Source organism: Vitis vinifera, chromosome 9 (assembly GCF_030704535.1).
Source record: "Vitis vinifera cultivar Pinot Noir 40024 chromosome 9, ASM3070453v1".
Lineage (NCBI taxonomy): Eukaryota > Viridiplantae > Streptophyta > Magnoliopsida > Vitales > Vitaceae > Vitis > Vitis vinifera.
The window spans coordinates 19,921,007-19,981,954 of record NC_081813.1 but is presented as its reverse complement, the minus strand read 5'-3'; the positions used below and the strand labels follow the sequence as shown (position 1 = coordinate 19,981,954).

At 32.3% G+C, this 60,948-nt stretch overlaps 1 protein-coding gene and 2 long non-coding RNA genes across 3 annotated transcripts in view; 1 reads left to right on the top strand and 2 right to left on the bottom strand.

Moving 5' to 3' along the window:
- Positions 1-18,578: 18,578 nt before the first annotated feature.
- LOC132254375 (uncharacterized) lies at positions 18,579-20,319 on the bottom strand. Its single transcript, XR_009466655.1, has 4 exons — positions 20,202-20,319; positions 19,172-19,233; positions 18,983-19,081; positions 18,579-18,726 (listed from the first exon to the last, which is right to left on the bottom strand). It is a non-coding gene; the product is annotated as an uncharacterized LOC132254375 (long non-coding RNA).
- A 526-nt stretch (positions 20,320-20,845) lies between these two features.
- LOC104880383 (uncharacterized) lies at positions 20,846-29,093 on the bottom strand. The gene is made up of 4 exons (XR_786649.3): positions 28,968-29,093; positions 28,707-28,758; positions 21,930-21,998; positions 20,846-20,897 (listed from the first exon to the last, which is right to left on the bottom strand). It is a non-coding gene; the product is annotated as an uncharacterized LOC104880383 (long non-coding RNA).
- A 31,031-nt stretch (positions 29,094-60,124) lies between these two features.
- Positions 60,125-60,948, top strand: part of LOC100250055 (putative disease resistance RPP13-like protein 1) — a 3,658-nt gene continuing 2,834 nt past the window's right edge. Inside the window, exons 1-2 of the mRNA XM_019222124.1 lie at positions 60,125-60,471; positions 60,561-60,948. The exon at positions 60,561-60,948 is cut by the window's right edge and continues 574 nt beyond it. Coding sequence (XP_019077669.1) covers positions 60,125-60,471; positions 60,561-60,948 — 735 coding nt within the window. The remainder of the gene's footprint in view (positions 60,472-60,560) is intronic.

The window sequence follows — 60,948 nt, the reverse complement described above, 5'->3', positions numbered from 1 at the left end:
ACGAAGACATGATTACTCAATTAAAGGAAACTATTTGTGGGCAGGTTGATGATAGAGGCAGAGCTTTGATTACGATATAAGAGAACGCTGTTGTGAGGCACTACTAGAATAATGATAGTGGTTTTACTTTCTCTTTGTGGTAAATCCAAGTGACCTCTCACCACTCTTTGAATCAGAATTGGGAAGAATCTTGGAAGACATTAAGTTAGAGTGCACTAGATCATGGCTTGGGTTATGATGGCTTTAGCATGAAAGCAGAAACTTTAAGGAGAGATGGTAGTGAGACTCACTTCTTCATTGATGACTTGAGCGGATCAAGTTTGTTGACAGTGACAAATAACGTTGGTGTGCAAAATTCTACTTCGCCAATCCATGCATCGGAATCTAGGGGATCTAGAGAATTCTCTATTGATTCTGTCTCAATTTGGGCATTGAAAAGGGTTGTAAATTCACTACTTCATTGTGAATTTCTAGAATGGTTGAAAGAATGGATGAATATCGCACCATGTCCCGACTACAAGAAAATGGAACCAATGTCTGGACAGTAACTTACAACAACTGTGACATCCAAAGGAGCAGCCATTTAGACCATCCCTATCAACCACTTATGTATGGTCACCTTTTGTCTCTTAAAAATGCACCACTCCCAAGCATGTATTTGACACAATTCTAGAAATGATAGCTAGAGGAACCAACTCATGGACTTTCTTCATGCTCAGAAAACCAATGTTACACTAGAATCAGAGCATAATGTCACAGACTTAGTCATTTCCTAAGCTCGTGCGACACTTAGACAAGTCAAGACGCTTGATCTTGCTAAGTCAGCCTTACTCCCAACGCTTAGCTTGCTAGGCTAAGATGCTCACGACTCGGAAGCTTGAGAAGGCGTAGTAGGCGACTCTTAAAGAATGGAAGCTTTATTGCTTTCAAAGGAAGCTATACAATGCTTAGAAGTTCATTTGCTTGGTTAGGAAGTGATTTTGGGTGGTGCCTTGGCCAAATGAGGCCTTCACCTATTTATAGGCACCAATGGAACTCTTTGGAACCTTGGAGGGTTCCTTACGAATCAAGAAGATTCTAGAATACCCTACACAATTCTATGCACAACCCTACGTACAAGAATCTCTAGAATTCTCTAGAAAGCCTTGGACTCTTCTCATGCCTTCCACCATAGTGTAGAGATGTGTGGATATCTCTAGGCATCTTTAGAACCTTCCACACTCTTCCCTCTAATGGCTTAGTGTAGATGGCTCCAGGAGTCTCCAGAAGCTTCCTGGGCTCTATATAAACCCATGAGGAGGCTTATTTGAAGCATCCTGTGACACTCTCCCCCACCTATGCCGTCGACATCCTTGTCGTTGCCTCTTTCTGAAACCTCTCAATGTGTTTCCAGAACCTTCTCAAGGCATCTGCATGTTCCCAGCTTACCTGCCTCTTAGGTAGTTCTTTCCATCGGACTAGATACTCTATCATAGGAGGGACCCCTTGTCTCTTGGTGACCCGTTTAGCTAGGATATTTTTCACCTCCTTTTCTCGTGAGGCCTCAGATGGATGCAAATCCCTGCACTTTCGATGCTTGGAGTGCTGCTTCCTCTTACCCATCAAGTTCACATTTCCCTTAGTGACCTTGTCGATGTATGTGTGGGCTACCTCAGCTCACTCCTCTTTTGCCTCTTTTACTTGCACCCCTGATAGTAAGGAAGTCTTAGGCATACTAGGCTTTGGGTTGAATTGGAGGGCACCTAGTAGCTGCATCGAGCCCATATGTGCTTCGTCCTCCTGTTCTCTCTCCTTGATCATGGCATTAAGCGCCTTCCTCTTTGGACAATCCCGTGCCCAATGTGGATCGTCACATAGGAAGCATTTGATTTTAGGCGTAAACTCCTTCCTTTCCGTCTTACCCCTTCCTTCTCGAATGTTAGACGTCTTGCCTAATCCCATTTTAGGAGCATTGTGGTCCCTTGAGACCTCGTTTCTCCCACCCGTGGCATGGCTATCCTCCAAAGACTCAACCTTGGATGAGTCTCTCTTCTTGTAATCCGTTAAAGACTCTGCTACTTCCATAGCAATGGCTAAGTCTTGAACGCCTCGGCGCTTTAATTTCTGCTTGGCCCACCCTTGCAGGTTATCCATGAAGTTGAATAGCAACTCTTCCTCAGTCATGTTAGGAATTTCAAGCACGAGTGAAGAGAATTCCTTGACATAGTCGCGTATCGAGCCTATGTGCTTGAGATGCCTCATGTTTTTCCTAGCTAGGTAAGCCACATCATCGGGATAGAACTGCCTCTTAATCTCCCTCTTGAAGTCCTCCCATGTCTCTATGGTGCAAATGCCTTTCTCCATATCGGTAAACCTCTGACGCCACCATAAAGTAGCTATGTCAGTAAGGTAGAGGGTTGCAGTTCTTACCTTAGTCGCCTCATCAGTCAATGCGATAACCTCGAAGTATCGCTCCATATGCCATAAGAAGTTATCCAACTCCTTGGCATCCCGCTTGCCACTAAACCCATGTGGCTTCGGTACCTCCACCCTAGATACCTCCTGTGTGGCCATGACCCGTGCTAACACAATAGCCTTGTAGATGGCCAACTCTTGCCTAACCTCTTGGTCTCGGGACTCCATTCGAGTGGCCAAGGCCTCTATCCTTGACTCCATGCTAGCAAACATGCTCAAGACCTTTCCTTGGAAGGACACACACTCCTCATGCGGCATTAGCTGAACCTGTGAGACTAGCACCCTCTCACGAAGGTCTTGGATATGCTCCCTTAGATCCTCTAAGCCCTTCTCCATGCCTTGGTCGATCAAGTCCAACCCCTCCCGAGTGTCCGCCATGGCTAGCTCCACCTTGGCTAACCTTGCCTCCATGTTGGCGACGACATCACGAGATTTATCCTTCTTGCCCTTGCCCCGTGCAGTAGGCTTAGTCTCCCTCCCACAGGTTTGCTCGCTAGTCTTCTCCATGTTAGAGTCCGACATGCTTCCTTTACTATGCCTGCTTCGTAGCCATGCTCTGATACCACTTGTCACAGACTTAGTCGTTTCCTAAGCTTGTGTGGCACTTAAACAAGTCAAGACGCTTGATCTTACTAAGTCAGCCTTACACCCAATGCTTAGCTTGCTAGGCTAAGATGCTCACGACTTGGAAGGTTGAGAAAGCGTAGTAGGCGACTCTTAAAGAATGAAAGCTTTATTGCTTTCAAAGGAAGCTATACAATGCTTAGAAGCTCACTTGCTTGGTTAGGAAGTGATTTTGGGTGGTGCCTTGGCCAAATGAGGCCTTCACCTATTTATAGGCACCAATGGAACTCTTTGGAATCTTGGAGGGTTCCTTACGAATCAAGAAAATTCTAGAATACCCTACACAATTCTATGTACAACCCTATGTACAAGAGATCTCTAGAATTCTCTAGAAAGCCTTGGACTCCTCTTATGCCTTCCACCATAGTGTAGAGATATGTGGACATCTCTAGGTATCTCTATAACCTTCCACACTCTTCCCTCCAATGGCTTAGTGTAGATGGCTCCAGGAGTCTCCAGAAGCTTCCTAGGCTCTATATAAACCCATGAGGAGGCTCATTTGAAGCATCCTACAACAATAAGGTTTCAAACTCTAGCACACTCTTTTGGGTTCCACTCTACCACATTGAGATTTAAATGAAAAGCTTTTATGGATGGAAAAGTTTAAGCAGAAGGAAACTGAGATCATTGCTCCTGACGTTTTCATAGAAGATCCATCTCCAAAAGAAAACATAGTAGTACAACATGAGAATGTAGTTCCAGGAATTTGTCTAGAAACAATCATATCCTTGTGGAAAACATCAATTTCTGGAAAACTATGCTTATCTACAAGAACAACAATTAGGGATGAGAAATGAGAAGCTTAGTGCTCAAGAAAATGACATCGAGAAGTCAGATATGGAGATGCTAGAAATCAAAGACTACAAGCTTAGCCCGTAGATGACGAGAGAAAAATCGATAGAGAATGCAATCTAAAGTAAGGGAAAAACTATTCTTGGGTTTGCTCAGAATATAAAAATGATTGCTAAAGCTCATCTATAAAACCTAGGTACATAGTTCTTAGAATGTGGCTCTTAGTGGGGTATCACGAATAGGTCCATATTCCAAGGCTTGAGTGGTCAAACTCTGTAAGACCAGTCTAAGTGATCTCTATCGATAATCTAGCTTTGACAACCTTTTGTGAAAAAATGGAGAAAGGTGTGATCATCTTCAAAATGTCCAGGTTGCACCGCTATTAGAGAGGGAATTCAGTTGGAATCTCAAACCAAGCTACCCTAAAAATTGGATCACATTTGGTAGTTGTATAGTTAAGTAATGAATTGGGTTCTACTGTCTAGAGTTCCCAAACTCCAACACGACTAGTCAAGGACAACCAAAGCACTAGTTTTCGAGGGTTGTTATCGCGTGTGATTGACAAGGGGGGTGTAATAGAAGACAAAAATTGATTACTACTCAAAAAGTGCTATTTGATAGCTTGTAATTAACTCTTTTAAACACTTTTGAGTAGTAGTTATTGCCTTTTAACCCAATTAACATGTTAAGGACCCTTGCAATCAATTCTAATCAAATTGTGTTAAGTTTTGGTGTTTTGATAGCTTTTTGATCACCAAAGCAATCCAAGAATGAGGGAGAGCTGTATATAGTTCATGGCAAATATTTTGGAAGCTCAAATTCATGAAGAACCAAGCTTTGGAGCTTCATATCCTTTTGCCAAAGTCGTTCAAAGTATGCAAGGAAAGAACAACAGAGAGAGGAAAAACAGAGTGAAGAAAACAGAGGACAACAGCTGCAGTCTTCTTTCACACTTTTGGAGCACTTTCCGAAGTCCATTTTCTACATGCTATATACCATTTCAAATCTCAGGAAGTCAAAAATCCAATGCTTTAAGCGGTGTTCGATTCGGAGTTGAAACGAAGAAGTTACAGCCACTGCAAGTCAATCACTCTAAGATGAAGGAAGCATTTTGCAAAGTGTTGCGAAATCACCCTTTTGTTGCGAAATGATTTCGCAACCTTTTTGTACAGTGTTGTGGATTTCCTCCTGAAGTTGCCCGATATATGCCGCACGTTGGAAGTTGAGAACCTCAAGATGAAAGACCACTTCGCAGCATTGCGAAATCAGCCGTTTGCTACGAAGTCATTTCGCAGCCCTTTTTGTGCGTATACGAAATCTCACAGACCTCGTTTTCACCTGCGAAATGGTCCTTAGTGCTTCCCGATATTTGCGACCGACATTTGAGATATTTTTCTTCAGATTTTTGTGTCTAAATTTCCATTTTCTCCTTGTATTCAACCACTCATGTAATTCCTTAGCTAGGAAGTATCCAAGGAAGGGTAAATTACCTTCCTATATAAACTCTCTTGTAAACACTAAAAAAGGGACTCTTGGGGGACTCTCGGAGGAGCTTGTTCCAAGAGATCCATCATATAGAAGTATGTAATATAGATATATCATATATAGAATCAACGAACAGAGCACTTGCTCTGTTTTTCATATATATTTTTGTTTTCTCGTTAGTTTTCTTTCTAGCCAATCATTCTCTGAGGTTTTTTCCTCAGAGGATGAGAGGCTAGGCTTTTCATCTCTTGGAGTGAGGAAATCCGGGTAAGTTTCCACATGCATAATTTGGAAGTTTTGTTGTTTTAGTTTTTAATGAAGAGAAAGTGTGACCCGTTAATGGTTTTTATTTTTTTAGTTAACTTAAAACGCCTTTAAATCACCTGGGCCAACACTTGGTAAGGCAAGTGATCTCCGTCCATGGAGATGCACTAGTTTACCCCTTGCGAGCCTCTGGAAGGTGACTTGAAGGTAGGATTTTCTAGAATAGCCAACACTTGGTAAGCTTTTGGACTCCAAGGAGACATCCATTAGTTATCTCTTGCGAGCTTGAGAAGGGAAGTCCAAGGTTAAAGATCATCTTGAATGGCAAGTGCTAGGTGAAAGACATGAGCCATTGCAAAGTGCATCAGTGAGAGGGATTTAGTGTTTGAACCCATTAATGGGAAGCATCTGTATAACACCGGTTGGAGAAGGAACTATATGTTAATTCTCTAATGCGAGGAAAAGAAACAAGTGACCGGAACTCCCTTTTTGTATGAGGAACCTGAGCCTAATGATCTGAACTCCAAGAAACATCTTTTCTTTGTAAGTAAAATCAGTTACTATTTTTGGTTAGTTTAAAACCAAACCTTTTTCATTCAAACATCTTTATGTTTTCTTTTAAAGCTAACCTTGAAATGAAAAGGCACCAATTCAACTTTGAATTAATATCATTTGTGAAGTGAAAACCCATCCCAGTGAACGATCCTAGAGCCACTATGCTATAGTAGCTTTGTCTTTGCTACCCTAGTATATGGTGTAATAGGTTATAAATTTTGTTGATTACTCCCTCAATCAAGGAGCACCAGCTGGACACGAATCAGCTGAGACACCAATTGGGCATGAATCAAAAATAACAAAGGAAACGTACATACTTGATTAAATAAGGCATGCTAGAAAATTGCAGTAGAATGGAATTAAGCAAATTAGCTTAATATTTAGCAATACAATCCCTATTTTCAATACAACCTCTAAAGGGTGAAGTTTTTATAGAGAATTTGAAGATGGAAAATGGCATTTTTGTTCATCATTTTTGTTCATAATACACTTGGTGGCAAAAGTTCCATGAATTGTCTTCAACTCATGTTACTTCTTACTAGGCACACAATGGATAGTTTGAATGCACCGTGTCTTCGCCTAGACTTCAGAAGTTTCTCTATGCTTTTATGTCTATTAGCTTTTCTCATTTCCGAAAATGAGAAAACTACTGGTACTTAATGTCTAAAGTTGCAGATTCATTAGGAAAGTTCCAGAATGAGCTTATACAAAAGCAAAATCGATGCATGTTGAGTCTTTGGCTTATACCCTTGAAAATGGATTGAAAGAGAAGAGCAAAATGTAGTTAGAGATCCAACACTAGCAAGGCAGTCTCAGTCACATCTCTAGGCTCCACGCATACCGTGCCCACTTTTGATGCACCAAAACTAAGGGCTCAACCAGAAGATAAAAGAAATGATCCTTTAATTTGGAAATGGGGTTCCTGCGTATTCGGTTTTTAGGCTGTCTGATGGGCATAACAAGTCTGAGCAATGAGAGGATAGAACTTTAGTTTTGTGCCACAAGATTGAAAATTGCCACAATTTTTGCTCGAAGGATTGCATTTCTGCATGACAAGGTGAAGCCATATGTTGCCATCAAAAGAAGCTTTTACTGTTGTCGTTTTCTGCCCTTTGGTATTGTCATCATCCAAAGTATGAGGTCCTTGCCCTTGCGGAACTGTATGACTCTAATTATTATGCTGATGCTATCCACATAGCCTTTTCGATACTTGAGAAAGGACTCAAAAGGCAGATCTCCGGAGAAACTTTGAAATTGGGATTAAAGACAACTCATCCTACATAAATGGACCTTGAAATTCTAGGAAGGAGCATCACTATGGAACTTCAATAGTGGAACGATTTTTTTGAAACTAGAGAATAACATCAACATCTACAACCATCTACACTGCAAGTCATAGTTGCGTCCTCGGGTTACACTCCTAAGTGGCCTCTTCGGTGAACACTCCCCTGTTTCTCTTGCACCCCTCTTGTTTTCCTCGTAATCTTACATGTTTTAAATCATGTTTTCAAAATCATTTTCATCCAAATAACCCTAACTTTAAAGAACCATCCTCAAACCTTCCTTAAGCAATAAAATTAAGTTTTTAATATATTTGCTACCATATTCTTTCGGTAAGCACCTTTATCAATTTATTTAATAATTTTCTTGATTTTTTTTCAATAAGCATGAACAAACTTCATGATTCCAAATAATGTAATTCATAGAATCAATTCATGTAAAATTAATTAGGGCTTTGGTGGGGCTCGACATCTATGATATTTTCTTCCATATTGATTATTTGATATTTGATCGATTGTACTTCCTTTTTGTGGTATAGATAATTTTACATCTATTATTGAGTTAACCTTGTTTTCCATAGAGGCATTTCAACTTGCTATCAAGGTATGCTCCCTCTCATCTACTTTTGAGAATTCTATGAACATGTATACTATTGGAGATTGTATCCGTGTTTGATGTAATCCTTGGGTGCTTAGATGTATGTTAGATTTTCTTGGATATAATGCATGTTGTGTACTATATTTCTATACTAACTTTGATGTTTTATGACAGTGATTGAGAAGCAGTCCAGGTACACACTTTGACTCTTTTTTATGATCATGATTTGTTTTTCTGGCTTGGCATGTTAATTCTAAAATCACCTTAGCCTACCTAGGTATCTTCAATCAATTGATTAATTGTCATTTCTCCCTCGATTTAGCCATTAGAGACTTCTTCAGGCCTTAGAGGGGTGCTACCTCTTAGAGGTACATTTCTAATAGGTAACCTAATCCTCAGACCAAGACTCGGGTTTTTCAATACTTGCTTTTCCAAAACTATGGAGTCACTTCTTTAGGGTTTTCTTTCTTGTTTTATTTTCCCTTTTAAAATAAAATAAAATAAGTGGTGACTCCTATTTTTCCAAAACTAATTTTTCACCAATAAAAATGAGTCTTACCATTGAGTGGGGACGCACGTGAAAAATGCGGGTCACACTCAAATATTTAAGTAGTGATGAAGTGTTAGAGTTAAAATGTGACTTTTTCTTTCTCTAACTCATCACCAAAGGAATGAAATTTTAAAATGCAAAAGTTAAATAGATTCAATTGATATTTTCTAATTATCTTTCAATTTTTAGTTTTATCTTGTCATATGAAAATAACAAAATTCAAAATATAAACTAAAATAAAATAATTCAAATGTACCATTATTATTATATTTTATTTTTAGTTAATATCTTTCATAAAAAAATAGTATATTAAGTGATACATGACCTAAATGGACTATTTATATTTCTTAAAAAAATACAAAGTCATATTAATCTTTGATAAGATTTAGTGAAGTCGTATTAATATTTTCTCTAATTTGAAATATGGTCACTGTTATCCTTTTATGTCATAGTCAATATTTTTTTTTTTTGACAATTTGCAAAGATTTTATTTTAAAATATTTATATCTTCAAATGGTGTTCATGAATGACATGTTTATTTTTAGTTTTTGTTTTTAATTTAAAGTTAATCCACCTAGTATCACAAAAATGATTTAAAGGAAGTCCAAGAATTTGGAAAATGATTGTGTATATATACACATACAATTTATTTTTTATATCCACTAATATAATTTTGAAGCAGTTATATATTTACAAAGATAACAAGTGGAGAATGATAGAGAATAGAACACTATGTCCAATCACCTAGAAAGTGTTTTGTAAATTAACTTAATGATTTAATATGACTTAATAACTTAATTTAGGTCATTTAGGAGATTAAACATGTTTGATAAAATAACTTAATATTATAACTTCAAGTAAAAAATAACTTTAAGTATCAAGCCAAAATAGTTTACTTATTCTTAATCTCAAATTTCTTTTACCTCACGTGCCCATGGTTGGTGAGAATATTACACAACCATGACTCTACATTCACAACTCATCTTTTATAGTAAATATTTTTTAGTTATCTTATACATCTATAATACATGTTTAACAAATAAATTTATTACTTAAGATTAGTCAAAGTAAATATTAATTAAAATTAATGAGGGTAAATATGTCAATTTTATAAAATAGAATAAATTGTAAGCTAACTTTACCGAACAACCTCCCTTGACAAGAGATTTGTGTATGAAAAATGCTAGTACATCGCCAATTTTCGTCTCTTTTCATCTTTGAGACAACTAACAAATGTCGCACTATAGATACCATCATAGTAATAACATGTTTCACTAAGTTCATCTTCATTGTGGGTCTCTTCTTCCTTTGGGTAACTCTTTAATTCAGATTCTAGTTCTCCAACGCAAAAGTGTAAACCTTTACTTAAGGGTAACATCATAATGATCATGCCCACCGCACTTAAATCATAAAGGAGTCTGATATAGCTTTTCATATCCAACGCTCATTGAATTTTTACCCTTATTAGCATCTCTATTAGGCATATTTGAAGCCTATTGATTGTTGCACCCACCATTCACATGAATAGAAGTTTTGAAGTTTGTCGTGGTTAAAGGTTTGCTTATTGTTTGATTAGACAAAGTGATCCCAATTTGTGAACTTGGACATATGGTAGCTCAAAACTTGAGTCCTTCTATTTTAAGGGCTAGTTGGTAAACATCATCCACGATATAAGTGTGTGCAAAATCTTAAACTAAATCTCCATTTAAAGTCCAACTTTAGAACAGGCTGCAAGTTGAGCCTCACTTTCTTGCACTTGATTTAGAGTGCTTAACTCATGAAATTCTTTTGTATATTCTTAAACTAACTTTGTACTTGTTTGAAGGAAAATAATTTTGTGTACATGAGTTGTTCATTGTCAACTGTAGAAAGTGCTTTTTCATTTTTTGTTTCATTCTACCCATGCGTCTATAAGTGGCTGTTCAATTCTATAAAGCTGATTCTCGATATTATGCTACCATAAGCATGTTGCTCATTTTAACTTTGCCATCAAAAAATGAACTTTTATACTTTTGGGCATAACATACCAATCAAAGTAATCTTCCATTGAAATATTCCAATCATGAAAAACTATTTAATTTTTCATAAAGTTCAACAAGTTCCAGGTGTATATTTTTTGTCACATCATCTTGTTCAAAGAGTTTGTCCTTTATTTATTTATTATTATTATTTTATTTCCACCATAAAATTACCTTGTTCTTCATGTCATCTATAGGGCGATTGCTCAAATTGATGACTTGTAGTTTCATCTTCAAGTGGTTGTTTTTCTTGAACTTTTGGGGATATATTTAAAAATTCTACAATTTTTTATATGATTTATGATTTATATGTTATTCGACTAGCAAATATGGCCAACATTTTTCTTTTACATTTTTCCTTTTTTAATGTATTTTTAAAAATATATATTTTGCTATTCTTTTTCAATTATAAAATATTGTACTTAGAATATAAATTTTTATAATTTCATTTCTAAAGGTTTTTTTTTTAATTTAAAATTTTCAAATAAAGTGATAAAATATTGATAATTTAGAAGTTAGTAACTTGATTTAGGTTATTTATTATTTCCTTATTGTGTACATATTTTACAAAATATTATTTCCTTATCATGTACTTAATATTATAAATTTATAAGTGAATATATTTTTAAGACCTAATATTTTTAAAATTTTCAATATTTTTGCATTTCTAAATTTTTTTTTGGAAGGGAAACTCATGAAAATTTTCATATGTTCTCATTATTTAAAATTATTGAACATGAATTTGATTTCTATTTCTCTATTTCATAATTTTTAAAAATTAATATTTAATAACTACTATTTGATAAATGTGTAGTTCTATTACTTTTTTAATGATATTTTATCATAAAATATTAATAAATATAATTACTTTCTTTATTTAATATACCTTAACAAATTGGTCATGATTGTTCCAAAATTTTCTAATGACTACTAAAGAAACTTGGACTAGGTTTTTTATTTTCATTTTTTTTATTTTTACCTATTTCCCCACATTTTAAAATTGATACATCTCATTTTCTAAAACCTTATATTTTTTATAACACATCTTTTAAATTTCTCTATCTTTCCATATGAATTATTTTAGGGCTTTGATTTATGATTGCTCTAATTGATCTCAACATCATAGATGACTATTTCATCCTCTTTCTCCTCTTCTTTGCCTCACTTTTGCTTTCAAGAGGGTTTTGATTCCTCCTTGTCATCATAAATGTGTACTTTATATTTCTTATTGTGAAGTGGAACATCTTTTTTCCGTTGGTATGTGAAACATGCATCTTTTAAAGCTGTAAATTCTCTACTTACCTAATTCTTTATTTTTCTAAGTTTTTCTTCTTGCTAATATATATATGTATGTATATTTTTTTTTCTTTTTGGTTGAAGATGCTCTAGATTCACTTCGACTAAGTTTGGTAATCTAAGAAGAGTTATGGAGATGTAAGAAATTTTTAACCGATACTACTCTATACATTACTAAGCTTTCATAATATAGTGACAAGTTGGTGTATAATTTGCATTAGTTTAACAATGATCTTTTTTATCTTTTTTTTTTTGGTTGAAAATTGAATTATAATAATATTTTATTTAATATTGCAGGTATTCACGGAGAGATATGTAATCAAGAAAGAAGATTTACAGAAGAATAAATATAGCATTTAGGGTTTAAGTTTTGATTATTGAGACCGTGTGGATTGAATTAACATTTTGTTATGGAAGAACAGTTATTGAAATTTATATCACTTTTAAGGATGTTATTGAAATATTTAAATTTATTTTATATTTGTGTATAAATAAGTTTAAATTTCTACCATTTTTAATTGGTTAAATGTAATTTAAATTACTATAAAGTGTGGAATATTAATTTATCTGGAATTGTTTTTATTAATTTTCAAACATCTCATAAAAATTACAAATAATATTTGTTTAATTCATTCGTTTATTGATTTAAATAATCTTTTTCAATAAATAATTTATTGATGATAGTGACATACATTATTCGTTGGTAAATTAATGAAAATTAATTATTGAATCCTCTTTATTCATTATTTATGGCGACCAACTTACTATTTTGGTAAAAGTGATGATTTTGTTTGTATTTTTTCAACCAACTTAATTTGTTGAGAATAATGATGATAAAACTCCATTAGATAGTCTGTTATTGAAAACTTTTGTTTTGTTTACATTTTGCAATTGATTTAATTTGATGGTAATAGTGATCATAAAACTCTATTGGATAGTTTGTTGCTAAAAACTTTTTTTTGGCTCCCATCACTAAACTTTTAACAACACACCTTTCCTCAACTACCATGTATTGGGAATACCTGTTGGGAAAAGTTTTTCCCAATAGTATATATTAGTTGAGAACAAGTCAAATTTCTTGTGGTTAAATCTAGTTTGGATTCTGTCACATAGGAAGAGAATCCATTAACAACATTCCCTAATCATAATGAATGGTTTAATCTAAAGTAGCTTAAGGAGAGTAACATAAACAATAATACAAATGTCAATTGCCAAAGTCATTGTCCTTCAAATACCATATGCTATACTAAAAATGATGAAACCCATCAAACTAATCAAGCTAGATAAGCTTAAATTGATGATTTAGTGGACCTATGTAAGCAAAATGAAGAAATAACAACAAACCAAGTTACTAATACCAATGATATCTCTAATTATTTATTTACTATTCTATAGGTCTCTCTCACAAACAAAGCACACCCAATATTTCCTAAAAACAAGTGACAATTCTTGAACAACATTCTATAATGACCATTTATCCTATGATAACCAAGGATAAACTTAGGAAAAATCCTTCTTTTGCTCTCCAAATTGTTCATACTCTCCTACCTATTGAACTAAAGACCCTTCAAACAACCTTGAAAAATCCACAACAGGTCACTACTATGGAAGAAGAGTTAAAGGCTTTGCAAAAAAAAAAAAAAAACTCTTGGGAACTTGTCCCTAGGCCACAAAATGAGAATGTAGTTGGATCAAAATAGGTATACAAAATCAAATGCAAGGAGGATGGGAGCATTGATAGGTTCAAGGCCCGACTAGTTGCTAAGCAGTTTACACAAGTTATAAGTATAGACTTTGAAGAAATATTTAGTCCCATTGTAAAACCTACCACCATCAAATTAACCATTTCTTTAGTAGTAAGTTCTAGGTAGACAATGAAGCTACTTGATATCAAGAATGCATTTGTACATGGAAACCTTAAAAAATCAATATATATATGGAGTAACCACTTGGATTTGAGGACCCTATATTTCCTTAGCATGTTTGTTTACTAAAACGATCTCTTTATGACCTTAAACAAGCTCCACATCCATGGTTTGAATGTCTAACTCAAACATTACTTCAACTTAGTTTTTATTGTAGTAAGATAGATGCTTCTTTATTTATTTGTAATAATGCTACTAACATTCTTTTTGTTTTAGTCTATGTTGATGATGTCATAATAATAAGAAATGATAATGATTTTTCTTGAAAATTTCATTTAGCAGCTAAGCTCTACCTTTGCTCTAAAAGACCTTAGGAAATTATTATACTTTCTTGGTATTATGGTTTGTCTATTCAAAGAAGGTGTCTTTCTTTCACAAACGAAGTACATCTTTGATTTGCTCACTAAAGCTCATATGCTCGACTGCTCTCTAATTACCACTTTAATGTCACTCAAAGATGTTTAATTACCAAATGACAATGATCTCATGGATACTACCAAATATTGGGGTTTAGTTGGATGTTTACAATATCTTACTTTTACTAAACTTGATATTACTTATATTGTGTTTGTCAACACTTTCAAAGTCCTACCAACTTTAATTTGAGAGTTGTAAGACGAATTACACTTTACTTAAAGGGAACACAAGACTTTGGCCTAAGATTTTTAGCTCAAAGTCCACAAAATTTTATGGCTTCTTAATCGAATTGGGTTGTTTGTCCTATTATAGAAAAAAAAAACAGGTTATGACATTTTTCTTAGAGAAAATTGTATATCGTGAAGTTTAAAGAAACAAAAGACTGTTGCTTGTTATAATGTTGAAGTCAAATATAGATTTCTAGCTTCTACGATTGTTGAACTCACATGGATTACCTTTATCCTTCAAGATATTGACATTTAATTACTCAAATCATCTCAATTATTCACATATAACTATGAGTGCCCTGCATATGCCTAAATATCATATGTTTCATGCCAAAATAAAACATATTGAACTTGATTATCACTTCATATGAGAAAAATGTGACAAATGGAGCTATCCTTACTAGATATATTCCTTCTACATTTCAAATAGATGACATACTCATAAAGTTTCTTCCATGCCACTCAACCCATGTCTTTCAGTTCAATCTTAGAGTTCGTTGCATTCCCCTCTCTAACTTGATGAGGCATGATAAGATACCAAAATTGCTAGCATTGCCGGAATAATTTCCAGCAAACCAAAATTAGCACTACCCAAATAATTTCTATTCATTTCCGAAAGATACTGACAAAATACTAATATTGCTAGAATAATTTATTTCTAGAATGGTTAATTTCTTCATTTTTAGTCACTGCTAACAAGGTCTTTCCAACATTGCAAGAATTCCTTCCTATAATTATTTGGCCAATGTATTTTGAAATATTCCTTCCCAATTAACCTTTCTTAGAAAACCAACTAATGTTGAACAACTATTTGATGCACCTGAATATATTGCTATAATAGAAAATAAATAAAAAATGTGAATAATTCTTAATTCGTTTTGATCATTCCTCTAATTTTTTTTTTACAAAATTCTTTAGAAAGATGGCTAAACAATGGGAATAATACCAATAATACAACTTGATGAAGACCAAACTTGGGGTAGGCTTAGCCTTTAAAAGCCATCCACCTTGCATAGACTCATTTATACAAATATAATATGATTTTGAACTTTTGGAAAAAATCAATAGTTGTGTTAAAACCTAATCCCTTGGCTTCAACACTTATCAGGTATTAATAATATGAAGTCTTCATACTTTGGGACTCAAATTCAAAAACATACTTTAAGAAGTAAGCCTTGAGCACAAGCATGTATTAAGTAACTATACTAGACCTAACATTGCTTATATTGGTACACCCACAATCCCAACCAAAATCACTAGAAGGTTATTTACAAGTATTTAAGCAATTGAGAGGCGCCATGATCATGGTTTGAACTATAGTAGCCTAATTTACTAGAAGTGTACAATGATGGTAATTTGATCCTAGATTTAGATATGATGGAATCCATTAGTAGGTATGTCTTTACCCTTTGAGGTGTTGTAGTTTCTTGGAAGTTTTCCAAGCAAACTTGCATTACTAGGTTTAGTTGTAAGGCTGGCTTTATTATCTTAAAGATAACAAGTTTAGGCTGAGTGGTTTTGAAACCTCTTAGCATATATACTTTTATAGATGAGACCAACATCATATATGTATTTATGAATAGTGACATCCATGTTGCAATAACCTAGGTTAAGAGTAAGGTATATGATAGCAGGAACAAACATACAAACATAAGGCCCAATATTGTCCAACATTTTCTTGATTAGTAGAGATTATATTCCTAGATTTTTTTAGGCCAAAATTGAATTTATTTAATTCTTTGACAAAACCACTAAGTAGAAAGTTAGTGGAAGACACAATGAGGGTGATGACGCTTATGCCTAGTGTAAAGTCATGAATGTTGGTAAGTACCTAATCTACATTAATGGGGATCCTAAGAAGTAGGTTCGTATGAGCAATAACAAGTCATTTATTGATTGTATCATACACTATTAGTTATTTATATATGAGAGTCTATCCCTATGATATAAGGCGGTACATATTTTGTAAGAAGGTGGACACATACTCCAAATGAATATCATATCTCTTATGGGTGGTGTGTCTAATTGTAAGATATATCAAATAGATTCACCAATATGAGAATGGAAGTTAGGTTGCTTCCTATGATAACATAAGTAGGTTCTCTAGGCCTCTTATGAATATCTAGGTAGGGTGCATGATCTATTAGCATAACCCTTTACATAGTTGGAAGTAGAGAAAATAAAGTGGATGGTGGTTCACTGATCCATAATAAAGATCTTTGGTCATGAAAAAATTGGTTCAAGACTTATCCTAAGGCTAGTTCATATCTTAAAGGTACCAATTATGATACATTGGATTCTCATGTTCCTCTAGTTATCATGCTTCTTATTATATATGTCAAGTCATGCAATTGTAGGACGATTACATGAGTTGTGTATCCTTTGTTTTTAAAAGAATATCTTGTAATGTTTTTTTTCAATTGCAACCACTTTTATAGTTGAGTGAAGAAAATGAAAATAAAAATTAACTCTATTTTTAGAGAAAAACTCTTGATATCTTTTCTAAAAAAAAAACAAAGTTATTTTTACTTATAGGAAAAAATTAGAGAGGAAAAAAAAAATCTTTATTGTATTCTAGAAAACAAAGAGAAGTATTCTAAAAAACTAGAGAGTTGTATATTAGGAAACAAAGAGTTAATCATCCATTATTTGTCGTTTCCCTTTCTCAATTTTAATCATTTTTTTTCAAGAGGAATGCTCATATCACTATGTTGCTAATCATGGTTACAGTGCACCATTATAGGTAGTTGATTATAGTAACCTAGAAGTTGACCATCATTGTTCAACCTAGTACACTTAGATAGTCTCAAAGAGGGTGAGATCTACTTTAATGACTATGATTACACACTTTAAAAAATCTTAATCCTCCATTCTTTTTTTGTTTTTTTTGTTTTTGTAATTGTATGATTTGGATCCCTTCATATTTATTTCTATAATTGTCTTCTTGTGTTCAATAGGTATCCCTAGATGAAACAATAAATTTTTTTACAATTGATTTCTAATAGTAACAATCAGCTTATATGAGTTCATATTTTGTATTGCTTGTTCTCGACCAAATAATATTTGTTTTCCTTGATTGATTATTGTACATTTATACAAATTTACATCATGCATAGAACAAAAGCAAAGAAATAGGTAACCATTATAACGGTAGACATTATATGTGATTCTAGCATCCTAGTCCTATACTTAATCTTAGTGTCAAGATAAGGGGTATAAGAAATCTTATATAAATTTCTAAAGTAGGTGTTTTCTATTGATTGTATGTCATTTTAGCTTTGCTTCACCATTTCCAATGTCAAGGTTTGTGTCTTCTATCACATACCATATATCAATGTGAGTGCCTCCATCACTTATCATATTTCAAGGTTGGTGATCATATAGGTCATGATTTCTACAACAAATGCCATTTATGGATGAAAGATATGTTAAATTTGGTCCAACATATGTGCTAATTGCCCTCGCATGTTGGTCACAAATCTCTTGGTTTCCCTAACGTATGTTAACTTTAACTATAATCATGTCATAGTTAGGATTGAAAACATATGCCAAGGCAACCTATTTTTATGGAATATGGAACCTATTGCTTTATTGAGAACCGATTGGCAAAATGGAAACTTTTGGTATATGAAAAGCTTGTTGTGAAAATGAAACCTTTATTTGTTTAAGCACAAATATATTTTATAAAAAATTAATTGGTTAAAAGGGGTGAAATAATCCCTAAATTTGTGAATTTAACCATCCCTATGTTTTTTTCTTGAAAAATAACCCATTTTGGAGATAAATACCCTTTAATATTTCAAGTATTTACATGTAGGTTTTAAAAGAAAGGATTATTTTTACAAGAAAAAAGTTAAGGCATTTTTGTCAAAATGAGGCCAAAAAATGATGAGGTTAAATTTCAAATTTTAGGTTTTCAAAGACCTTTTTAATCAAATAACCTTTTTATAAATGTACATTTGATTACTAATGACACATTTATACAATGCACATGTGAATTAAGTTATCGTCTTTTTCAATGTACGTTAAAAAATTCTAGAAGATAATCTAAAACAACTTAAACATAAGACTTGCTTATGTTTATACCCATAGAATACATATATAACTATACAACCCAAACTTGCTTATGTATGCACTCATAGAATAAATATATACAAGCATACAACCAAAACTTGCTTATGTATATCTTGTACATGTTCTCTACACAAACTACTCTCAGTGCTGACCTTGTAACATCAAACCTGTAGCAGAAAATAAAATCATATTAACTACTTATTGATTGAAGTTAAACTATTAAAATGAGAACTTAGCTAACTACCTAAACCTTTATCCTATGTCTCCGAATGCAACGCTTTGTATAAATTTCAATTTACATGAAATAAAAAGGCCCATTTCAGTAATCAATAGTCTATTATTGTTTTAACTTTAGAATTTTTTAATATTTCAGTAATCAATTAGAAGAGATAAAAGGATTAGAGTGCTAAAACATTCATTTACCTAGTGTTGTAAGAGGGTGTTGACAAAGCTGATCATCCACTTTGATCTCAATGAGTTTATGTTAGCTTGAGTATGAACCTTTTTTTTTCCCCCCACTAACTAGCATATGATTAAAAAAATGTTAGTACATCAATGTGTTGACATATAGAACTTCAAAGTAGTAAGCAAATGTTAAGGGTGAGCTTATACCTTAGAGGTGAGGAGGCCCAGATAAGAAATTATGTCCTTCAGATACTGCATAACGTAATATCCTGGATAACAATATATTTCCACAATCTCATCAATTGTTTAGTTCATGATAATTGCCTAGTTGTGGTTGAACATGTGAATCACGTTATTGATGTAGGTTTGACAAAGGGCACTTTTAAAAATAGTGAGATTTCTAGTGGAGTCATGGTATGGTGTCCTTGTGTTGGGCATGTCAATCTTGTTGCTAAGAAAAAAAAATCGGAATTTCTTCCACAAGTTGAGCTTGGTGATAGCTCAGAGGTTGTTGCACAGGCATATATTAACTTCAATGCAATTTTAGGTGAGGTCATTTCTAAAGAAAGTGAAAGTACTAGAGAAGAAAACAAATGCTAGAATTAAGAAGAGTGCTTTTGAAGGCGTTGATGAATTTGATATGCAGAAGGAATCAAATGGAAAAATTTCACCACCAGTTGGATAAATGGAGCTTGGTAGGGAAGTGTTAGATAAAGGGGTTTAATTTGTGAAGATGAATGCTAGTGATCCAGATACTTTTGTTGAGATTTTACTTAAAGATGGTGAAGTTCCTAAAGAGATTTTAAATAAAAAGACAAGAGGAAAAACAATCTTGAACAATGGCACTATTGGATGCAAACAGAGTATTAGACACAGGCTTTGGCTTAGGAATAGTTAGTGTTGGAATATAACAATGGCACTACTAGATGTTGAATCCAAGGTGCACATCGAACCCTCTAACAATAATATAATGGTTTATATATCTGGTGTTCATATCTTTATGCGTTATTTTAACTCAGCTTTTAAACCTTAACTCAACTACAAAACTCCCTCTGATAAGGGCAACAACAACCATCACTTTCCTATCTTCAAGTCAACAAAGGCCACCCCAATATTTGACCAACCCCTTTCATACCATCCTAGATAAATAAGAATCTAGATTAAAGACAAAGCATGACATGATATAAAAATATTAGGAAAATTATTCCTACTAATGGGAAAAATAATTCATTCATACCTGAATAATGAATTTGCTAAGAGAAAGAGTGTAGTAAGTAACACTCCACATCAAAGGGTATTTATCATCTAAAAGAGGGATGAGAAATACCACAACCTGCATATAAATATTGGACTATGCCACATTAATTGAACATCAAGACAAAAGAATGAGCGAAACAATCTAATATAAGCAACTAGAATTATGCCAAATCCAACACAATGAACAACACCAAACATGACACAACCTTAATATAAGCAATCAGTCTATGAGCATCATACTTCTGGAATACGGATGAAATTCATACAACATCAACACTTAAATGTTGAAAGTAGCATGATAAGGTACACACCAAGTGAGAAAAAAAAAACACTAATGCAACCCTCAAATATGACGCTAAGGGCTAAAACTACAACTTCCTTTCTTTTAGTTTAGTTTTAAATCCAAATTCTAATAAAAGTTTTTGAAAGATTAGAAAGTTTAATTGATAAAAAAAATATCCTTTACATTTCAAAGGTCAACTTCTAAGAAGTTCAGGTAACTTGAAAATTCTATAAGCTCTAAGATAGAGCCCTAAGAAAGCCAAGGTTTTAGGAAAGTGAAGAAACATGTTCCATAATATTATAATGTCTTTCCAAAATCATTTAATGAGAAGTGGAGAAGTTACCGGATGTTCAGATGGACGATACAAAAATCCAACAAAGATTGGGGAGCAACCTGACAAGTTGTTCACATAGTGAGGATATAAAACAACATATAAATGGGAAACATAGTGAGGATATGAAACAACATATAAATGGGAAACCTAAGAATTTACATTGATTTTTTTTTTTGAAGCAGCCATTCAAATAGTGGTTAAATATCAAGAGCTTTAGGTAAGGTATTATTGTCTAAAATCCGGACCCCTATCATGACAAATAGTTATATCCTTCTTGCTTAACATGTCAAAGCTAAACCACCCTAATATCCTATTGTGATAGACGCTATTAACATATTGTTTCTTACTTATCAAAGAAGTATATGCTAAATTAGTAATGCCATCTCATTTTAAAAAGATGTACACAATGTCGCTGTATTTCTCTAGGTTAACCTTGAAGCCAATAGATTCTTTGGCTAACAAAAGAGGTGAACCCAGAACATTTTCAATGCACTTTATTTCATATTAAGAGAGAAAATAAGAACTTGCTAGAGATTTAATTTAAAAATTGGGAGCTATTACTCAGAATAAATCAAAACATCAGATGGTCATGCTATGATACAATTACCCATCATTCTAATATGGTATGAAAAACTGACTTGGCTAGCGTTATTTCATGTTCACAATTAGATTGTTAAGAAGTGACATCTAAGCTGAACAATTGCAACTCAACTATATTAAGGTAGCCACACCTCTAAACACTAAATAGTATCCATCATCAAACAATTTTGATTACCCATGGACATAATAATCAAGTTTGAAAGGTTAAAGCCTCTTCTTTCCATTCTTAGAGATCATTATCAAGCACTTAATAGATCTTTTGACTTGCTAATAGTTTTAAGCAATTTGGTATAACTTACTTTACCCTCTTCACAATCTTAAGCCCAAAAAATGAAAAGAAAAAGAAAAAGAAAAAGAAATATGAATTCAAATTAAGAAAAGAATTGTTTTACTAGAAATATATTCCTAAAAAGCAATGCAAAGATGATAATGAAACTTACTTGCTCATGAAGTCAAAAATCAAAATATAGAAGACGACTAAACCAATGTACCTTAGGATGTGGAGTATCAACACCATCAAGGACTTCTCTTTAACCTCTAGCTAGCGCGACATTAGCTTTCTAGACAAATATTGTCAAGAACATATCAAGATTGAGGATGATTATGTATCAAAGGAAAATGTGCTTTTATGAACTTCTAACTAGTGCTTGTGAAATGTACACATAATTATGCAGATTCAAGATTTTTGAAACATGCAACATATTTACAATATCCCATTTCTCCAAAATATTGTAACAATTAAGTTCCACAAATAAGATACAGGAACTTGCTAAAATCAATAATAATAAAAAAAACATTTATGACATTTCTAGCAATAATCAAAGGAAAAGTTTAACTATTTTGTGGTTCTACTAAAACTAGCATAAACCATAAAGTCATGAAAATAATCTATAATGGTCTTTTCTTTTATTTCTCTCTTCATTTTCTCTTTCCTTATTTGGTTTATTTTATTTCATCCTTACTTTTACCTTTACAAAACCTAACACTATAAAATCCATTGCATGCATGTACTATTTACATGTTAAAGATTAGTCATGTGATGTATTATCTCAAATTTAAAGATTTTTTCTAACAACTTATGATCTAGATATTGGAATGTGATGAAGTCAATATATCAAGGGGTTAATGATCAGACTCTTGTGTCAACAATTTGTAGATGTATAGAAGAGAGAACAATAAAACTAAGAAATCATTAATTTCTAAGTGGACTAAACTTTCATTTACAAAATGAATGTTGCATATGCTTAAATCACCCAAAAAAAAAAATAAAAAAAATAAAAAAATAGATTTTGAATGTGAATAAATGACGGTTGTAAGGGGGAGGGAAATGACATATAAAATTAGTATCTACATGAATTTAATCACTTCTAATACTAGTTTTATACCCTAGAAATTCCAATCATTAAGATAGGAATAGTTAAAACCTATTTATGAGTGTTCATAATGATAAAACAAATGAAAACATTATATTTTTCTAGTTGTGAAATAACTTATCCTGATTCATCATGCAATAAACACGTAGTAACCAATCTTCACCCTTAATAAAAACCAAAAACCATACAAACAATTGGAACCGAATTATTTAATTATTGAAAATTTATTAAATGGTGTAAATTGCACCTATTGTAGCAACTAAACCACTGATTTAATCATTTTTATTACATCAAATTGATAATAAATCTTAGTTCATTTATCTAATTAAAAAACAATCTGTAAACATTGTGATGAAAGGGAAAATCAAGCTCAATAGGCATATATTGCTAAAAAGTGAGGCATGTAATCAAATATTTTGTCTTAAGTTGTGTAAACATTGCAGCAGCATGAATCTAGGTTGGGGTACAAATATGGTAGACAATTATGCTAAAGAGGAGAGACCAGTATAGAACTTCTGATAGGTAATTATGATCCTTGAGCATAATCAAAATAAGATCATCCAAGATAAAAATTTAGAAGGAAGTAAAAACCTTTCAACAAGGATTAAAAGAGATATGGTTGTTGACTTAGGCAAGGGAAGAATCATATGAGATTAATAAATTTTAGTTGAAATATGAATACTAAAACTTTTCCATCAGGAAATAAGGCATTTGCCCACTATTAATGAAATCTACCTAAATGAACAAAGAATTGGCTACATATGTTAATGTCTACCTAAAGCTTTGAGTGTAATTGAAAATGTTTTGATAGACTTAGAATGCCCCTTTTAGAGGGCATGGAATGAGATCCAAATCTAGTTTTTGAATGTGCCTTCCTACTCGGACTGTATATTTAACAAACTAGAAAGGAAGACGAGAAATTAGATTCAAATGAAAAGAAAGGTCTACATTTAGACTAAGCCCTAGGTAGTAGCCTAATTGAGAAGTTGAGTTGGTGCCCATGCCTACTTTTTTCTAAAATCTCAATATGGGATAGAGGACATTTGGAACCCTTATCGCATTGTGGGTGTGATAACATTAAAAACTTGCCTAGTGAGTGGTTCTACCATGAGTGAATTTGTAATGAACTTAATTAGCTTTCTTTTATGAATAATATTTTTGAAGTTTTCCTTTTTAACCACCTTATCTGTCCTTTATCATGCAACGTCCAAGCATGAGATGTCAAGAGAAGGTAACCAAGTATGAGGTGTTTAAAGCATGTAACCAAGTTGGAGGTGTTTTAAGCATGCGACTAGATATAAAGTGTCTAAAGCATGAAACCAAACATGAGGTGTTGAAAGCATGCAACCAAGCATGAGGTGTCAAAAACATGTAACTAAGCATGAAGTGTCAAAAGTATATAATGAAGCATGAGATGTTACAATGCATGCAAACAAGCACGAGGTGCCAAAATGCATGCAACCAAAAGGACACTTAGTCGTTTCCATTGTGTGACACCTAGCTACGCATGGTGACTCATGGACCTACTTCACTTACCAAGTAATTGCAAGGATCAAGCATGCCACAGCATGACATCATCATGTAATAAGAAAGACACTAATCCTTTCCTTTTAATCAACACCTAGGTAAGCATGAAATGAGTCACCTATAAGTTCACTTACTTTAGGTTTCTATAAATAAGAATATTCATCTACCAAGAAAGGAAAAAAGAAAAATGTGAAGAAGCTCATGTTGTGTTATTATTTTGAAGTAGGATATTTAAATCATCAGAATGGACATGTTGCTGTAATTCCAGTTTGGAATTCTTATGTGAGTGATCTTATCATGCATGATTTTACTTAGTTTTAGAATTATATATCTCATGTTTATAATGTTATGTGTATATATTATTTTTCAAATATCATGAGATATGATTTGAAAATGTGTTAGTTAAATACTATGTTGATGATGATTATGTGCTCCGTGTATCCTTGATATTTATGTGTATTAATAGTTAAGATGGTTTGGTAATTATGACAGGATGAGTAAGGTTTAGGGAAGCTTTGTTTAAGGAGGTTGTGTTTTAAGTAAGACCATTGTGACCTCTCCAATCTTTCCTGGGAACTTACCTAATACATACTATTCACGAAAAGTCACTGACACTATTGGTGGCATTATTATTGTGTTTTACATCATTTCTATTGATCTGATTGTTACGTATCTTAGACCATTATTATGCCGTAGAGATGGAAGGGTATATCATAGCCAATTTACCATGTAATCTTTTGTGTTGAAAGACGAAGGGGCATTAGAACATTTTAAATAAGGAACGTGCCAAGAGATGTAAGGGCATTGTGCCTATAAGACACCATGTTATGTGAGATAGTGTTGTATTGCCACCATATCAATTCCTATCATTCCACCTTTATCTACCTTTATTGTATCCATATTTGAGAATGAGAAATAGTTTTCTATACTATGATAATTAACTCATTACCATTGATTGAGATGAACACTAAACTACTATACTACGATCCTATATTTTTACAATCAGTGACTAACATGCAAATTATAGTAGGTTTCTTCAAATATTCACCTTCCATTTAAAGGACCATGCAAATATTGAGAATTAAGTAGTTGATGCCCCAAATAAAAAGGTTATTTTTTTTAGTAAATATGTTAGCATCCACCGCTAGATTTGAGAAGCTAAAGCATTGTATGAAGAAGATGTTGATTTTTGGACTATCTATGCCTTTATTTTCAATGGTCAAAGGTACCACATGTCAGTTTCCATATTTTTAATGAGTACTTACTATATAAAAATCATCTAAGCTTGCCTAGGACCTTCCTAACATGATTATGTGATATGATTAGTCCATGGAGGAGATATGGGAGGACATTTTCGATGAGAGAAAACTATTACTTTGGTAGAAAATCAGTTTTTTAGCCTAGTTTTAAAAGGATGTCTAGAAGGTTATGAAAGAAAATCAAGCATGATAATCAGCAAAAGATCCTAATTAAAAGGGGTATATACATCCTTGGATTAATGAGGACACTATGGTTGAACAATTTTTTAAGATGACTTATTTATACCATGGTAAGAAGCCTTCAAATGCATCTTATGTGATTGACTTGTTCTTCAAAGATGTAGTTCACTTACATAGAATCTCAAACTCTATTGTTCTTTTATTGCGATTGATGTTAAATTTGTGAATTAATTTTGGAAGACCTTATGGGCCAAATTAGGAACTCAATTGAAAATTTCAAGTTTATTCCATCCTTAAATTGATGGACAAACAAAAGTTATCAACTCATAGGTGTCAAATTCTCTTAAATAGGTGGAAAGGAAATTGAAAATGATAAGTTCCTCGAGGATAATAAAAAAGGAAGAAAACAAAAAGAAACAAATCTTTAGAATTTGGGAAGTTTCAATTTCTCCTTACAACTTTTATTTTCTAAACAAATCATTTTTAAAGTTTTTATTTGACTAGTAAAAATTCTCTTTGAAAAGTTTTAGTTTGAGTCACATTTAGAATTTAAAAGTCTTATTTATTAGTTTGAATTTAAATTTTTTACCTTCTCCACCATTTAGACCATGACTAGTGTATTGTTCCAAAAAAATATTGCTTATACTCTAAGAACATTTTCACTTGCTCCTTTTGTGTATGTTTTTTGTTATTATCTTAGGTGGTACTAATGTTTTTTTAGGTTATATGCAAGATTTTTAGTTTCTAGGTTAAGAGGTTGAGAAGTTAAGTGACTGTGACTTGTATGCGAGTAGGTGTGTCATGCATGTACTTATTCCTGTTGTAAAGGGTTTTATCCCAAATTGCCAAAAGGAGAAATAGTGAGCGCCTTAGTTAGGTTGAAAATTTAGGACAAAAATTCTAAAGAGTCTCCCAACTCAGGTCTTTTGAATCCTCCATTGGGCTGCTTACCTAATAAAAATCAAGATGTTGAAAATGCTTAGAGGCTAAGAAATCTAGCTGAGGTAGTGGATGAATGAAATAGAATCAACTAGGTTTTTCAAATTAATGGTTATCTTGGATATATACTCTTCAAAAAGAAGCTTTGGGAGTCATGGGCACCTATTTTCTTCTTGATTGAGATTCAAGAAGTGGCCAAGATCAAGCTTGGTGTAGACTCAAAGTGTGCTCTAAAAGAAGGTGTGTAGTTGAAGTTGGAAGACGCTAGTTAAGTAGTCTGGAAAGGATTAGTGGGCTTAAGCTAGGTAAAACATCGTAATTAATCAATTGATTTCTTCATAGTGTATGCTTTTATCACTTGTAGGTTGCCCATATAGTTTTTCATCACTTCACATATTTTCCACATTCAAACTTGGTGTTATTATCTTTATTTTCCTTTATTCATATTTAATCATTTTCATTTGCTTGTTATAGCTTATGAAAGTTCTATTGTTTCTTATGTGTAAGATTGTTGGAAAATGAGCTAAAAAATGTTCATGTGTGCCTTGGAAATCTTAGATATGATTTTTGAATTGGTTATACTATTAAGGGATATTTAGAATGTGTTTTGAGTAGTTTGTAGATCTTGTAAATCTTGCTTGTTAAAAAACTTAAAAGAGAAAAATAAAATAGCGAAGGTCTCAAGGATGTGATTTGCATTGTGGGAAACCATCTTAAATTGTTTTGAAAACACTCATTCACCCTTCCTACAGGTGTTATCTATAGTTGAGATTCATCCACAATTAGTATAAAAAAATTCTTGGATTGAACTTTAACCATCTCATCTAGAAGCCAATTAGTGTTTGGTAAGGGTAGCATAAACCTATTATAGCATTCGACTATCATTATTTAGGTGACCCATCCTTGAGCTTAAGAGTGACACTATTGCACATTTAAACAAGAGCACATACATTCATAGAGCATTGGATTTTCCTAGTATGATATTATTAATTTATAAAATGTTTGAATTATCTCAAGTTAGTATGAAATCTTAATAAGTTAAACTGATGACATATTTCAAATGGCTTATGCAAGCATAACTTAATCTACATGGTTTTAAAAGTAATTTAATTTGGTGAAGATGAGCATAGTTGAGTTTCCAAGGTATAGGGCCCAATCTTGCTTAGTCTAATAAGAAATAAATGTCTTATGTTTGGGCATATGGGTTTGGCCTAATAGGCCTTATTGAAACTTGCTACCTTAATTAGGGATGGACTCTTAGTTAGTGATACTCCTCCCATGTGTAGGATTTATTTGGAAAGCTTTCTCCTTCACAAAAAATGGAGCCTACTATATGTTAAAAAATTTAATATGATCTTACATGGAGTGAGATGGGGAAAAAAAGTGTTGAAAAAATGATTTTCCTTAAATCTTAACACCCTCTCACACGTGTAGCCTTCATTTTGAGGCTCAAACACATGAGCTCTACCAAATAAGGCTCTAATACCATGTTGAACAACCAATTTTCCAAAAGCTTAAGTTTATAGGATTTGAGCTCACATTGTATATCATTTACTTTAATAGAAAGAGTGGAATTTATCCATGTTTGAACATGTGAGGTCACAAATTAATTGAGATTATTGGAAGCAATATATCAACTTGAAAGAATAAATACAATAACTAAAGGATATCACAATTCATTAACTCTAAAAAAATTTCAAAGTTAATGTAGAAATTAATATTGATAACTTAACAGGTTGATCCATGATTTCATTATTTCTTTCTTTGCAACACCACCTTATGCCATATATATATAAACAAATAGTGTGAGCCAATCATTTAATGTAATTTACTATTGTTTCCATCAAGTTCTTTGAATGATTGGTTAACTAATATCATGTTTTTTTTCCCCCAAAAATGTAATGAACAAATCAATAGTCAATATTATAGTAGCAATTGAATTTGTGAACCTTAAAATAACAGGTTTACTTGAAATCTATAAATGTCATACCTTTTTCCGACTCTGCTCATACCATTAAAGTTTTAGTTAATAAGAAGTGAACCTACAAAAGAAAAATGATAAAGTAAACATAGTATCTTCTTTAGAATAATAAGCCACATCACTACTAAATTTAACTTTTCATTGGGTTTAACATGAAAATTTATGATCAAAAGGCAATTTTAGTTTTAAAAAATAATATAAATATTAAGAGGAAAATCATAAACAACTAATCTTTAGTTAAATGCAAAAAACCCCAAAAGAATTGCATACCTCCTTGTGAAGGTGACATTTGGTCAATGTTTTCCCCTTCAATGTAAACTGTTTTATGTGAAAACCAAAAGCTAAGAAGAAAGCTAGGTGTATTCAAGAATGATTTTTGTACCAAGTTCTTCTATCTTGTCCTGTGCAGCATGCAAATTTGCAAAACATGTGATTCAAAGACTTCCAAGAAACTTTATATATATTACTAATAGTTATTGTGACGGAGATGCATAGGGGAAAAATCTCATAGTTGGATTGAGTAGTATGCAATTTGCTATAACAAATACAATATCTTTTATTGGTTTGATTGAATATTCCATGAACAAAGTTTATTTATTTGTTTTTTTTATAATTTTTTAATGTTGTTGCTAATAATAACAAAACATCAATAGTTGAAAATAATATAAGCATCGTGTCATTACCTTAATAGCACAAAAATTATTAAGAAGAAAAAAAATCCCCGTGAGCTCGAAAAGACAGTTCTAAAAACTCAAATAATTAATCACAAAAAATATACAATGAAAAATGTTGATATCATCAAATTAAACAACATATCAAGAAATTCAAGAAATAAACATTAAATAGAACAACAAGTAATATCATCAAATCAAACAACATATTAAAAAAAATGAAAAATAACATTAAATACAAAAAAAAAAAAAAAAAAAGATCTATTTCAAACATGATAACCAAATAAATGGATTTGTCTCAAACTAGGAATGAGGGTGGGGTTCTAATCTTTGAAAGCCTTATCAAGTTCCAATTATCAATCAACCAATCATTTTGAAAAAAAAAAAAAAAAAAACAGACAGCAAATAAGAAATATAAGAGACAATTAATAAGATTCAGTTATCTTTAGTAGGAAAAATTAATTAAAAGAAAAGTGTTTTAAATTTTAAAAGATCTATAAATGTAAGTTTTAATAATTTTAAAATCTCAAAAATCAAAGAAAAATTGAAAAAGAAATGTTCAATAAGAAATTTCATTAAAAAATTTCTATAATTTTACTAATTCTTTTTGGCTCCAACAGTCTAGAAATAAAAATAAAAATAAAAGTAAGAATAAAAAGAAAATCAATAATTTGCATGAAAGATTTTAGGGCTTTTGTTTTCAAATAAATCACCAAAAGTGAATTAAAGAAATTTGGTAATTTTTTTAAAAATTATTTATAACGTGCATGCAACACATAATTATAAAAAAAATGAACCATTTGGTGTTGATTTGGTAGTAATGAATATTTCTTAAAAAGAATCAAAGCTTTAATTAGGGTGTTCACATTAAAAAAAAACTTTTGACAATAGTTTAAGGAGTAAAAAATTCTATCTTTGAGCTTACACTAGATTATCTAGTGATTTTCCTATAATATCTCATAAAGCAAATAAAATAATATAAAACACACAAAAAACATGTATGAGAGGAAATACTTACAGAGGAAAGAAACTACACACAACAATAAGTAAGGGGTAAGTCTGCAAATGATGAAATTGATAGGAATAAAATGATCTTAGCAACCAAGATAGATGTCTAGTCTTGGTTATATCTCTTTCAATGAAACCATAGAATGATATAGAAACAAAGTAAACATTATAGGATATCGAGTTTACATCCGATCCGAAAAAGGAAATTTCAAATGAATAAAAATGAGGAGTTTCGATGGAATAGAGATATGGAATATAGGGATTGTAGGTTTGGGAAAGCAAAAGAAAATCCTTAGTCTTGATGCATTTGGGGACTTTTTTTTCTCTTTTATATTGAAAACCTACTTTGATATTGTCAAGATATTTTTAAAGTTGTTTTTCGATACAACCGAGATAGGTCTTCAATTGCAATTACAGCATTATAAAAAAGGAAAGATTCTTCTTTATTATATAAAATATCAACTTGGCACTAATAACTACAAGAATATCGACAAAGATTTGAGATATGTGTATTAATTGATAATTTCATGATATATGTGGTGCAAAAACAAATGAACTTATGAAAGTGATAGTAAAATAATCGAAGATGATTTACAACAAAATTTTGAAAAACATATCCAAAAAGAAACAAATGATTTGCTTGGTTTTGTAGTATGCTTACATCCACAACAGTGACAAGGTATAATCATAAGGATTTCAAAAGGTTACAAGAACAATTAAAAAATGATGAACACTTTCACGACAAAAATTGATATTTATGTTTTTATATTTCAAATTCAATTTTCCCATTTGAATTGAGCTCTTGGATCCTTAATTTCTAATTCAACACTTAATTGGATTTTGAACATGTTAATTATTGTCATACTCTTGCAATTAACCATTATATCATCAACATAGATGAATTTATTATAAATGAAGTTTAAATCAAACAATTTTCTAAAATAAACATAATGATGAAATACACTTCTACTATTTATAGCATTATCAAGAGGATTGTTTCAGACCATACAACTATTGAGATAGGTGCATGCTCTCTAGCAACCTAGTGATATTAAATCTAAATGTAGTAGAACATAAAAAACAAAAAAAAGTAGTCTAGGCTCTTCAAAATTTTACCTTTAATCTTGATATACCTAAATCAAACTTGACTTGTTGAAGAAGGTCTCAACCACCTCGCGATCTTCCACTTGGTCATTCTTTCTTTAAACCTTGACACTTGTGTAGAGTTACTACACAGTTTTTTTGAGGGAGAAAGATGGAGGCTCTATGGAAGACAACAATAAAGGGTCTCTAACCCTAAACTCTTAAGAGGGTTTATATTAACTTCCTTGTGAGCTTAAACGACTTTGGCCCAACTTACGCTTAATGTAGCCCATTAGGTCCCAATTAATTAATTAACCAAATCTAGAAAAATAAAAGATAATTAATCATAAAATTTTGTGCAAACTTACGCTTCTACGAAAATACCCTTATGCATATAAATAATTAATTCTCCATAAAATTGTTAAGATAAAGCCCTTAAGAGCATAACATGAAGTAACAATTTCAGATTTTATTATTTATTTAATATTATTTTAATTTCATTTTTATCTATTTTTGTTCCATGCACTATACCTTATGAGAATTCTAGGCTGACATATCTTGTATTGTACATGACTTAGGTGCATTAAAAGTTGGGTGAAAGATCCAAGTCATGGGTTCCTTGTAAGTAGATGATTTGTTCACAAATAGTTTGTGGACTAGGGCAATAAATATGAGGTTGTAATTCACTAGATCCTAATAGGAGGAATGGTTGGTATTGACCATCAGGATGAGGTTCCCATGGTGAGTTCACTAGTATGTATTGTTTTATATTAGATAAGACTTAGGGTGATTCATGATACAAGACTATCAGGTAGTCATGAATTCACCAAGATATTATACTAAATTGTCTCTCAACCTTGAGAAAATACCAAGCTTGTGCCAAAGTTAACAATGATTTTGACTTATGAGTGACATCCTAATGTGATCAAATATTCCCTATGGATTGAGTCACTATTGATGGAAGCTGGTAGCAATAGGTAAACTTAATAGAGGAACCATGATATGAATTTGAGACAATGTGTCCCATTGATGTTCCTAAACGCATGAATCATGAAATTTGTGGTCATAGTGATTCCTTAAGTGGAACTTGACTAATGCTCTTATGAGTTAGAGTATGTTAGTTGGTCATATAGTAGGATGATTTCTAACTGAAGGATGGTAAAGATAATCTTGAGAGGCTAATAATATTCACTTTGTTAGATTATGGACACCAATTCATGGGGAGACTGTATATAGTGGATAATAGGTCAAGGACCTGAGTTCTACCTCGTTGCAATATACATATGGTACTAGAGTGAAATTGACTCTTTATGCTAGGATGTTAAGTCAACTTCAGAATTAGATTTTGAGGGAGCCAATATTGTCCTATAGGTCTTAATGGTCCCCACTTGAGCTTACATACCTTGATGACATGATTTATAGTTGGATTCATTCTTAGTTCACTTATGTGCATAGGGGTATTTTAGTAATTACATAAGGTTGTAGAGGGGTTAGTGAATGATATATTTGGATTGGGCTAATTGATTAATTTGGATCCATTTTAGGTTAACTAATAAATTAAAGACCTTTTGGGCTAGATTAAGTGGCCTAAGGTGGGCTCAAGTCACATAAGCCTAGTGGGAAGTCTATAAATACCCCATTAGGGGTTAGGGCTTGAGACATTTTCCATTCTCCATTAAATTCCAAAGAGAGAACCCTAGCCCCCACCCTTTAGATCTCCACCATCTATGTATCTAGTTTCAGTGAAGAGTTTAGATGGAAGATTAATGGTTTGTGAGATCTTTAGCAACTACTGTAGCATTTGATGACGTTATTCACTGCAAAGAATTGATCTAAGAACATCCAAATCTTGGTAAGAACTTCTAATCCATGCATCTAGAACTTATAATGTTTTAAAATGTTGTTTTACTTCTATTCCTAGGATCTAGATAAGCCTACGAATAGTAGCATGCACCTAACAACATCCAAAGGCAACGAATAGAGTAATCTAGGATTCTCAGAAAAACTCTCAAGATTTTGTGCCAACAAAGAACATGAGCTTGAGTGGGCACCATTGGGACCCATAGGAAAAGATAACTTTCCTTAGAATTTAATTCTAAAGTTGGCTCATACTCCATTAAAGTGTCATACTATTATCCTATGAAATTACATCAAGAAAAAAATTGATTAAATCTAATTTAATTAATTTCCCTGGTCCTTAGTTTACTACCTACTACATGTAGACTCCTTATGAAGTGATGTTCATAATCTAATAAGGTAGATGCTATCAACCTCTTAAGGTTATCTCTAGAATCCTTGAGTATCAAATCCTCATATTTGTGATCAACTAACATACTCTAGTTTTTGCATGCACCTAACCTGATATTAAGATAGGAATAGAGAGATTTAGGATTCCCTACAATTGGTATTAGAGATATAGGTTAGCAAAAAGAATGTAAGAACCTTTCTAATGTGTACTAACATTGGTTTCACATGGTATTTTGCTTATCTTATGAACCTAAGGATAAATTATATGAGACATATTACTATATGAGAATGATAATTATATATTGCAGTTGCTTTTGGTTTTGGTTTTTGATCTAGATGGGTTATAAGCCTCATTAAAAAAGACATATAATTTTTATGGTTTGTAAAAATCCCATTTTTGTTCATATAATAGGATATAAGCTTCGATTTGAAAGAAACATAGGATTTTACTTTTGAATGTAAAGTTTGAGTTTTCTTTTTCGTTCTTTATAACCCATGGAGCATTTGGAAGCAATCCAAAATGATCACGAGATGCTTATGCATAGTTTCTGACTAAAAAGATGAGATTTTTGGAGAAAACAACCATCAAAGATGTAGAAACCAACTCTCAGATTTTGGAAAAAAATGCAAGAGCATTCAAGTTGCTAGATTAGCGATCGAGTGCTTAAATCGATCAAGTGGTAGATTTAACCATTGGAAGTTGCATCCAGCGGTCCAACCTTTTCTATACCTGCTTCAAGAGTTGGGAGTGGCTCCCATTGGCAATTTTAGGGTTTTAGGGGTATTTTGGTCATTTATAAACGTCACTAACCTTAAATTTTTGTTATAGAACATATTTAGTATGATTGGATTATGAAAATCAAAATATTTGGGTTGCCAAATAAGTAACAAGATTCCTAAGGCCTTGGGATTTATTTTTTTAAATTTTTTTAAATTTTTTTATTTCTTTTTATGCATATGTTTAACATATCACATATTAATGGATATATTTGAAATTTTTTCAGAATTGATAATTTTTTATTTTCTTAAAAGAATAATTTTTCATGAAGATTTTTATTTATTTATTTATTTAAGGAATTGGTTATTTCAAACTCTTCCTTCTTAAAGAGAAGAAGAACAACACCTAAAGGTGATCCTATAGCCTCCCACTCTTGAGAAAAGGACTATGATTGGAAAAAAAAAGTTCAAAGACAAGGAATTTCAAGATAATTCATACTTAGCATAGGAATCCCAATTCAAGTAATACATAAAAGTTTTGGTCATTCTAGATGGATAATTTATTTTAAGATGGTTACCAAAATTATCTTAAAGTCTTTTTTATAAAATATTAAGTAAGAGTGGGTCATAGGCAAGCCTATAGCCTCCAAGATCGAGTCCATCTTAATTTTTGGCATATGACCATCCTAAAGATAGGGTTACCCAAGGAATCAAGGGATATAGACTATACTTAAAGGACAATACTATATATGTTTATTGTAGGAGTGGTCAAACCTAAATATGGAACTCCTGTTTTGTTTATAATAGAAATCATGTCTTATAACCCTATCACCTTGATTCTCACTAATAATAAATTGACTGGACCTAATTATGTTGACTAGAAGACAAACTTAGAGATAGTGTTAACAATAAAACAACTGAAATGGGTAACTGAAGAGCTCACTCCACCTATTCTCAATGGGATTTCCATGCAGGAAGATTAAGATGCTCATTCCCAATGGCAAAGGATAGATAAGAAGGCCCATTGTATTATACTTGGGTCTCTCAATAATGTGTTGCAACAACACATGGGCATTGCCACTACCTATGAGATTCTCTTAAGCTTGTAAGAAATGTTGGTGATAAGGGTAGGCTAACTAGGCAAGCTACCCTAAGGACCATCATGAACCCTAGGATGATAGAAGGAACTCCTATTAAAGATCATATGATTTGTATGATTATACTATTTAACAAGAGGAAGATTTTTGGAATTGAAATCGATGGGGAAACTTAGGTCGATATGATCCTAGAGACCTTACTAGACGATTTCAAGCAATTCAAGCTTAATTACACTATGAATAAGTTAATGATGAGCTTTTAGAACTAATGAAGGAACTTTAGATGGATTAGGGTATTCTCAAGGATTTTAGAGGTGTTCATATGGCAATGAAAGATACTTTAGGTTCTTCCCATAATAAAAAGAAGAAGAATTCTTTCAAGAAACCTAAGTAGGGAAAAACCAAGGCTGGGAAAGAAAAAAGTAAGTGAAAAGGCAAGTGTTTTGTTAGTGGCAAGAAGGGCCACTGGAAGAAGGAATACCCTGACTACTTGAAGAAAAAGAAAGTTATGTCCTATTCACTTTTAGTTGAATCATGTTTAGTAGTGGATTCCACCAATTCATGGTGGATAGATTTTGGGGACATTAACCATATATGTAATTCTTTACTAGGGTTTCAACTGAGAAGAAGGTTGAGTGAGTGAGAGGTGTACCTGACTCTAGCATCTACTACGAGGATAGTTGTGTAGGCAATGAGAGACATTACCCTAGTATTAGAGAATAATAAACATCTAGAACTCAAGGATTGTCTTTATGCATCTTAGTTTAGAAATAATTTGATTTCAATTTCTAGTTTAAATAAATCGTATTATTCAGTTTGTTCCAATAAAAATGTTTTTATTAGAAAGAATGGTTCATTTATTTTCTTAGGTATATTGGTTGACAATCTCATTTGTATTACTCCTATATCTTTGTTATATATTGTTGAAAATAATCGTCTCACTTAAGAGGAAAGTACCTACTATATGAATACAACTACCATTTGCAGCAACGACAAATCATCCATCAAATTCTATTGTAAAATCTAGTTCAATCTAAATTATTTGTCACATCATTTAAGAGACCAAAATTTATAACCTAAGTATTATATAAGAAATGGAGGATAGAAATCACCTATAACTTGGGTGGTTGAAGAAAAGCTAGCAACATAAGTATTAGATTTATGAAATTGTTAAAAAGTTTAAACAAATGTACCAATTAATATTGAATAATAAGTATTCTGATTATGCCAAACGACAGTCTTAGATGAAAGTGGTGGGAACAAAATTGGTCTTTTGTATGCCCAAGTTTATTTTGATTAGAGAAAACAAAAATTAGAAACCAATGTATAATATAAGATATTTTAAGACTGAATTTAGAGGGAAAAAAAAGATAATTGAAGATCGATTAAACTTTAGAAAAGTATTTTTTCAACTTATGTACGAAGTGATGGTTTGCATTTTAGAGATAGGAAAGTACAATATATAGTGGTTACGGAGTTCATAAATGATTTATTATACTTCAAATGTATATCTATAAGTAGGAATGTAAGGTTGGAAAGATTATTTATTTCCATTCAAAATTTGGTAATAATAGGAATGAGAATAAGAAAGAAATAAATTGACAATAATATCATTATCATAGTTTAAAATATTTTTTATTTTTTATTTTAAAAGAACATTTTTGAGATTTTTTTTGCTAAATAATAATACTCAGAAAAACAATATTTACTTATTAAAAAAAGTTAGTCATAAAAGGTCATGCATACGTTATGGAAATGAAAGGGTAAAATAGTGATTTTAATGTATTGTACCATTTCCTTTACCAAAGAAATCAAAATATTGTTTAATCTCACTTATAAGTGAGATTTAATTTAAACTAGAATAATTTTTTATTCCATTCCTATTATCATTTAAGTTATCCAAATATGAGAATGATTGGAAAAAACAAGGAATAAAATGTTTATTGCCATGTAGCAAACATAACCTAAGCTTTTGGACTTACACCCAATTTTCCTATTTCCTTAGAAATCTGAAGATGTATTTATTGTAATCTAAAACTTTTTAATGGATTGTTTCAATCCCTTGAAAATATTTGAAATACTCATATTTTTGGTAGTAAACTACTTATAGAGAAAATATTTGAGTCATGTCACCTTTCTTTTCTTACATGATAAATATTAGTACCATAAACCAAAACTATTGAATGTTAAGAGCTCAATATTTTAGCATATTAGGCTCAATGGTGGATACTTGATTATATGAATTGTAAAATTTACCTTGTGAGCATGAATCATGATGGGAGAGAATAGGTTCAACCACTATTTAATTCTTAACTCATTTTATTAGCTGAGGGGAAAGAAAATTTGTTGTTAATAAATATGTATGATAAATGTCAAATAATTGGCCTATTCACTTAGTTGGTTAAAGCGTCATGCTAATAATGCAAAAGTCATTCAAGACGTAAATGGGCCCTTATTTGATGATTTTTCCCCCTTGTGTCTACTTAGATACTCAAATTAAACCAATCTTTTGAGAACACCAATTATCAATTCTCATTATTAGAATATTTATAGGTTAATTGGATGAGAAATGCCTAAAGCAATGGTTTAAGTATCAAGTGAGTTTTCAAAAATATTATTTAATAGAGTTAAAAAAATTTACAAGCTAGGATTTTTTCTTTTGTTGATGATTTTTTTTTTCACTCTTCTATATATATATATATATATACTAAAATTATATCAATATTTTAATAATAGACCAGTTATAGGTTAGACTGGACCAATTACATGTTCAAAAGTCTTTTTTTTAAGACTATTTATAGGTTAACCAGATGAGAATTGCCTAAATTGATGGTCCAAGTATCGAGTGTGTTTTCTAAAATGTTATTTTAATTTTTCTATGATAAGTTTTTTTCCCTCCCATGTCATCTATATACTCAAATTATAACAATTTGTTGTGAATAAACTAGTTACCATTTTTTTTTTTTGGACTATTTATAAGTTAACCCAGACCAATTATAAGTTTAGTTCTCTTTTTTTTTGGACTATTTATATGTTAACTTAATGAGAATTGTCTAAAGCAATGTTCCAAGCACTAGGTTAACCTAGACCAATTACAAGTTTGGTTATTATTATTATTTTTTGGACCTATTTATAGGTTAACTAGATGAAAATTGCCTAAGCATTGGTTGTGTCTTCTAAAATGTTATTTTGATTTTTTTTTTTTTTGATGATTTGTTTTTTCCTTTTCATGTCTATTTTTACACTAAAATTATACCCATCTTTCGAGAATGAACCAATTACCAATTCTCTTTTTAGACCATTTATAAGTTAACTTGGAGTAATTATAAGTTTAGTTCTTTTTTTTTTTTGGCCTATTTATAGGTTAACTAGATGAGAATTGCCTAAACCGATGGTCCAAGCATTAGGCATGTCTTCTAAAACATTATTTAGAGTTGAAAAAAAGACCAATTATAGGTTTGGTATTTTTTTAGCCTATTTATAGGTTAACTAGATGAGTATCGGCTAAACTGACTATCTAAGCACCTAGCATGTATTCTAAAATGTTATTTTGATTTCTTTCATGATTTTTTCCCTCATTTGTCTATTAATATACTCAAATTAGAACAATCTTTTGAGAATATACCAAGCACTAGTTCTTTTTTTTTTTTCAATACTATTTATAAGTTAACTCGAACCAATTACAAGTTTGGTTATTTTTTTTTTGGTTTATTTATCGGTTAATTTGATGAGAATTGCCTAAACCAATGGTCTAAGCACTAAGTGAACCCAAACCAATTACAAGTTTGTTTGTTTTTGGCCTATTTATAGGTTAATTAGCTATATGAGAACTACTTAAGAAGTAGGTGTGTCTTCTAAAATGTTATTTTGATTTTTGCTATGATTTTTTTTTTCCTTCTTATATCTATTTATACATTCAAATTATACCAATCTTTTGATAACAAACTAATTACCAATTCTTTTTTTTTTAGACCATTTATAAGTGAACCCTAACCAATTATGAGTTTGCATTTGTTTTTTTTTTTTTTGGCCTATTTAATATTTAATTAGAAGAGAATTGCCTAAATTGATGGTCCAAACACTAAGTGTGTCTTCAAAAATATAATTTAACAGAGTTGAAAAAATATACAAGCAAGGATTTTTTTTTTTGATGATTTTTTTTCACTATTAATGATAGGTTCTCTTTTTTAGACTGCTTATAGGTTTACTTGGACTAATTATGTGTTTGATACTTTAATAATAAACCAAGTGAAAAGGGAAATGGGGAGGAGCTTGACAAAAAGGCAAGGACTTCTGGTTATGAAAATGGGAGAGCTCATTAGGCGACTATTGGAATAGAGCCCTAGAAAGCATGACATGATGTAACAATTTTAGATTCATTAATAAATTTATTTATGCATTCTATTCCCTTTATCATCCCATTTGCATTAATTGATTATCTGAGCATTCATTCCCATATCACTTGCATTATATATGACTTGGATGCATTAGGAGTTGCATAGAGGATACAAGTCATAGGTTTCTTACAAGATGATAAGTTGTTCATAGTCAATTCATGGATTTGGGCAATCCAATAGAGATTATAGTGCACTACCTCCTAATTGAAGGGATGACTTATCTTGGTCATCAAGATGGGTTTTCCATGGTGATTGACAATGTATATGGTTGTAGGTTGAATAGGATCTACAGTTAATCAAGATGGCAAGTTATTGGATTGTTATGATTCATCAAACTACTATATTAAATGGACTCTCAATTTTGAGAGGATATTGAGCATGTACTGAAATCAACTAGAGGCTTTAACCTATTTTTGAGACCTTAAAGTAGTCATATACTCCCTACGGATAAGGTCGTTATTGATTGAAGCTAGTGACAATAGATATTTTCAACATAGACAACATGATATCTCATGAGATTAAGATAGTGTATGTGTCCCCATGGGTGATCCAAATTAAGGACATGTAATCATGAAAGCTATGACTATAGTAATTCCTTTAGTTGAATTTGACATATGCTCCTTAGAGATAGAGTAAGTAAGTTGATCACATATTATGAGGATTTGTAACTTAAGTATTAGAAATATAATCTTATTGTGTTCATAACATTACCTTGTCAAATTATGGACACTAGTTTATGAGGAGTTTTTATGCAATGGACATTAGGTTAGGGACTTAAGCTTTGTCTCATTGTAATTTTATAGGATATTGGAATACAGTTGACTCTCTTTAGTGGAATGTTGAGCTAACTTCAGGAATGGATTTTGAGGAAGCCAATATTTTCCTATGGGTTGCAATGGTCCTTGCTTGAACTCGTAGTTCATCGTGGTAGATTTTGTTTGAGGGAATTGGATTTGTAGTTCATAAGTGTGCATGAGAGCATTTTGGTAGAAACACAAAGTTGCAGTAGATCTTATGAGTGACCTTTCTAGATTGGTGGATTGGGCTATCACCCTTTAATACCTAACTAGTTTTTCCACTTGTTAGATGGTATAAGGAAGAAAATTGCATTCTTAACATAGACTTACCGTAAAAATTAAATTAATTATTAGCCTATTAGCTCAATTGGTTAGAGCATGGTGCTAATAATGTGCAGGTCGTAGGTTTAAGATCTTAATGGGCCATTAATCCAATTAATTTTTTAGGCTCGATGTAATCGTGATTAGATTAATAATAATTCAATTCTCCATTTTAGAGCATTTATATATCAACTTACTCAATAACTAGTTCAGTTCTATATTTTGGTCACTAGAACTGATGGTCCAACAGCTAGGCTTTAAAAATTGGAGGGGTTAATTAGACCAATCATAATTCAACTTTCTTTTTAGGACCATTTATTGGTTAATGTGATCCTTCTTTTTTTGACCATTTATAAGTTAACATAACCATTCTTTTTTGGACCATTTATAGGTTAACATAATCAATCACTCATTCAATTATCTCTTTTGGTCCCTAGCAAGCACATTGTGTTATGCATTAGGGGATGGTGGGCTTCTCCTTGAGTTGATGTAAAATATTTGTTGACGCAAACTACGATAAAGATCTCATAAATTAAAATTTCATTAAAGGCAAGTCATACATAATTGTCACTTCCATGGGTATCTCTTGAAGTTTGCATAATTTAAATAATCATAATATATAATTAATGAGATGCAAATAGGAAATAATTAAATGAATCACATAAAGTTAAACCATACGGTGCCACAATACCTAAACTTGATAATAATAATGCATGTATCCATGGTCATCATTTTTTCCATTGGTTTGCCATTAAATCAATTTGGCATTCTTTTATTTCTTAGTTTTGTAGACTTATACCCAATTTTCCTATTTCCTTAGAAAGCTAATGGTGTATTTGTCTCTATGATTTAAAACCTCTTTAATGGGTTGTTTTAATCCCTTCAAAGTAGTTCAAATACTCATATCTTTAATACCAAGCTACTAATTATGGAGAAATGTTTGTGTTATATCACCTCTTTTTTATTATTTTCCATGATGAATGTCAATACCGTGAACCAAAACTATATATGCCAAATGATCAATATTTTTAACAATGAAAATCTATTTCTTTAGAACCAAGAGAATAGATATAAGCTTGGCAAATTTAGGCTCCATGGTGGATACTTTGATACAATGAATAGTTAGTTTTACTTTGTAAGCACGACTCATGATGGGAGGGAATTGGTTCTATCACCCTTTAATACCCAACTAGTTTTTCTACTCATTAGATAGTATAGGGAAGAAAATTACATGTTTCATATAGACATATTGTCAAAAATAGATTAATCATTGGCCTATTAGCTTAGCTGGTTAGAGTGTTGTGCTAATAATGCGAAGGTCGTAGGTTCGAGACCTACATTTTTGTTTTTATCCAATCGAATCGTGATTAGACCAATAATTGTTTAATTATACTTTTTAGATCTTTTATATACCAACTAGGTCAATTACTGGTTCAATTATCTCTTTTAGTCACTTAAAGTGATGGTCCAACCATTAGGCTTTAAAAATTGGAGGGGTTAATTGGACCAATTATCATTTGATTTTATTTTTAGGACCATTTATAGGTTAACGGGACCATGCTTTTTTGGACAGTTTATAAGTTAACTTGACCATTCTTTTTTGGACTGTTTATAAGTTAGCCTGACCATTTTTTTTTATTTTTTTTATTTTATGGTTTATAGGTTAGTGTAACCAATCACCCGTTCGATTCTCTCTTTTGGTCTCCAACAAGCATGTTGTGTTGTGCATTAAGGGATGTAGGTTTCTCCTTGAGTTAATACCAATTATTTGTTGAGACAACCTAGGATAAAGCTCTCATAAAATTTCATTGAAGGCTAGTCATAGATAATTGTAACTCCCATGGGTAACTCTTGGAGTTTACACAATTTAACTAATCTTATTATATAATTAATGAGATTGAGACAATAAATAATTAAATGAATCACATAAAGTTAACCTATACAAGTGACCAGATAACTAAACTTGGTAATAATAATGCATGTATTCAAGGTCTACCGTAAATGTATGTGCAAATCCTTTTTCCAATGGTTTGCCATTAAATCAATTTTGTATTTGTTTATTTATTAGCTTAGTAGACTTATACCTAATTTTCCTATTTTCTTAGAAATCTTAAAATTTATTTTTCTCTCTTTGATTTAAAACCTTTTTAATGGGTTGTTTCAATCCCTTGAAAGTAGTTCAAAAACTCATATATTTAATAGCAAACTATTAATTATGGAGAAATGTTTGAGTTATGTTGCCTTTCTTATTTTCAATGACAAATATCAATATCATGAACCAAAACTATATATGCCAAATGATCAACTTTTTTAACAAATAAAATTTGTTTCTTTAGAACAATGAGAATTGATGTAAGCTTAGCACATTAGGCACCATGGTGAATGCTTTGATACTCTAAATAGTTAGTTTTACCTTGTAATCATGACTCATGATAGGAGGGAATTGGTTTTGTCGCCCTTTAATACCTCCTTGGTTTTTCTACTCATTAGATGGTATAGGGAAGGAAATTGCATGTTTAACACATACTTATTGTAAAAAAAAGTTAATCATTAGCCTATTAGCTCAATTGGTTAGAGCGTCATGCTAATAACACAAAGGTTGTAGCTTTGAGACCTGTATGGGCCATTATTGCAATTAATTTTTTTCTCAGATTGAATTGTGATTAGACCAATAATCATTCAATTATTTTTTTAGAGCTTTTATATATCAACCTTTACTTCTCTCTTTTAGTCACTTGATGTGACCGTCAACCATTAAGCTTTAAAAATTAGAGGGGTTAATTATGCCAATTATCATTCGATTTTCTTTTTAAGACCGCTTATAGGTTGACATAACCAATCACTCATTCGATTGTCTCTTTTGATCCCTGACAAGCACAATCTATTGTGCATTAAGGGATGTAGGTTTCTCATTGAGTTAAACTAAAATATTTTTTGTGACAAACTAGGACAATGCTATCATAAAATTTCATTCAAGGCAAGTCATAGATAGTTGTCACTTCCATGGGTATATCTTAGACTTTTCACAATTTAACTAATCATAGTATATAATTAATGAGATCTAGACAAGAAATAATTTAATGAATCATATAAAATTAACCTATACAAGTGAGCAAATACCTAAACTTGATAATAATAATAATGCATGTATCCAAGGTGTACCCTAAATTTATGTCCAAATCCTTTTTGTAATGGTTTGCCATTAAATCAAGTTAGTAGTTTTTTTATTTTATTTATTTTTATTAGCTCAGTATACTTATACCCAATATTCCTATTTTCCTAGAAAGATAAAGATGTATTTTGTGTTTGATTTAAAACTTCTTTAATGGATTGTTTCAATCCCTTGAAAGTAGTTCAAGTACTCATATCTTAAATACCAAACTACTAATTATGGAGAAATGTTCGAGTTATGTCACCTCTCTTTTATTAGTTTCCATGATAAATATCAATGCCATGAACCAAAACTATACATGACAAATGATCAATATTTTTAACAAATAAAATCTATTTCATTAATTAAAACCATGAGAATTAATATAAGCTTAGCACATTAGGATCCATGGTGGATACTTTGATACGATGAATAGTTATTTTTACCTTATAAGCATTACTTGTGATAGGAAGGAATTGGTTCTTTCACCCTTTAATACCTAACTGATTTTTCGACTCATTAGATGGTATATGGAGGAAAATTTTCTATTTGACATAGACTTATTGCAAAAGATAAATTAATCGTTGGCCTATTAGCTCAGTTGGTTAGAGCATCATGCTAATAACACAAAGGTCACAGGTCCGAGACCTACATGGGCCACTATTCCAATTTATTTCTTTAGCCTGAATCATGATTGGATTAATAATCATTCAATTCTCTGTTCCATCTTCACCATTCTTTTTTGGACTTTTTAAAAGCTGACCTAAGCATTCTTTTTTTGACCGGCCATTTATAGGTTAGTGTAACTAATCACCTATTCGATTCTCTCTTTTGGTCCCTAACAAGAACATTGTGTTGTGCATTAAGGTAAGTAGGCTTCTCCATGAGTTAATGTCAATTATTTGTTATGACAAACTAGGATAAAGCTCTCATAAAATTTCATTGAAGGCAAGTCATAGATAATTGTCATCCCATGGGTATCTCTTGGATTTTGCACAATTTAACTAATCATAATATAGAATTAACGAGATATAAATAAGAAATAATTAAATGAAACACATAACGTTAACCTATACAGATGACCAAATAACTAAACTTGATAATAATAATGCAAGTATCCAAGGTCTACCATAAATTTATGTGCAAATCTTTTTTCCAATGGTTTGCCATTAAATCAATTTTGTATTTGTTTATTTATTAGATTAGTAGTCTTATACCCAAATTTCCCATTTTCTTAGAAAACTTGACAATTATTTTTCTCTCTGATTTAAAACCTTTTTAATGGATTGTTTCAATCCCTTGAAAGTAGTTCAAGTACTCATATATTTAATAGCAAACTATTAATTATGGAGAAATGTTTGAGTTATGTTGCCTTTTTTTATTTAATGAAAAATATCAACACCATGAACCAAAACTATATATGCCAAATGATCAATATTTTTAACAATAAAATCTATTTCTTTAGAACCATGAGAATTGATGTAAGCTTAGCACATTAGGCCCCATGGTGGATACTTTGATACTCTAAATAGTTAGTTTTACCTTGTAAGCATGACTCTTGATAGGAGGGAATTAATTTTATAACCCTTTAATGCCTACCTAGTTTTTCTATTCATTAGACGGTATAAGGAAGGAAATTGCATGTTTAACACATACTTATTGTAAAACATAAGTTAATCATTAGCCTATTGGCTTAGTTGGTTAGAGCATTGTGCTAGTAATGCAAAGGTCGCAGGTTTAAGACTTGCATGAACCATTATTCCAATTAATTTTTTTCTTCTATTGAATTGTGATTGGACCAATAATCATTCATTTCTTATTTTTATAGCTTTTATATAAAAACTTGATCAATTACTGGTTCAATTATCTCTTTTGGTCACTTGATGTGGTAGTCCAACCATCGGGCTTTACAAATTCGAGTAAGTTCAATTCATACTCATGCACCTTTTGAATTAATTCATGTTGATAGTTGGGGAGGATATCATATTCCCAAACTTGGTGGGGCACAATATTTTCTTACTATCATTGATGATTGCACTCATTGCACATGGGTATATTTGATGCATCATAAATAAGACACTCCTAAATACATAATCGCATTCATCAATTTTGCTATTACACAATTTTGTTAATCATTGGCCTATTAGCGTAGCTAGTTAAAGGGTCGTGCTAATAACACGAAGGTTGCATGTTTTAGACCTGCATGAGCCATTATTCCAATTAATTTTAATTCTTTGATTGAATCGTGATTGGACCAATAATCATTCAATTCTCCTCTTTATAGCTTTAATATAAAAACTTGATCAATTACTGGTTCAATTATCTCTTTTGGTCACTTGATGTGATAGTCCAACCATTGGCTTTAGAAATTTGAGTAAGTTCAATTCATACTCATGCACCTTTTGAATAAATTCATGTTGATAGTTGGGGAGGATATCATATTCCCGAACTTGGTACGACACAATATTTTCTTACTATCATCGATGATTACACTCGTTGCATATGGGTATATTTGATGCATCATAAATAAGACACTCCTAAATACATAACTACATTCATCAATTTTGATAATACACAATTTTCCTTGAAAGTTAAAATTCTTCATGGTGATAATGGCCCCGAATTTAGAATGAAGAGTTTTTATTTAAACAAATGGATTATTCATTAAACGAATTGTGTTACCATTCCACAACAAAATGGAGTGGCAAACCGAAAAACATTGTCACCTTCTCAATGTAGCCTAAGCTTTACTTTTTTATGCCAATCTACTCAAGCAATTTTGGGGAGATGCCACTTTAACTGCTACCTATCTCATCAACTAAACACTACACCTCTTCTTAAAGGGAAAACGCCTTTTGAGGTGTTTTTTCACAAACCACCCATATATGACCATTTTCTAATTTTTGGATATTTATGTTTCGCTTCAACACATCAACATCACCTTACTAAGTTTGATGCAAAAGCCACACATTGTCTTTTCCTGGGTTATTCATATCATCAAAAGGGATATCGATATGATCTCTCAATTGGTAAATTTTTTATCTCACATGATGTTTTCTTTCATGAGAAATTTTTTCCTTTTCCATCTTTCATTGCAGGTTCTTTTTTGGTATTTTCTTCTGCTCCATCACTAACATATGATGATGTTACCTCCAATCCACCTTCTATTTCTCACTCCAACATCGAATCCTCTTTATTAGAAATTATCTCTCAAGAAACTTCTACTCCTAATTCTATCATTGAAGCTCTATCCCCAAATTCCCTTTCACCTAATACTTCTTTGTCCACTACGCTAGACTCTCCAACTTTGTTTTCTACTTTGCAAGCTCTTCCCTCACAATTGACTTGAACAACAACAATACCTAGTTATCTCCGTGAGCATCATATTGGTATCCCTTTTCCTATTAGGAACATTCCTTCATCTAACATTAGTTAAAGTAATAGGTATTACTTATTCCCTATCTAATGTACTTTCATATGATAAATAGTTACCCAAACATCATGCCTTCACCATTTCTCTTTCAGTTGAAAAGGAACCAACATCCTTTGCATAGGTAATTCATGATCCTAAATGGTGTCTTGCTATGCAACAAGAGCTTGCTGCTCTAAAGGCTAATGGCACATGGTCTCTTCAAGCACTACCTCCAAGGAAGAAACTGATTGGATGCAAATGGGTATACAAGATCAAATTCAAATTTGATGGTAACGTCGAATGTTATAAAGCCATATTGGTAGCAAGAGGGTACAATCAAGTTGAAGGATTAGATTATCATGAAACTTTTGCTCCTGTTGTAAAGCTTGTGACCATTCGTCTCCTTCTTGTAATTGTCTTGTCTTAATGTTGGCACCTTCGCCAACTCGATGTTAATAATGTTTTCTTACATGGAGATCTTAATGAAGATGTATACATGTGGTTACCTCCTTGTTTTGGATGAAAGGGGGAGACTCGAGTTTGCAAACTTCACAAATCATGGATATGAGTAGCTCACAACAAAATCCAGAAACTTTTAGAAAATTTACTAGAATTCTCTAAGATTTTTACCAAGAACCATACTAAGAACAAATTAATCAAAGAAATTTTAAGGAACTCAAGTTAGGGAAAAAAATTGCTCATATTTTGCATTTCCAAACTCCTCTATAATTTGGATAAAAAAATAAAGGTTTCTAGGGTTTTAGGATAATCATGCTTAAGGCAATGTTTAACTCTCTTATATTTTAGGGGAATATTTCATTGTCTTTTTTGTGATATTTTCCCATGTTATTTTTGCCACAAAAACACCTGCACACATTTCATAAAATTTTAATGTATCAATATTCATGGTTATTTTTGTCCTTGAAAATTCATGGACTTTGCATCAATTATGCACTTTTTATAGCTCTTTTCCTATTATAAGAAAGTGAAATCCCTAAAACTCAATCGTCCCTATTTACATTAATTATCCATAGGTTTAATAGAGGGAAAAAAAAGCTTAAAAATTAGAAAAAAAAGACTCAATGAACTCATGAATTCCATTACCATGGTAAAGGTTCTTAAAAGCTTTTTTTGTCATGAGAACATCAACTATGTGATTCATCTATCACTTACTCAAAAATTTGCACAACAATTATTCAAGGATTGAAAAAAATCAGATGTAAATAAATGAAAATAAAATATATTAAATTCTCCAATCACAATTAATGTCTATGCATATATGATATTGACTAGTGCATATTTTGAGGGAAAAAGATAACAAAGTAAGATAATAATTTGTGCTAATTGCCTTTCTTCTTGCTGGCATGGGTACCTGCGTTGGCTTTCTTGTAGATATGCATGCCAAGTATACCTGATCCTTTTTGGTCTTTTTAACTATTGTATATTACTCTTCCCCTTTCTCTTGAAAGCACAAACCTTCTCTTTCTGCATCACTAGTAGAAATATTTTTTCAGGGCTTAAAATAGGTATTATAGTAATCCTTCATTTTTCTTCTATATTATACCTTTTTTGAATTTACTATTGGAACATCTTATTCATGTGTTTGTACATAAATTGGGGGATTATTGGCAGTACTCATCGGTAGATATTTGGGGATGCATGGTTGAAAATATAGTATGTCTATTAAGATTCATTTATTTGAAGAACAATTAAAGAACAAGGTTTGTGAACTCAATTAAACGGCTAACGGTTTTTTATTTATTTCTTTTAGTGCAATTCTCAACTTTTACACACAAAAATAGAATTTAGGTTCTAATTTAATATATGAGAAAGTTGGTATACTAATTGTTTTACAAAAACAGTTTCATATTTGATGATCCTAATGTTGTTACCTTAGGTATTGTTGTTTCTTTGTTGTAGTTTGGTTTGTTTTACAAATTCAAGTAGTGTAATTTTTATTAGCTAGTATTTATTTTAATTTTAGGGATGATTTCTATGCCTAGTACAACAATTACTTTATGTTTCGTAATCATTTTTTCTTCTTAATTCACATTTACTTTCTTTATTAAGTATAGGTTAAACAACATGTCAAGCCTTTCCATTAAGCAATCTAGTGTGATATATCAGTCATCAAAGAAACAGATGAGAAGGATGTGCAACCTCCCAAGGGATATCAAGTTATCAAGACTTCCTGTGTGAAAGACTCATGCAAGTTCAGGTGTGTTTCAAAACATTGGTGCAACCTAATCTCAGACCCTAGTTTTGTTGATTTCTACTATGATAGATCAAGAGAAAAATCCTCAAATACTACTGATGAAAGATTCTAAGAGTGATGAAAATAAGCAGCAAATTATTCGTTTAACCTTGGTGGATTTGGATGGAAAGGTAGGAAATGAGTTGACCAAACTTGTATATGGAGAATACATTGGCATGTTGCCTTCAATCTATGGTCTATTATGTTTTGTATATGAAAATCATTTCTACCTTTACAACCCTGCCATGCAAGAATTTTTAAGCTTGTTAGAGGGTTCATCATCCCCTTGCGATGATCATGGAGCTGGTTTTGGATATGTTATATCAACAAAAGAGTACAAAATGGTACATATGTTCACTCGAAGTGAGTTTAGTATTGGTTTAGACATTGGGTGTGAAATTCTTACTTTGTCAAATGGTGATGCAGCTTGTTCTCGCTCATGGAAAATAATTGATCAAAGTAATTGGTTTACACATTGTTGATCAATACTGATCAACAATGTGTTTTATTGGACAATAGATGATTAACGTGACAATTTTCAGATTACGTGCTAATCCTCACCCTCATTTTGGAAGAAGAAAATTTTAGAACAATTCGTCTTCCTGAGCCTAATTCATATGATGAAGAAAACTACATGTTTCTGGTGGAGTTGCGGGGATTTTTGCGCTTGGTAGATTACTTTTCAATTCCTCCAATGATGAACATATGGATGTTGAAGGACTCCGACAATATAACATGGGTGAAAGAATAAAGCATCAGGATCGATATCTTGGATAGCTTTGACAATGTGTACACTGTTTTCACTCCTATTTTTATCATAGTGGAGAAATAATTGTTGATTCAGACCAAGAAAGCCTACACTACTACAATGTTGAAAGAGAAAGCTTCAGAAGGGGGAAAAGACTAAATATGCAATGGGATACTAGTCGGGCAAGGGAAAGACCATGAAGGGATACTAGGCTATCTATATATACTAATAGCTTTTTCTCTCTTGGAAGTAGTTGAAAGTGTTTCTTCTCAGTCTACTGTGTTTTGGAATGTTATATATTTCATACATTCAGTATGACTTGTTTTCTATACAGAAAATTGTAATACTAATTCAGTTTCACCATTCTTCTTCATATCAGAGAGAGAATTAATAACATATAGAAAATCATGCAGTGCATTCTTTCACTCTCAATCTCAAGCTAGATTTCTCTTAATCTCTGACCCTGGCTAACATCTCCTTGTCTTCTCTCTCACAACCCTTTTTCTCTACAACTCCACATGACCAAACCCTAAATAAAGCAATTATTCTGCCACCATTGGAGTCCAAGCAACAAGGAAAAGTTTCAAAGCTACCCGCAGTTCTCATAACAGGTTCAATTTCTTTGTGTTATTTAATGTCATCAGCCAATGGCTTTGGTTCTTGCTTTCCTTTACTACTTCCTCTCTTTCGTTTATTGCAGAGATTACTTCCTTGGTAGGATATTACTTTATGGGACTAAATTGACATTTCTATAATTAATGGATATATATTTGCGTTTGAAACTATTTCTTCCATGATTGTTTTGTGTGGTTTCATAATTTTAATTTGGTTTCTTTTCATTCTCTTTTTATTTTATTTCAAAGTTTTTTAATGTTTATTTTTTGCATCAAAAAGGGATTTCAAAAAAATATTGTTTTTTAGGAAGGAAAAAGAAAATCAAAAGGGAAAATAAATAAATTTGAAAGAAAGTAAAGGTAGGAAGAGGAAGTTAGAGATTTTTTTTTTAGTTAAGATTTTGTTGGAAAGTTAAACTTAATTTAGAAAGTTTCTAAAAATTAGAATTAGATTTAATCCCCGTAAGTCAAAAGAGAATATTCTATTTTTAGTACTAGTTCTAGTTTCTATATTTATGTAAAGTTATAGAAGGTACTTCTATATTTTGTTAATAGGAGTTTCTATTTAGTTAAGTATGAGTATCTATAAATAAAAGATTATGTAATATTTGAAAAAGAGAGACTGGTGAAAGATTCTAAAATTTTTAATCGTCCCTAGTTTTATTTTCTTTTTGTAATTGATTGTATTTCTCTTTTAACCTATCACTTCAATAAATTGGTGCCTAAGCCATAGGAAAAGGATGGCAAGGGAGATGTATCAACTTCAAGTCCCCCAAGTCAATAAAGACAATTACAATAATTGGAGTATCAAAATAAAGGCTTTTCTTTATTCACAAGAGGCATGGGAGGTTATAGAGAAAGGCTATAAAGAGCTATAAGACGAAGCCACTCTATCCCTAAATCAAAGAGATTTTTTGAAAGATACAAGGAAAAGAGACAAGAAAGCTCTCACCATCATCTATCAAGCAACAGATGAATTACTTTTGAGAAGATTTTGAAGTGCAACTACCTTTAAGGAAGCTTAAGAGATATTACAAAATATACACATGGGAGTTAATAAGGTATGAGTAAGCTGGCTTAGAGGGCTTCTAAGCACCACAAGGATGTGAAAAACTTGTGGGAAAAGTTCGTGCTGATGACACTAGGACCATGTGCTATCCACCTAAGGGTTTCATCTATCGACTCCTAGTTATCAATAGTAACTTTGACCTGAATGGATAAGTGATAGTAATTAGTTCTTTCTTTTTTTTATGATTAGTGCTAAGAATGCTGAAAATTTTACAATCACTCCATTACCTTTTTTCACAACCAATGAGTAAAATGTGCATGTTCTCTTCTTATAGCCACTTTTATCTCTTAGATTGGCATGGATTATTTAATTTCAACCATTTCATGTGTTCTCTACGAAGATATGTATAACAAAGTAACAATAAGTATTCAAATTTTAGTTAAAGTAAACTAGACAAAATAAAAATAGTTGGTCCTTACTTGATATAAAGTTGAATGATGGTTGTATTCTCAAACATATAATGATGCTCTTACAACCACAAATTGGAATCAACTATAGTGATATGACCTCCAAGTAACTGGATGGTCAATGTTCATGCCACTAGGAATCTTAATTACATCTATATTTAATAAGTGTTTTGTCAGAAATTTGATAACTTTCTTTGTAGTGTAGCATTCAACAATATGAACTTTGTTGTCATTGAGGCCTAGAAAGCATGACATAATGTAACATATAGAGACTCGTTTATAAACTTATTTACTTATATTTCTTAGTCTCCTTTTATTATTCCAAATGTATTAATTGGTTATTTGAGTATAAAAGCCCATATAACTTGCATTGTACATGACTTGGATGCATTATGAGTTGCACAAAATATCTAAGTCATAGGTTCCTTGCAGAGTGATGAGAGGTCTACAATTGATTTATGGATTTGGGCAATCCATGTAAGATTGTAGCGCATTGCATCATAATTGGAGAAAAGACTTGTCTTGGTCACTAGGATGGTTTTTTTCCTTGGTGGATGCACTAGTGTATGTGATGCACATTGGACAAAACCTACGATGAATTATGACGTAAGGCTATTAGTTGTCATGATTCACCAAGCTACTATATTACATGGACTCTCAACCTTGAGAGGATATTAAGCTTATGCCAAAGTCAATAGGAGACTTTGACTTATGGGTGAGATCTTAAGGTGGTCACATATCCTTATGAATTGGGTCACTATTGATGAAGGTTGGTGGTAACATGTATTTTCAATAAAGATTGCAAGATATCTTACGAATTGAGACAGTATCTCCCCTTGGGTGATCCAAAGGGCATGTGATCTAGAAGATTATGATCATAACATTTTCTTTAGTTGAAATTTAACATATGCTCATTGGAGCTAGAGTATGTCAATTGATCATATAATAAGTGACATTTATAACTCAATGATTAGAGAAGTAATTTTGATAAGTGATAATATTACCTTGTTAGATTAAGAACACCGATTCATGAGGAGTCTGCATCTAGTGGATAGAAGGTTATAGATTTTAACTTTGTCTCGTTGTTATTTACACAGGGTACTGGAATGCAATTGATTATTTGTAGTAGGATATTGAATCAATTTCAAAATTGGATTTTGAGGGAGCTAGTACCCCTATGGGTCCTAGTGGTTCCTACTTTAAGCTCATATACCATATTAGCATGGGTTATGAGGGTTAAATTGTCTCTAGGTTCACTCTTGTGCATAAGGGCATCTTGGTAATTTATGCATGGTTAAGTAGGGGGTAGTGAACAAAGTCTCTGAATTGGGTAAATTGATTAATTAGATGACTTTGTATAGTTAATTAATCAATTAAGACTTTTTTGGGGTAGATTAAGTAACCCAAGCCTAAGTGGGCTCAAGTCACTTAAGTCTACTAGGGAAACCCTATAAATACTCCTTTAGTAGTTAAGGTTTCCAAGGCTTTTGACTATCACCTTCCACTTTGTAGAGAGAGTGAGAGAGAGCTAAGACATCTTTCATTCCAAAGTCCGCTCTTTAAAGTGCTACGGTTGTGGTTCGAGTCATTGGGTGAGAAGATCTTGGGTGTATGAGACTTCTAGATACTACAGACACATTCTTCATTGTGTGGAATTGATTTGAGAACGCTCAAATCACAGGTAAAGTTTTCTATAACACTATTCTTCTAGAACCTATTAATAGAAATTGTATTTTTATGTTTCCGTTGTTAGGATCTAGAGCCCTAGGGAGTATTAATATGCCTAACTTGAACCTGGGATAGGGAACAAAGAAATCCAGGGTTTCCTACAACCTTCAAGGTGATTGTAGTTTCAAACATAACCTCTTTAATACTTTCATAAACCTTTAAAATGGATAAATCCATTTAAGATAAAAAGATCCACAAAGTCTCATCTTTCTGGTAAGATGTATTGTTAAATGAATCATGATGTATCAAAGAAATGAGGGACATACTTTTGAAGTAAGCATAATGTCACTACTAGCTCACTCTATAACTTATCGAAATTAGACACATCAACCACCTTGTTACATAGAGCCTTGAAAAAAGAAGTTGAGGCTAGCAATAGCATGTCATGCATGCTTTAGCGAAAGTGATCATAAGGACACTAGAAAGTATTGTTGCAATAATGTATGATAATCATGGGACTTCAAACCACAAAGCTTCAAGTATTTCATTGACACAAGGTTTCTAAAATTTAAGCAATACTTTTTAAGAACCTTTAAGTAAGCTAAACTAAGTTTAATGAAATACCTTCTCCTCCATTCTAGAGAGTGTATAACATGCAAGTGGGAGGTAATTTTCTTTCATGTTTAACCTTTTGCTTCCTCATGAATTACAAATGATATTAATTTTCAATAGTATTTCCTCTTCACTTGGTGGTTGTGGAGGTGATAAAAATTCCTGCTTACCATTGAATACCCTTTTTTGTTTCCTAAAAAGATGATTGCAAGGAAGAAAATGATTGTGGCTTGTAAAAGAGTTCTTTTTCCCGTGCTTCAATCTAAGTAGGTTTCTTCCCCACATATTGGAGAAACAAAATATCTTTTAATTGTGAAACCAAACAAGTTTTCAAGTTTGAGAAAATCATTGATTGTCTATAATAAAATATTCCTCAATGTAAAGATTTTTCTATGATATGCATCATAAGCTTTAACTCCTACTTTACACAAACTTTTGAGATGTTTTAACAAAGGTGCTAAATAAACATTTATGTCATTACTGGGTTGTCGTGGACTTAATACTATCAAAGATAACATCATAAATTTCTTCTTCATGAGTATCCATAGTGGAAGGTTATAAGTGATCATGATTACAGGCCAAAAACGATGTCTACTACTCAAAGAACTATGGGGATTTATACTATTGACTACAATAATTAACAAGACTAAGGTTTCTAAGTTTTGCACCAAAATCAAACTATCTATGATCTTCTACCTTCCATTATAAGAAGTTTGATAGATGACACATTTTCCCATCAAATTCTCCTCCTTGTGCATGCTAAATGAGGTCTTTTGTGATTTTTGAGGACTAAAACATTCTCTTAAATCATGGATAGGTGGAAAATACCGCATTGATTTAGTAGGAACTACCTTACTTTTCTTGGTTCCTCTTCTATTGACCTTCCACCTTGAAGCACCATAGGTAGGAATGAAGATGCATCTTTAAACTCATTAAGATGCATCTTTAAACCCATCCCTTTAAAGTAAGCAATAGTTAGGACATGCTGATTACTACTCAAAAAGTGCTATTTGATAGCCTGTAATTAATCCTTTTAAACACTTTTGAGTAGTAGTTTAGGCCTTTTAACTCAATTGGCATGTTAAGGATCCTTTAAAGCAATTTTGATCACTTTGTGTAAGTTTTGGTGTTTTTGTTAGTATTTTGATCACCAAAGCAAGTCAAGACTGAGGAGAGCTATGAGGAATCTTGGGCAAAGCTTAGAAGTCATTTGCCAAGAGTGAATCCGGATTGCAAGGAGAAAAAGCAAAGAAAATCTACCATAAAGCCTATTCTTGATGACAGTCATAGCAGCCACTTTTGGAGCACTTTCTGAAGTCCAAATGATGCATGCTATATACCATTTCAAAGCTCAGGAAGTCAACAATCCAATGCTTCAAACGGTGTGCAATTCGGAGTTGAAACGAAGAAGTTGCATCCATTACAAGCCAATCACTCCGAGCTGAAGGAAGCATTTTGAAAAGTGTTGCGAAATCACCCTTTTGTTGCGAAGTGATTTCGCAGCATTTTTGTACAGTAAGGTGTTTCTCCTTCTGACGATGCACGAACCATGCCGCGAGAAGGGAGCTGGGAACCTCAAGGTGGAAGCCAACTTCGCAGCCCTGTGAAGATAGCTTGGTGTTGCGAAATAATTTCGCAGCCCTCTTGAGTGTCTGCGAAATTTCGCAGACACCATTTTTCTCCTGCGAAATGGTTCCTGAAGCCTCCCGAAGCTTGCTACCAACATTGAGAGATATTTTCCATTAGATTTTTGTTGTCTAAATCCCAAAATACTCCTTGTAAACCACCAATTACATGATTCCTTAGTTTTTAAGTTAGTAAAAAAAGACTAAATATCTTTGCAACAATTAGTTTTTTATTATGTTGATATATATACCTCTCGAGAGCCTGTTCTCAGAGAGGAGTTCCTTCTGTAACCATTTGGGTAAGCGAGTAAAGTTTATTTCTTTCTACTGCCTTACCTTCTCACTTTGTATTTTCATTTTATTTCTAAGTTATGAATTCTCTGAGGAGTTTTCCCCAGAGAATGAGTAACTAAACCTCCAATTCCTTGGAGCTAAGGTTGCCGGGGAAGGTTCCAAGTGCAAGAATGCAAAGCTCTGTGGTTTTAGCTAGTAATGAAGAGGAAGTGAAATCCTTTAGTGATTTCTATGTTTTTAGTTAACTTAAAACACCTTAGAGTCACCTGGGCCAACACTTGGTAAGGCAAGTGATTTCCAACCATGGAAATGCACTAGTTTACCCCTTGCGAGCCTCTGGTAGGTGACTTCAGGGTAGGATTTTCTAGAATAGCCAACACTTGGTAAGCTTTTGGACTCCTAGGAGGCATCCATTAGTTATCTCTTGTGAGCTTTTGACGGGTAATCCAAGGTTAAAGATCACCTTGAATGGTTAAGGCTTAGTGAGAGGCTTAAACCATTGCAAGTTGCATCAGTGAGAGAATTAAAGTGAAATCTAATTGAAGGAGTCTCTGTACATCACCGGTTAGAGAATTGAATATAAGTTGAATCTCTAATGCGAGGAAATAAACCATCTGACCGGAGCTATGTCTTTTGCATGAGGAACCACCCCAGTGAACCTAAATCCCCAAGGAATGCTTTTCTTCCTAAATTATTCCAAACTTCTGTTAAGTTAGTTAGTTTAAGTCTCAACCTTTACCAATCAAAGTTTGTGTTTTATTTCTTAAGCTAACCTTGAAATGAAACAAGACCAATTCACTTGGAATTGGTATCATTGATTGCTTGTTAGTCATTCCCAGTGAACGACCCTAGAGCCACTATACTATAGTAGCTTTTTCTTTGCTACCCTAGTGTATGGTGTTATAGGTAATAAATTTTGTTGATCACTTCCTCAATCAAGGAGCACCAGCTGAACACAAATCAGCTGAGACACCAATTGAGCATGAATCACATGCCTGTATTTTCTCATATTCCATTTTCAATGCATTCAATGTTTTCTTTGCTTCATACATAGATAATGACAACTCATTGTTAGAAGGCAACATTTCACTAAGCAATCTTAATAGCTCTGAGAAGCTTTTATAAAACCACCCATATCTTGCTTTTAGATTATATAATTTAACCAAAGCATATACCTTTGTAAAGCTTTTATAATCAGGGCATAAGAGCTTTTTAGCATCTTCAAGTATCATTTCAAATAATACCAAATTAGCCTCACAATCATCTTATGCATCTTGGACAATTTCTATTCTATGATCCACATTACCAAATTGAATTCTATCAAAATGTTTTGTTCCTATAGTTGGTAGTTCACTAATTTGAGTTGCCTTCCCATGCCAAAACGAAGGAAACCCTAATCATTTTCATAAAAAAAAAAAAACAAAAGTTCTTTAATATTTTGAGTTTGGAATATCAAATTCCCTCATTGTAGGCATGAGCATTCAATGAAGCTATGATTTGCAAAAATTTGAACTACATATGTAATAAAATTGTCATCCCCACCCTTCATAGTCCTTTGATCTTCTATCTTTTGACATCCAAGAACAAGAGAAGCCTTGGAAACATTAGCTTCTAAAAGCATTCAAAAATTTTAGTTTCTAGTTTGTGTATGAGAGGAGATGGAAATTGATGATGGATCGATATAATGTATTTGTAATAGATAAAATGAGAAAGGGTGACTTATTTAAATAAAAAAAAAACGAAAAACCATTGTTTCATGCCAAAGATCATTGTTCAATCACAATAAGCACATTCTGGATAGGCATCAAAGAATTATGATGAAGTATCACATATCCTATTGAAAAATAAGTACTATCAAAAAATTGTATTTTCTTTAATAAGGGTTTTTTATTTAATAGGTATTTTCTCAGCACATGGTCCACATCAAAAGGCATTATCACAGACTAGGACCCTTTGCTAAAAGGCAAAAAGACATTCATCCCCATTTTTCCTTGTTTGGGGCTCTGGAGGACCAATATAAAATATTTGGCAATTTGCCCCATTTTTGTGAAATCACTATTTTCTAGTCAACCCTTTCATTGGTAAAAGTCACTCCACAAGGATAGCAACCTTGTTATTGTAAATGGTATAAAAAATAATGTACCCATTACTTAGAAAAATAATTTTACCCTTATATTCTTTTATTTTATTCACACAAATTATATGTCATTATTCAATAATTTTAAACTTTTAATTTAATTGATAGTTTATATCCATATCAGAATTTTGATTTCTGAAACTTTGTGTGTGAAGATTGTGATATAAATGAGATTTTGATTTAAAACAACTTTGAGAATTAATGGCTATGGGTAACTGGAGCTGAAATTAAAAAAGACCCGTTAAGTAGGACTTGTACTGATGAACTGGATTTCATGTTGATCCGCAGAATGCTAGGAAAATCCCAAAGAAAAATTATATAGAAAAAATAAACAGCATGGCATCATGTCTCATAGCCTTTTGAAAATATGTGCAGGTGGAAGCCATTGGATGAATATTATTTTGCTTGCTCTGAAATATTTTGTCTTCAAATTGATTTGGCACTTTTGTCTTTCTGTTGTGGGAGAAGAGTAGGCATACAGATTTCTGTTGCCTTCCTACGTTCCCATATTACCATCTTAATTTTTGAAACTTAAAATGAGAATAACTTCAGTCAATATTGAACTCGAAAGGGTGAAGAACAATGCTTGCTAGATAATTTGTGAATTGTATGTCCAAGTTTTTCTTAACACCTTAGTTTCTTAATTCATAGTCATATTAAAGATGTTTACTGGTATCTGTTGTGCTCATGAAGGATCTTCTGCCACTCCTTCAATGTTAAGCATATTCTGAAGTTGTATTACTTTTATGTCAGGGTTTTTTTTTCGAGGTTTCTGAACTATAAGTTAACATTTAGTGCATTAATATTAAGGACTGCTGTTGATCATCATTTACTATTTTGTTGAGCAATCCAAAGTTTGGGGTTCTCTGAAAAGGACTTGAAAAAAACTAAGTTTAAAAGCATAGTAATTGATGGAAAGTTAACAAGGACAATTTTTATTCTTTATTTGACGGAGACTTTGAGAACCAAAAATTGGAACCTTGTAGGCTCAAGTGTTGCAATCTTTCTGGTTTTCAGTGTAAAGGCTTTCTCAGCAAAAACTCATCCCATTTGTGTTTTTCTTCTAAGTTGCCGATTCCTTTTGTTTCCGCAGAAAACATGTTTGTGGGTGAGGCAGCTGTATCTTCATTCCTTGCTGTTGTGATTGACAAGTTGATCGCGGGCCCGCTGTTAGAGTATGCACGAAGGCAGAAAGTTGACTTGACACTCCAAGAATGGAGGAAAAAATTGCTGCATATCGAAGCTGTGATGAATGATGCTGAGGAGAAGCAGATAAGGGAGAGAGCAGTAAAAGTCTGGTTGGATGATCTCAAAGCTTTGGCCTACGACATTGAAGATGTCCTGGACGAGCTGGTCACGAAAGCCAATCGACACAGCTTGACAGAAGGACCTCAACCCAGCTCCAGTAAGGTACGGAAGTTCATCCCAACTTTCCATCCTAGCAGGTCCGTGTTCAATGGCAAGATTAGCAAAAAGATAAAGAAAATTACTGAGGATCTAGATACCATTGCAAAAAATTTGACCTTTATTTGAGGGAAGGCGTTGGAGAGTTTTTATTTTCAGCAGAGGAAAGGTTGACTACTTCCCTGGTAGATGAGTTTGGGGTTTATGGTAGGGATGCTGATAGGGAGAAGATTATGGAGTTGTTCCTATCAGATGAAGTATCTGCTGATCAGAAAGTTGGGGTAATTCCTATTGTTGGTATGGGTGGGGTTGGTAAAACAACCCTCGCTCAGATTATCTACAATGACAAAAGGGTGGAGGACTATTTTGATACGAGAATTTGGGTCTGTGTTTCTGATCAATTTGATTTGGTAGAAATAACAAAAGCAATTCTAGAATCGGTCACTAAAGACTCATCACACTCTAGAAATTTACAATTCCTGCAAGATGGTTTGAAGAAAGAATTGAATGGGAAAAGA